Here is a 72,089-nt window from a genome sequence, read left to right on the forward strand (position 1 = left end):
GGGGGTGAATACAAGTTAAAACACTAAGAACCTATCAAAAGTTTTCTAACAGCCTTCATCAGAAAAGTTCAACTCCATTCACGGACTGTTTTGGGCATCTTACACATTTTTGTTTCCAAAACTGTACAAGGTGAAAATAGTTCAAGTTTTTAGCTTTAAAATGGCTACTTGCACATCTCCATACGATTTTTCTACAATTTATGGCGATTTTTACAAAACTGCCTATCATTTCAAACAACAATCCGGACCAGTCTGTGATTTTGGACTTTTTCACCCAAGTTAGAGGTCATTATAAATTGAGATAAAATTTATGAGCAAACTAGACACATTTTGTGAACTCTCAGAATTTACGGATCTAGTTTTCGACTTCGTATGATTTTTCTATGATTTTTCCAAAACAGGGCAGAATTGCTAAATTTTGCCAACAGCATGTAAATATCATAACACTTTGTATTATGTTAAGCAAAGTGTATAATCATAAGTTTTAGTATTTGTATGTGTTTCCTTGTTAGTTTATCATTATGAACTGAAACTAAGACATTCATATTAAATATTATTCATTCATTTTGGAACACGCATTATTAAACTATAAAAAGTATAGTTTGATAAATTCACAACACTAATACATTTCCATAAAAGAATTCATACATATTACATACATTTTAGATAAACTATAATAGGTATAGTTTATGATACATCACTCTACGCACTCGTACAAGAAGGGTACATTCATACAAGAAATATTTATATTCACACACATTTCACGTAAACTTGTTATCCTATATTGTGAGTTTCTCTATTTTTTCTTTCTCTCTCTCTCTCTCCCCGTACGTCCGAGTGCGGGATATAATTCCTGGTAGTTATAATCAAAATCTCCTTGAGGGAGAACGTGATACTTGTATATAGATCTATATTGGGATTGACACCCCACACCTTGCTGCTAGCTACAGTTGGACCTGCAGGTCTACGGGTGACAAATGTCATTTTATTTTTCGCGACACTGAGAACGTCGTGGCAGGTTCACATAGTCATAGTATGATTATAGCGACTCACATAGGGATATAACAATCCATAAGTTTGCGGGATTTTATTTTTAAAACCTAAATGAGTTTTATGTCGATTTAAAATCACCTTTTTATCTCTATGAGTACAGATATTACTGTACACTTTTGGTTTTGGTAGTTACGACTACACATCATTTGAAACCGCATTTATACTTTTAAGTATGGTCAATACTTGTTATTACTCGGTCCTCTAATTTAGGACTACATATATATAATGTATTAACAAACATGAGAACGTACAGAAATTTCGTTTAATTCAAAAGCGTCCATGTCCATTTAAATACATAACATTTTCTACTAATAAGAAGGGTTACTTATACATTTTGGTCTTCAGTCATAAGACGACATTACACAGGTTTTAAAGAAAATATCAGATTTTCTGGATACATACTCTAACGCTTTTTCGAGGAAAACGATTTACTTTTCTAACGAAATCTCTTATGAACTCACCAACCTTTGTGTTGACACTTTTCAAAACTACTTGTATTCTCAGGAATTCAGTGAAAACAGGAAATCAACAACGTTTTGAGGATGGGACGATAAATCGTCAAACAGTTCATTTCGTATTATAATGTAACTGATGTGAATCATGTAAACATGTGCTTCGATGTAACATTTTCAATTATATTTGTGTTGGTTGTATTTACTTTGAGCACTATTATACTCATTGTTGTGATACTCTACATGAAGTCCTCCACCCCCGGACGTTTCCGCCATCCTTGGTTTGGGGGTGCGACAGATTGGTATCAGAGCATTGTTTATAGTGAACTCAGTATATCAAACCACATAAGATATACAAACTATAAATGCATTGGGACTAAGTCTCTGATTTAAAGTTTCAAAACAACTATACTTTTAGAAACAAAAAGTTTCTTATTAAAGGTATACATGCATACATACATACTAAGGTCAGCACCACTCTAGAACAAAACAAAAGTAATGATTGTCGAATATCACAGGTAAGCTCGGGGATGTATGGTCAGTCTTGGGAGTGGCATAGCCTGATCAACTATGCTGGTCCGAGGAGTGATTAGCACATGCCCAAGAATAGTTGTGATATGTCGACAAGTCTAAAAACTTACCAACACTACCACAATAAGAACAGTAGAACAGAACATGAGTTTAAAACACTATAGGAGTATTTTGTAATATCATAACTTATATGAAAACTAAATAGATCCTTAATAATAGGTCTATAGTCCCTAAGTGGATACTTTAAGGTTATATAACTTAGAAATTATAGACATAGAATTTGTGGTCATTACTTTACTTCCTTTTCCTTGTTTGGATGTGGACTTAGAGTGGGATCACTTATTCAAAGGTCTATCGTATCTTGTTATATGTAATTAGTATGCACTACGTCATTATAGAAGTAACTAATAAGGATCACCCCTATAAGTAATTGATAATAGAGTTAGACGCATAGTACTTATCTCCTCCCCTCCTATTCTCGCAAATACGGCATAGCAAAATCCTACTTACCGGACGACCCTTACTTTTCTAATCCGAACTCGAGGAATGGTGAACGATTATGAGAAGAATCATAAGCGGGACCGGAGGTAATCAATCCTCCATGCATAGCAAGGGTTCCGTGAACCGTTTCGACTATAATGAACCTGTGACCCGTTGGGAAATCGTGATCGAGAGTTGAATGTCGACAACAATGACAACAACCACCATGTGGAGACCAACGAGGGTGCTATGACCTCAACCACGGGGGACTGACGGACAGAGCCCTCCCGGCAAAGACCCGGCAGATCGCGATCATCGGGGATCAAAACAGGAAGACTACAATCTGAGTTCAGAAAACTGCGCGCCACTATAAACCCCATCATCTCATGTACCGGTGACTCAGAATTATACTACTATTCCCGAGACCAACTCTCTTTCCAGAACCTTATCACCACCCGTGAAGAGGAAAGAGAGAAAAAGGGTAGGACACACAGCATTCAAAGAAAGGATGATTGTAGCCAAGCGCTGATTGGCAAAGCTACAAAACTACATCGACCTTGCCTCAGGCATCACAAGGGATGGATCATCGTAAGTAGAGTTCGTACCGCTCACCAGACCTGGTAAAGTAACTTCATAAGTATGTGCTGGTGCTACTCTATTGTAAGTGAAATCGCGACACAACAAATTAAGTGGTCATTCTAATCGAGAAATCTATCCTCTATCAAAACCCGCCCATGCACGAATGTGAAGTAGACCTGCATTGAGGTCAAAAATTTTCACTGAAACCATGATTTCTAGAGTCATATTAACAAGATGGGCTTAGGATGTACCTATCAGACTCGAAGGACTAACTAGCCTTAATTATATAACTAAGCACACATCAATAGGTCGTGATAAGGACTTAGCTTGGGTCAAGTATAAGGTTTCACTTGAATACCGAACTACTAAAATACATGAGTTTATTATACAAAGAATCTCATTATAATTGTTTTCAGAACACCCTAAACAACCGAGCTTTGATACAAATCGATATGAGATAAACTTAGTTAGAAAACTCGCGACATATAGCCATTCTATAAACTCATTATCGTCTCACCCTTTAAACATTAGTTGAGAAGTTTCGTCTTCATAGACCTATGGGTGCTATCATACCAGCACTAATGCACCGGAATCCCATCGAAATTCCTCAGCCAAGGTGTTCGGACGAACATGATTCTAAGAGGAGTAAAGCTTAACGTCCGTATGAAACCTACTCCTACCTACTGCCATAACTCCATCTCGGGAGCGTTAGCAGAGACACTAAGGATAGTACAGTAATGTGCAAAAATTTATATGCGTAAATATAAATTGTAAAGATGCACTTAAGACAATCATTTCCACTAACGAAGTCGTTTTTCGTCATGAAACAGAGCTATGTCTCCACCAAGAGGCAACAAACCAACTAGCAAGACACCAACACTTCAGATAGACGCTGCTACATTTCAAGCTGCAGTCACGGCAGCCGTGGCAGCCGTCATGGTGCATTTCAATACTAACAACATCAACAAGGGTGGAAGCGATACTTACAATACAAATTGTGGTAACAATCAGGGACACCAATGGGTACCTACCATCAAAAAATTCATCAGGCCACGAACCTTCGAACAAGAAGAGAAAGTTTTGGGACATGAAAAAGCGCCACCAATCAAAGGGATACACTAAAAGACAACAGCCTAAGGCCGCCTCTACCATTACAACAACAGTCATGACAAATGCCTCGACACTAGCCTCGGGGTCTGCCACCCAAATGCCTGCCAGACCATATAAGGGATCACTCCCAAAGTGCAACAAATGTGGTTTTCATCACCATGGGGCTTGCCGGGAGATGCACTGTAAAAACTGCAACAGGAAAGGGCATACCGTTCGTTTCTGTAGGGCCTCGGCCCATCACCTCCCTTCAATCAACTGCACCAAGGTAGGCCCAGTATGCTACCTATGCGGTGAAACGGGACACTTCAAGAGAGAATGTCCAACTGAGAAGAACGACGAAGGAACAGTAGGAATGTGATGCACACACCAACAGGAGCAGCAAGGGAACCATGTTAGGACTTTTGTAATGTTCCCAACGATAAAACGTTTAAGTACTATATGTTTGTAATGAATTTGGTACACTTACTAAAGTAACCTTCTTTCTAAAAAGTAGCTAAAATATTTTCTCTCTCATACAAATCAAACCAAAGACATTCATATGTGACCTTAGGAGCATTACCTGTAAGTTGTAATGACTTTGTCCATACATCGGGGATAATTTAAAATCAAAATACTTAAGTCTTGAAATAGATAATTCCATCCTGACTCCGATTCCATGTCTAGTATTAGGGGTTGAGTGGGGTCACCCACTCGACAAATTTCACGATGTCAATTTACATACGACAATCATATACCGCTCGATCGTAAGGAGACCTTTCAGGAGTCATGATATCAAGTATCATTACTGGCTATCGAAAACACACCCACTACCAGTGCTAGACACTGTAGTAGGAATCATCTACGATAATCATAACATCAAACAAAACGGAACACACAGAAAAGAAATACAGGACACTCTATCACTCTATTGATCTCTTCCTTTGTATACAACTTATCTCATGTTATCTAAAAAGATAGTGTTGTCGTTATTCAATTTTGATTGATATAGCCCTCGTCTTCCCGATTTAACGACTACAAAAGGGCCTTTCGCCTAACCCCCTGAATATCGAAACCATCGTCTCTCATAAATATCCAGCACGGACCCTTGGGTCATCTCTCGCTGTGGAACTCCAAAACACGCACCAGAGGAGTGTTATACTTCATAAAGCCCTATCACAAGTATTTACAGGAGACCTTTCGGGAAGGTCATGCATACAACAGACAAAGTTCAAGCAAGGAAGCTTGGGATGGATACAACCAGGTACGAATCTTGCCATGAACTTCAGGCCAAGGTTGCCCAGAAGGACGAGTAAATGTCCTACCATTCAAAAAGGCCTAGTCGTGTAAACCAAACCCACATACTTCCTACCGAGCTACAAGAGCTGTCAGGTCAAACCTGTCGAACTACTCAACAGTGAAATTGAAGAACCAAGTTTCTCACCATGAAAAGCTCTCGTCTTATTCTACAATTAGAAAGACAAATTGCTCACAATCCCATCGATTTCAGAGGCCCCGACAACATCTCTAATAGAAACCTTTACTATCTGCCTCGCATTGACGAATAGGCCGACCAACCTCAAGAAACGAGGTACCCTTCAGGAATTGGGCCTGAGATCTGAATATCACCAGTCACGAGTATGGAAGAAGGATATCCAAGAATAATCCTCCAATTTCGATAAAGATGTCGAAGGTTCGTTGTGATAACCCTCGGATAGGACCAGACCCACTCGTTGGATTCATGGACGTAATAAATAGGATATACCCTTCTTGCTAGGATCAGTTCATCATCGTCATTACAAATGACTTACTTATCTACCCTCGTAGTAAGAAGGAAACCAAGGAGAGAAGCTACAACAAACCACGGAAGAAATACGATAAGAGAAGTATTACCCGAAGTTCTCCAGATACGAGTTTAGGAATTGAGGAGTTCAATTCTCAAGACACATCGTTACCCAGGGTGGAAATTCATAAGGAACCTTTCAATTGATCAAAACCATTGAGAAACAGTCAGCACCGAAGGTGTTAGCAGAAATACGCCAAGATTCTGGGTCTTGCTGACCTACTGTCTTAGTTCCTTTGGAACTTCTCGAAAAATACGAAACCCCTCCCAACTTTGACCCAAAAGGGAGCAACCCTTGACAGGAAGAGAAGCAAGAGGAAGAAACCTTTAGAACGCCGGTATAACTGATCAAATTCCTCTAGAGACACTCACTCTGGGAAGGCTTAGTACGCTTCGGAAAGCATGGAAAGCCAACACCCCGAATAATTGTGTCTTTCGAGATTCTTGTCAGAATCAGCCCTGTAACTCGCTCCTTCAATCTACTCCCGCGAGTTTGGTAAAGTACACTCTACCCAACACGTCCCAAATTTACAAGAAGTACCTATCCGACGAGACTCTTGCAATTCCCCTCGACGAGATCGAGTTCCACAAGAGCCTCACCTTCTTAGAAGAACCATGGTGACCATGGATCGAGTTCAAGCGGATGAAACAACGCCACTTCCCATTAGTGAAAGTTCGCTGGAATATTAACCACGGACCTAGAGTCACATGGGAGCGCATGAGTCAGTCGATTAGGAAGTATCCTCACTTCTCGGCTTGATTATTCATGCCTACCCCCTTGCCTAACTTCAAATTTCGGGACGAAATTCCCTTTAACGGGGGGATGATGTGACAACCGTCAAATTTTGGTCAATTCAAAGTCAAATAAAGTCAACGAGTCAAACCGATCAGCTCAACTAACCTTGTGTATTAGGGTTAGTGTTATGTTCGTATTGTATAACTTGCTATGTTAATGGGAAAACATCACAGGAGAAAAGTTTGTGTTAAAAATTTCCTAAGCCTTCGTACTAATCAAGAACTAAACTGTGTTCGCATTTGGAATGAAAAATTTTGTGAATCGCATTTGATTAATTAGGTTAAAATGCGAAGGTGATTAATGCGAAGTTGGATTTAGCTTTGCTATAAGTTTCAATCGATTTTGAAATTGAGTATTGTTCGCATTTGTATGAGTGTAGTCGATGAATCGATAAAGCAAGAACATATGAGTTTTTGATTCGCAATTGGATTGATGATTGAGGGATGATTCGTGAAGAAAAACGCGAAGTCAAGGACTATGAAATTGTTGTTTGCAAGAATTTAAAAACTCGATTGTGGAGTTGTTGATGCTCATTTTGCGAAAGTAAAACAATCGAGTGTTCGCATCTATGAATCAATTTGAAGTCAATTGGGTTAATATTCGCATATGGGTTCAACATATGAATTTTTGATTTCGCAAGTTTAGAGTTCAAGAACTAAACTGTGTTCGCATCTGGAATGAAAAAAATTTTGTGAACCACATTTGATTAATTAGGTTAAAATGCGAAGGTGATTAATGCGAAGGGATGCGAAGGGTGTAAGAATGAAGATGCGAAGTATTTCACAGTAGAATGCGAATTGGGGAAGAAAACAGAAGATTTCAAATATTGTCCCTGGAGTTTCGCATTTTTGGAAATAAATACTCAACTTCGCAAATGGGGGTCATAAAATGATGAAATTGCAGAATTTTTAAAGAGATACACACACATAGACAACCACACATATATTTAGAAAATTAAACTAAAAGATGATAAATTACAGATTATAGCATTGTTCTTTGAGAATAAATTACTAAAAATGGGATATAGACAATTATAAGACATTGTTCTTGACTTTTGAGTCCAAAGACGTATGATCCGAACTTTAATTGTGAAATCGTCCTTGATTGAGTCAATTTCCTTTATAGGAGTAATATATTCCATTGTGCCTTGCAAGTTAAAAAAAAAAAAAAAAAAAAATCAAAGTCACAAGCAACCACCCCACACCCACTCTATGACCAGCCATACCTCCCCACCTTACCTATGTCACTTCAATGTTCCCTTACACTCAAATTTCACTCACTCCCACGTTTTTGAGCTGGAACAATCAACCACACTCCTCATTTTCTCTCATTTCTCTCATTCCACTAAGTAACAAACATCACTTTTTCTCTCAAACTCTTCTACACAAATTTTCGAGATCCAAGGCTGGATTCAAGTGTTCTTCCACACTTAGTAAGTAAAAATTCATCCTCCCTATTATTATTTCACTTCATTCTACTCAAATCTTTGGTTGCTTACACAAACTCCCTAACTATGATGTTAGATTCTCGAAAACCTTCAAGGCATCTCCAAGTGTTCTTGAATTAAACACTTCCATTCTTCAACAATCATCTACTGAAATCACTCAAGGTGAGTTCATACCCCTACATTTTCATGATTTCTCAAGTTTTCAGGGGGTGAATACAAGTTAAAACACTAAGAACCTATCAAAAGTTTTCTAACAGCCTTCATCAGAAAAGTTCAACTCCATTCACGGACTGTTTTGGGCATCTTACACATTTTTGTTTCCAAAACTGTACAAGGTGCAAATAGTTCAAGTTTTTAGCTTTAAAATGGCTACTTGCACATCTCCATACGATTTTTCTACAATTTATGGCGATTTTTACAAAACTGCCTATCATTTCAAACAACAATCCGGACCAGTCTGTGATTTTGGACTTTTTCACCCAAGTTAGAGGTCATTATAAATTGAGATAAAATTTATGAGCAAACTAGACACATTTTGTGAACTCTCAGAATTTACGGATCTAGTTTTCGTCTTCGTATGATTTTTCTATGATTTTTCCAAAACAGGGCAGAATTGCTAAATTTTGCCAACAGCATGTAAATATCATAACACTTTGTATTATATTAAGCAAAGTGTATAATCATAAGTTTTAGTATTTGTATGTGTTTCCTTGTTAGTTTATCATTATGAACTGAAACTAAGACATTCATATTAAATATTATTCATTCATTTTGGAACACGCATTATTAAACTATAAAAAGTATAGTTTGATAAATTCACAACACTAATACATTTCCATAAAAGAATTCATACATATTACATACATTTTAGATAAACTATAATAGGTATAGTTTATGATACATCACTCTACGCACTCGTACAAGAAGGGTACATTCATACAAGAAATATTTATATTCACACACATTTCACGTAAACTTGTTATCCTATATTGTGAGTTTCTCTATTTTTTCTTTCTCTCTCTCTCTCTCCCCGTACGTCCGAGTGCGGGATATAATTCCTGGTAGTTATAATCAAAATCTCCTTGAGGGAGAACGTGATACTTGTATATAGATCTATATTGGGATTGACACCCCACACCTTGCTGCTAGCTACAGTTGGACCTGCAGGTCTACGGGTGACAAATGTCATTTTATTTTTCGTGACACTGAGAACGTCGTGGCAGGTTCACATAGTCATAGTATGATTATAGCGACTCACATAGGGATATAACAATCCATAAGTTTGCGGGATTTTATTTTTAAAACCTAAATGAGTTTTATGTCGATTTAAAATCACCTTTTTATCTCTATGAGTACAGATATTACTGTACACTTTTGGTTTTGGTAGTTACGACTACACATCATTTGAAACCGCATTTATACTTTTAAGTATGGTCAATACTTGTTATTACTCGGTCCTCTAATTTAGGACTACATATATATAATGTATTAACAAACATGAGAACGTACAGAAATTTCGTTTAATTCAAAAGCGTCCATGTCCATTTAAATACATAACATTTTCTACTAATAAGAAGGGTTACTTATACATTTTGGTCTTCAGTCATAAGACGACATTACACAGGTTTTAAAGAAAATATCGGATTTTCTGGATACATACTCTAACGCTTTTTCGAGGAAAACGATTTACTTTTCTAACGAAATCTCTTATGAACTCACCAACCTTTGTGTTGACACTTTTCAAAACTACTTGTATTCTCAGGAATTCAGTGAAAACAGGAAATCAACAACGTTTTGAGGATGGGACGATAAATCGTCAAACAGTTCATTTCGTATTATAATGTAACTGATGTGAATCATGTAAACATGTGCTTCGATGTAACATTTTCAATTATATTTGTGTTGGTTGTATTTACTTTGAGCACTATTATACTCATTGTTGTGATACTCTACATGAAGTCCTCCACCCCCGGACGTTTCCGCCATCCTTGGTTTGGGGGTGCGACACATTTATATTGATGGTGTTCGCAGATGGGCAAAGTGCAAATACTGCAAAAAACAATTGACTGTCAGATCTAATGATGGAACAACACATTTGAAAGATCATTACAGGATATGTCTTAGGAAAAATACAAGGGACATTAGGCAACATATATTAGTTCAAGGGCAAAAAACTATTGATGGTAAAGCTTATAGGAGTAAGTATTCCGTTGATGATGAAGTATCTAGAGATGAACTAGCAAAGATGATTATACTTCATGACTATCTACTCTCCATTGTTGAGCATTATGGTTTTCGAAAGTATACTGAAAGTCTTCAACCTTTATTTAAGGTGCCTTGTCGTAATACAATCAAGGGCAATATAATGAAGGTATACGAGGATAAAAAAATTCATATCTTGAAATGTTTTGAAGAGAATGATAGTAGGATTGCTCTCACGCGTGATATGTGGACTGCAAGTAACCAAAAAAAAAGGTTACATGGCAATCACAGCACATTATATAGATGGCAACTGGAAGTTACAAAATCAAATTATGAGGTATTTAGTCTAAGTAATGTTATTATTTGTAATTTATATTGGATGAAGTTTTGAAGTGTTATATTTTTTTCAATGCAACTTTATACATGTGCCATCTCCACACACTGCTGATGCATTATCACAAGCTATGATGGAATGTTTTTTGGAGTGGAACATTGAAAACAAGTTGTCAACATTAACACTTGACAATTGTTCAACAAATGATGCCATCGTCGAAAATCTTCTAGGTACGCTTACTACTTCATCGCTAATTTTGAAAGGGAGAATATTTCATATGCGATGTTGTGCACACATAATTAATCTTATTGTACAAGATGGATTTTCTATGATTGCCAATGCAATTGAGAATGTTAGGAATAGTGTCTCCTTTTGGACAAGTTCTTCTAAAAGAATACAAGATTTTAGACTTTTTGCTCGGCAAGTAAGTGTTAATTTCCAAAAGGAGTTACTTCTTGATTGCAAAACAAGGTGGAATTCCCTTTATATGATGTTGAGTGTTGCTTTGGAGTATAGAGAAGTTTTTAATCGTTTGAGCAAAAAAGATAAACATAATGTTTGCTTGCCTAGTGAAGATAAATGGAATATGACATCGAATGTTTGTGAAAAATTGAAATTGTTCTATCAAGTGACTGAAAAATTTTCTGGTACCAAATATCCCACGTCAAACATTTTCTTCCCTTTGATTTGTGATATGAAACTATCATTGTTGAGTTGGAAAGTATCTCATAATAGTGTTATTAAGTCTATGGCATCAACTATGTTGATCAAATTTGAGAAATATTGGGATGTAATACATAATGTTATGAGTGTAGCAATTGTCTTGGATCCTAGGTATAAGTTAAAGTTGATCAATTATTTCTTTCCAAAGTTATATGGGGAAGAAGCAAGAAGTGAGATTATGAAAATACGTAACATAATTACTGAGTTATTTCAAGAGTATAAAAAGAAACATGATGATAAATGAGGAGATTCTTGGAAACGACAATGTGCGACAAACATCTCTGAGGGAGGAGGTTCTACTTTAAGCAAATCAACATGGGAGTTGGATTTCGAGAATATGCTTTCTGAGGATGATGGATTTGAAAAAACTGAGTTGGATGATTATTTAGCTGAGAAGTTGTTACCAAATGAGGAAGGTTTTGATATATTAATATGGTGGAAGTGCAATCGTTCCAAGTTTCCTATATTATAGAAGATTGCTAGAGATATCTTAGCGATTCCAATTTCTACAGTTGCTTCAGAATCAGCTTTTAGCATGAGCGGGAATAAGGTGACGAAACAACGTAACCGACTCAAACCGGAAACATTCGGGGCATTAATGTGTAGCCAAAGTTGGTTACGGAAGGAACTTCAAGGTGATGTTTTAATAAATATATCAATTGTTATATCATACATGAGCATAAAATATTAGTTTTTCTAAAAATAAGTTTTATATGTTTCAGGTAAAAAGCAAGGAGAACCAAAGGCTTTTGATCAGACGGTTGCATATGATGATGATGTTGAGTAATTTTTCAAGCAAACAAATAGAACCAAAGATTGAAATTTCTTTTGTGTAATCATATTCTCATTTTAATGGTTGTTAGACTTTATGATTGATGTAAACACAATCTAATTATGACATATGGTTTTGATATCTTACTTAAGTTGAAGTTATTTTTCGTGTAAGTTGATTTGAACATAAAACGGGGATCAACCGGGGATGGGCCGGGGATAAGCCCAAAATTTAACGGGGAGGGGGTTAAATTCCCCGCATCCGTTGGGGATGGGGATGGGGATGGGGATGATGTTACGGCCTCGGGGATGGGGACAGGGATGGTAATCCCCACCCCATTGCCATCCCTATTTGTGTGGCTGGGAAAACCTAGAAAGCCACTGCCACCACCGTGAGGTGGTGGCTGCCACCTTCTACCACCACCGGCCACCGTAGGGTGGTTGTGTGTGTGTGTCATTATGAGTGTGTGTAGCTTAGTGTGTGTTTGGTTATCTCGTTGTAATATTGTATTGATCGGAATAGTAAGAAAACTCTAAACCACCACCTTAGGGTGGTGACTGCCGCCACCGGCCGCCGTGTCGGGTGGCGGTGTGCCTTGTCTCGATTATGTTGATTCGTTTGGAGGGCTTGAAACCCTAATAGGCCCAAGGAAGCCCTAATGGGCCCAATAAGACTTAATGGGCTTAATGATATTCTAGTGGGCTTAATAGGCCCAATAAAGCTCTAATTGATCTAAAAGCCCAACAAATTAATTAATGGACTAGTATTAGGTTGGAAAACCCTAATTTGGGAGAATTAATCGGAACACACGGAAATTATTTAATAACTTGAGATATTAAATAATAATCATTGGTAAAGATTAATCTAAGCGATATTGGACTTAATGGATTAAGTCCTTAATGGATTAAGTCCTTAATGGGTTAAGTAGGAAACTTAACCCTAATTATCATTTTATGTGAAACCCTAATTTCACTTGGATTATAATGGGCCATCCAAGATCAAGCAAATGGACTAGAATAATTAATGGGCTTTGTGGTAAGGCCCATATGAGGAGTTGGGCCCAATTTGTAAAATTGGGCCATATATGGGCCATAGTTTGGGCCTTTATGATTATGTGATACTGGGCCATTAGAATGTTGAATGTTGGACTGGACTAAATGGTTGGGCCTTATGGTAAGACCTTGTAAGGGTTTGGGCCCAATTTAGAAAATTGGGCCATATGTTAGGCTTTGTTTCCTAGTTGGCTTTGGGCTTATGGATTGGGCCTTGTTGGGCTTAAATAAGCCAAGCCTGGGGTAATGTAATAATTATCCAAGTATGTATTATGGTTATGTGTTGGGACCTAATTATTAATTGGGTGTTATTTTGGTGTTGACAGTTCGGGAATCTCTCAACCAATAGCTGGGGTTCAGCCTGCGGGACTTCAGTAGTGTGGGATTGTGTCTACGGGACTTCAGCCGTGTGAGGTGAGTTACCTTCTAGTAGCGGTGGGTCTATGGCCACAATGCCGACCCACCAGTAGGAGTTGTTGTTAGATGATTGTTATTGTGATAATTGTCTATGTTTGCTACTACCTGTTATGTTTATGTGCTAGCATGATATGATCTTATCTGATAGTGGTAGTAGGGGGTGAAATAGTCCCCGGTTATCGGTCGATAGGGCCGAAGGGGTAGATTAACTATGCTAGACAGATTATGATATATGTGATATGATATTATGTGGTAGTAGTAGGGGTGAAATAGTCCCCACTTACCGGTCGATAGGACCGAAGGGGTAGGCCAGCACCCAGATATGCTAGGAAATATATGACTTATGTGTTTATGCTATGCTTTTATGTGGTAGTGTTAGGGGTGAAATAGTCCCCGGGACCGGTCGAGAGGACTGAAGGGGAGCCCAACACCCAGGTATGCTAGGCAGTATCCGGTCGAGAGGACCGAAGGGGAGGCTAGCACCCAGATATGCTAGGCAGTATTCGGTCAAGTTGACCAAAGGGGTAGGTCCGGAACCCAAATATGCCTAACAGTATATGTATGTTATATGATTGTATGGTATGTGGTATGATAGGGGAACTCACTAAGGTTCGTGCTTACGGTTTTCAGTTTTGGTTTCAGGTACTTCGTGTTTAAAGGAAAGGAGCTGGCTTGATCGCAGCGCATCACACTATGGTTTTCCGCACATGAGATCTTTGGGATTACACTCTGATATTGTTTTATGATAACATGTTTGATTATTTCTACTTTGGTTTTGACATTACATGATATTACAATGTTTTATTACACTGTTGGTTTTATAATGACGTATTTAAAAATGAAATTTTTGGCCTGTATTTTTGGGATGTTACAAGTGTTGGGTTTTGAGCAATCTAACACTTCCTAAGTGTGCATGCAACCCTAATAAACCTTGGATCTATGTTTGTCTAAATACATGCAAAATAATAATATTTCGAAGGTTCATAACCTATCTAACATGACATGGGGTACTTTTAAACATAAAAGAATTAGATGAGATTACATACCTTTTGATGATGAGTTTGATTCCTAAGGAGTTTGAGGGCCAAACACCAATAGTGTGAATGCCTCAAATGGAATCACAAATCACCACAAACTCTTGGAAAACTTTGAGAGAATGTATACACACTTATAAAATCGGTCACACACAAACACACATACTCTAGTTACACTAGTTTCACTAGTGGCTATTTCATGCAACATAAGCATGCTTATATAGTGTACATGATTAGGGTGAAACCCTAATAACCCATGACTTTTCCTTTTCCAAGGATCCATGGGTTAAAAGCTCCATGGATCATCGATGGACTTCCATACAAGCCTAGCCCATTAACAAATGAGTGTTAGCCCACACCATATAAAACCAATAGCCCACAATCTAATTAGTCTTCCTTTTAATCTCTAAATTAATTCATAATTAATTTAAGACTAAGACTAATTAAATAACATGACTTCATATTAATATATTATAACTTACAATATATTAATAAACATATGTGTATAATTCTCATAAAATTATCCATAAATAGTTTGGATGAAATGCAACCCAAATGGACCATGCCGGGTCGGGTCAAGTATATACCAAATAAGTTATGGACTTAGACACCTTATCCAACAACAAGTTGGTATCAGAGCCTTGGTTTGAGGGATTCGGATATACTCTCGGGTGTGTCTGAACTCAAACTAAGGGCTTGGTATGAAAATTTTCAAAAGTAAAACCACTTTATAAAAAGGAGTTTGAAAGGAATCTGAAAAGAGAAAGGAACTTTGAGAAGAACAAAGTGTGTGATGCATGTAATCAGCCGAGCTCAAGTAAGTTTTCCCCAAGATACCCATACATGCTATGATATGTTATGTTACGATATGATTATGAGAATTGAATGTTAGATTAGGGCTAAGGATCTAGGAGGATGCCTTATATGCCTATTATATGTGCTTGTAGACATGCATGCTAGTACTGATCAGTCAGTGATAGGATAGTCTGTTTAGGTTATGCATGATTGTATGAGCCTTTTAATTGCATGTATAGATTCCTGATTAGAGGATAAAATGATTTGATTGGAATATGATGGTTAGATTTTCCATTGTATGAATGTTGTTTGCTTTGTGCTTTGTGGGACTCTTAGTAATGTGAGTTAGCTATTAAGTGAATATGCTAAGTCACATGTGGCACAGGCTGGATAATCTCAGAGTGATAGATTTGACCCTATTGCGCAACTCTCGTTTGAGTCTAACCGTTATAGGGATGAGTCTATTACTTGAAGGATTATCTGATCTCTGCTGCATGTGGCTATATTCATGAGGTAGGTAGTTGACATTACTGGGAATCTTTCGGCAGTTGAGGACTGGGTAAGTTCGGGAACCTAGGGAAGCCTAGGATATATTTCAGTGAGTTAGTAGTGAGGATCAGTTAGACTTGGGTGTATCAGTTGAGGAAGTGATTTGGAGGATCTGGGACGATTGCTGAGGAAAGTATGGATAGGTGTGGAATGCAACAATACTAATTCTTGTGCTAGATTGTTAGTTGTATGTTGTCTCATTTGTACGTATGAATGCAACAACTGACATGGCTTGAATGGATGCTGTTACTGAATTGTGTATATCCTTTCCCTGTTCGAGTGTAGTTGGTTAGTTCAGATGATAAACACTGGGTTGTTGTAAAAAAATAATTATTGTGGGTTCATCTTATACTATCTTCATCCTCCTTGCCTGCATTTGGTGTAAATGGAATGAACTTTTGGATGTCTCGGTTTGATACACATCCACTGATTGATGCATTTCTGTTATCAATATCAACTATATCTCTCAAGATGCCATATGGTTATCATTATGTAAGTATATATATTAATTTTAGTAAATGTTAGTTTATAATGAAGGAACAGTCACATTACTTGAACCTCAGATTTGGTTTTACATGATTGACATTTGATTTTCCAAGTCATGTCTGCTTCAACTGATTCTAAGCAATTTGAACATGTGTGTGAGAAGCTTCTATCTTGGGTTGGGAAACGCATGTTGCCTCTTATCCATGCTGTTTTTTATTGTTTTTGAAAACAAATAATGTTAATTGTACGGTGTTTAGTATAACTTAAAAAATATTACTTTTAAGGCTTCATTAATTGGTATTACTTACATATTTGAAGTTTGTGATTGTTTTAGCGATAGAAACTATGTCTTTCTCTTGTGGATATGGAAGTAAAATCTCAATGTCCTTTTATGCTTTCTTACAAAGTAATTCCTTAAGTTCTGTTTATACATGTGGCATAGATGTAACAGTTAGTTTCAGTTACAAGTTCTAATAAACTTATAAAGTTTTTGTTAAAAGAAACCATTTCTATCCGTTGAAGATCTTTTGTCACAGGTGCATTAATCATGATTCCAAGATCTTTTGTCAGAGGTGCATTAATCATGATTCCAGAGCCTATTCTCGTGCTTGGTGATAGACATGAAAGTCAATTGATGAATGTAAGTAAGTTTTGTGTAGTTGATGATGTATATTATGTGTTAATATAATCTATAATCAGGTAAACTAACCGTTAAAGGTAGTTACTTTGACACACATAGCAAATGTTAATGGTCTCGTCATTCTTCCCGATTTAGTTCCACAACAAAAGTAAGAGAGGTTTTTTCTGTATAGGAGGGTAGAAACATCAAATTTCATATGATAATAATATATGTTAAATAATAAATCTTTGTGAATGGAAGTGGTTTTTTTGTACTTACTCTTCATTGACAATAATCAAAGTTCTTTTTGTTTTCAGATTTGGTCCTTGAGATATGACATCAGTCGGGAAGCATTTCCCCTTTAACTGTGGAAAAATATATATATAAGTATTAAAATTAGAATATACGCTTATTATAGTGGTGAGTTTGAATAGTTTCTCTTACATTGGTAAGTTTCATTTTCAGGCTTTCAGCATGTTTCTACACTTCACTAAAAGGGGTAAAATGGAATTGACATTGTAAATTAAGATGTCAGAATCAGTTATTATAAGAAAAAAAATATATATGAAGTAAAAGTTGTATAAGCACTGTCCATTTTATTAAGAAGATAAACCTCATGAAACTGCAAGGTTAGAACCTTAACATTCACATGCATTACTAAAAACGTAATGTTGAGAAAAAAAAATGAAAACTTGTATAAAGTGGGATGGATTCTTTATTTACAACAAAAAAGAAGAAATATATGCAAAACTGTTAAAAAAAACATAGAACAAGAAATTTGGGTAGAAAGCACATTGTCCATTGCTTCTTTGATAGTAAATGAAAAGAAATTTTGGTTTACAAAAGATAAAAAAGTCGTTTACACGGGTGAAATAAACAGGAAAGAAGCGACCAGAAATCGACATGCATAAAAAAATTAGAAACCTAAATGTTGAATGGAAGAATAAAGCTAACAAACATGCATTCATCTGTGAAATAGAATAATAGATAATGTTAAGAAAAGTTAAATACCTCGTATAGTGGTAATTAAATTGCAAGAAGATGAAAAAGACCGATAGTTCAAATGTGATACATGATGATTTAACTGAGATGTTAAAGTATTTGGGTTTCTTAGAGTGGGTTTCTTGTAGGACGAGTTCAAAAAGTAGATGAAGGTGGCAGCAAGATAAGGAACTTGGAAATAAGAGATGCCACGTGTTGTGAGGAGGTGTTGATGTTCTTTTTAGAATGTATATGAGTTCTAGAAGATATAAAGACCGATGAAGGCAAAAGGTAAATAAAATTTGAGCCCAATAAAATGAAAGCCCAATGAGTCTAAAAAAGCCTAAGTGAATGGAGGGAAAAAAATAACAGAATAAACATTTACTAAAATTATTTAACCAAAAATGTATTTCTTATACATCAATGCATGGTCTTTTTTTTTTTTTTTCAGTAAGTAGTAAAACAGAAGAAATTAGATTAATTGATAAAAAAAACCAACGGAAATGTTTAATTTTTCAATTTACCTAAAAGTAGACAAAATTACAAAATATGCAAAATTACAATATATACAAAATTACAAAATATGCAAAATTACAATATACAAAATTACAGGATGGGTCCATATACTTTACTAGATTTAACACTCTAAGGAGAATGTTGGAAACCTTTATGCATATAGTCCATATTGTTTTATTTTATTTTCTGGTTGGTCCTTGATCATATAAAAAGATTTATTTTGTTATTTATTATTTATTTTTTTTTTTTTTGCATTTTCATTATTTAAAAAAAAAAAGAACATAAATCTCTCTCTCTCTCTCTCTCTAGGGTTGTTCTTCATGAACGTGCACATGCACATTCCCTCACTCCTCGACATCTTTATGAACACATTCAGACACTTCAAAATTTAGGAGTTTATTCTTTTAAAACACACATACATTCATGAATAAACACACCAATTGTCCATTTGCCACCACCTTCATCGCTACCACCACATATTGTCACCACCGTTACTAACACCACCATGACCGTCTACAACCGACCCCCCCCCACCCCCCACTTAATAAAAATAATCATCTAATTACTGTGATTTCAGCGCTAACATGAATAAATATCAAACACATAAAGAACTTGATGAAACTGGGTTAATCAATCAATTACAACTATATATATACACAAAACATTCGATAATCAAATATATTGAGTAAATTACACGAATGGTCCCTATGGTTTAGGGTAATTTGCGTATTTGGTCCCTAATTTATATTTTTAACTCGGAAGGTCCCTATTGTTTGTTTTTGTTACGCGCTTGGTCCCTATCATACATAAAAAGACTATTTTACCCTTGATTTTTTAATCTATTTAAATAAACACACCCCCAACCCCACCCCTCTCACCTTACCTTACATGCCCCATCATTTTTTTCTATTTAAATAATAGTCGTTTTGGGTAAGACGGGGACCAAGCGTGTAACAAAAACAAACATTAGGGACCAAGCGCGTAACAAAAACAAATAGTAGGGACCTTCCGAGTTAAAAAAATAAGTTAGGGACCAAACGTGCAAATTACCCCAAACCATAGGGACCATTCGTGTAATTTACTCAAATATATTATAAGAATTATGAAAATAAAAATCTAAGGTAACATCACAATATATAACTTCTTTGAAATCAAATCCAAGATTGAGTCAAAAATATAAAATTTGATTTAAAATGAAAACATGAACTAAAAATCCCAAAATTAAACTGAAATCATATAAATCAAAATTCTAATTTAGAATGAAAACCTAAATCAATTTTTATAAATTCCATTTTTGTTTCACAAATTATATAATCACTTTCACGTAAGGATCCCTATATTAATGCATGTTATTAAATCAAAATCTAACAAGCAAGGTGTTAAGGGTTGGCTGGGGACTTTTCCCATCACCTTACTTTTCCTCTAACTATTACCTTCATCGATGGAGCTCTATATCGAATGAACCCTCATCCTCTAACTGCCACCTTCATTTATAGGTTTCGAATCAAAAGTATTTGCCTCCTCTTCTACTAGTATTTGTTGGTAACGAGTTTGTGGGAGGAAAAGGAGGAGTTGTTAGTGAGGGAGAGAGGAACGATATAGATCTTCAAGCTGGGTGCATGTAGATGTTATTGTGATAGCAATGGTTGGTTGACTGGTAGTGGTAAGGTAGAGACATCACTATTTCTTTAAAGAGAATGAGAAATGAGTTTTTGGGTTAAGCACGATATGGGTAATTTTTTTTTTTTAATAATATTTAACCAACCCGACAACCATATGAAGTTTTACCAACCCAACGATCATATATTTCAACTCGTATTGAATGTTCAGCCATTAGTTAAGATAAAAATATATCGAACGCATATAAAACTTTACCATGAATAAATTGTATCTCCTAAACTTAAAGGCTCGATTAATATTTGTTTTCCCCAAAATCCCAAGTACTAAAGACAAACATGACATCATTACAAAAATAAAGTCTTAAGTATGGAAACCCAAAAAAGAGTGACAAACATGACATCATTATGAACATAAAGTCCGCAAACCTAAAAAAGACAAGCCAACTTAAAGGGGTGTTTGGATAGGAAAAAAAAAAAATTTATTACTTATTGCTTATTCCCACTGCAATAAGCTAGTTTAAGTATTTGAATAAAATCTTTAAAATCAGCTTATTATGTTAGAAATAAAGTAAATAAACTAATTTTAATAAGCATATTCTCCTTGCTTATTGTTTATTCTCATTACAAATAAGCTAATAACAATAAGCTAGTAAGCTAATCCAAACACCCTAAATATAATTGTGGTGGGGATGTAAATCTGAAAAAGGAAAGGACCAATTAAGTAATTTTGGTCCTAAAATATTATATGCATTTATAATTTATAATAATCGGTACGGGTCCTTTTTTTCCAAGTACGGTCCCAGTTCTCACCCCGGCTTGGACTCTAGAGTCGATAAAGTGGACTCATGAATGACCAGGAACCCTAAATCATCCCCATGGAGGATACCAAAAACACAGCGATTTTCGCCACAATTACTAGCAATTTTCCCTTGTAAATGCCTTCAGTTTACGCCATTACTCGACACCACTCTATAACCTCCACCCCTCCTCCTCACAATTTCACTGCAAATTTTTCTTTTTGGTTTTTGGTTAGATGGGAAATGTTAATCAGAAACCCCAACCAAATTCGCAAACCCTTCAACAAATTGAAGAAGAAGAATCAGCATCATCGACATTCACCTGCGAGATTTGCATAGAACCCGTAACACTCCCGAACAAGAGATTCAAGAACAGCAACCGATGCGTCCACCCCTTTTGCACCGACTGTATGATCAAATACATCCAAGTGAAACTCGAGGACAACGTATCTGACATCAAATGTCCAGCTCTCACCTGCGATCACTCCCTCGAGCCCCTCTCATGTCGCCCAAAGATTGCACACCAACTGTTCGACAAATGGTGTGACGTACTCTGCGAGTCGGCGTTGCTAGGGCTTGATCGAGCTTACTGCCCTAACAGAGATTGTTCGGCTTTGGTTATCAACGAGTGTGGTGGCGAAGGTAATTTAAAGCGATGTGTATGTCCTAATTGTAAGAAAGCCTTCTGTTTCCGATGTAAGGTTCCATGGCATGCTGGGTATAGGTGCGAGGAGAGCGGTGAAATGAGGGATCGAAACGACATCGCTTTTGGTATTCTTTCCGAGAGGAATCAATGGATGAGGTGCCCTATGTGCAGACACTGTGTTGAACTTGTCAAAGGTTGTGCCATTGTTAAATGCAGGTATCTCTTATTCCCTCTATCAAACCCATATCAAAGATTCCGTTCACAAATTCAGGATTTTTTTTTCATATATTAATGTGGATAACTTGATTGTTTTGTTTATTGTGAATTTCTTATTCAATTTAAGAAAGAAAGAACAGATTGAGGGTATTGAGGGAAAGAATCAAGATAAATTAGAATTTAGAAGGTGGAATCCATGGTTAACTGATTAAATCCACAAATTGTGTCTAAATTTTCAAAAAAAAATTCATGGTTTTTGGCGTGTTTCCTAGCTTGATTACGGTTATAATTGAAGTAAGAAGAAACTTTGCATCATATGTTGTTTCTTGATTTAAAAAACCGAGAATGACATTTGGTGTTTTCATACCTAAATTTCTCCTAAATTTGGAAAAGTTTATGTTTTGGGAAATTCAAGATGATCATATTTACAACGAAACTTTTTGCATATCATATCCATATGGTGTCTCCAAAACCCAAAAAGAATATAAAATTTTCAAGATTTTCTTGATTTGATTCTTGTTCTTGTTCTTGAATATGAATATATGATGATGCGTTTTAAACATTTGGTGTAGATGTGGAATTGAATTTTGTTACAAGTGTGGAAAAAAGGTGGATCACCATTGGTGCAATTGTCGAAGATCATCTACATTTTGCATGTGGATTTTTCACTTGTGCATAGTGATTTTGGTTCTATGGCCATTTTTTCTTCTATTTACAGCTATAACAAGAAAAGGCCACCATTGATTTGACTCATAGAAGAAGATGATATTATATCATAGAGGTCTTTTTAATGATTTTCATATTATATCATGCGAGAGAATGTAAATAAAAAATTGCTAAATACAAGCTTTGGTTATCATATTAGAATAAGTCTTGAAGCCCTCTTTCTCTCTATGTAAAGAGTGATATTATATATTACTTGTGATGGATTTATATAATCCAAAATTACTATATTTACCATCTTTTTGTTGTTCTTTTGTTGTTTATCTTGTTTTTGTTATATTGCTTGGTTGTTTTTCTTGTGATAGTGTGATGCTTTTTTGGATCACATTTTAGTGTGATATGAAACTTGTCAAATTTTCAAGCAATGTGATACTTCGAAGATGTTGTACTGCATTTGACATGTATGACATTTGGATTGTGATATACATGTGATAAAAATTGCAATTTTGTATCATGATCTTCATCATCGAAAATAGTTTTATTAAGTTTGGTTATGTTACATGAAACTATAGGCATATGATAATTATAATTGCTTTTTTTTCAAACATATTTGGTGCTTATGTGTAGGCCTCATTTGTTACATAGAACATGTTAGCATTGTATCTAGCATGTGTTTTATTTGGACTATGATTATTGTCCATGAGATAAAAATTATAATTTTATATTTGTGATGTATTTTATTTGAACTATGACTAATGTCAATGAGATAAAAATTGTAATTTTATATTTCACCCTAAAGTCTAGAACATGGAACCACTCTTGATCTCTTCCCTATCAAAAAACTTTCATGCGATCGAACACAGTAGTATTTTTTGTTTTCTTTTTCAAAATATTGAAACAATATGGTTTAATTGATTTTGCAATGTCTATTACTAAATGCGTCGTTAATGGAAAAAAAAAAAAAAAAAAAAAAACTACCTTCATTTTTTACTATTTTTTGAAAAAACCCCGAGATTCGTACAAATTTATTACACACCCTTTTTTGATTAAGCTTCCATTGTTTGCATATATATATATATATATATATATATATATATATATATATATATATATATATATATATATATATATATATATATATATATATATATATATAACAAAATTAAAGAAAAATAAAGGTTATTGCAAATTATATTATAGTTTTTGTTTGTAGTTTTCAAATAGAGAAAAGCTAAGAAAAATCCACCATATTTTCGTCAAATGCTTAAAAAACCTATTATATTATTTTTTAGTGCACTAAAACTCTTATATTTTCGGGAATTTTTATTTAAGGTTTTCCGACCTCAAAAAAACCTAATATATTTTCATTAAATGATTAATAAAAACATTATATTTTTTTAGTGCATTTAAACCCTCATATATATATATATATATATATATATATATATATATATATATATATATATATATATATATATATATATATATATATATATATATATATATTTTTAATCTAATGAATTGTATAATGTTAAGAATCAATTATCTAACATTTTCGGCTATCTAGGATATACCGAACTCGATCCTTTAAATGATATATTATAAAAAATATAAGAATCTTAAGGTACAAATAAATAATATAATGGTTTTTTAAAGATTTTGATGAAAATATATTGGAATTTTATTTTTAACGCATGTTTCATGTAAATGGGTGGTGGGGTGCCTTTAAGATAAATGATACCAATTGTCCCCACGCGCTTTGCCTATTTCAAAGAAATTGCTAAATAAAACATATTTATGGATATGCATTTTATTGAGTAGATAAGATATGGTCACATTCAAACCATTTTGAGAGCTTTTGGAGCATCTGATTCGGTTTTAAAATATTTGAACAAACTGAATCATTCAGAATTAGACTTAATTAAACCTAACTCATTCGGCATGTATCAAACGACTTTTTATACCATTTTATCAAAATTTTAATATATTTTTCACTCGTTTAATTTATAAAATCGTCTTTTTTTCAAAATTTTAATATTAATGTTTTACAATAAAAGAAATTGTGTTTATTTAATTATAGCATTCTCAATCATTTACCCTATCGTTACACAGATTCAAATGGAGCAAAACTTTATCTTAAGAAAAATTGGCAGTACCACTATCACCTTGGCAGGCTTTATTTCCAAAGATATCTATCTTATCTCATAATTTTACTTATGATAGTAAAAGGTCAAAAATTCAGCTCTACATGTGTCTCTATAGATTTTGAACAATAAAATATTGGATACCTATGAAACTTAGAGGCCAAGCTTAAGATACCTTTAATGGAAAGCATCATAATTTCGAAATATTTAAATAAGGATAGAAGACTAAAATTTGTGATAAAAGTGTTGGGGATAACTGTTCATTGTTGAATAATGAATAATTACCAAAATAACCATTTTTCATATACATGAATATCGGATAATGATGTTTCTTATAAAATATGAAAATGATTATGAAGTTTGAAAATAGACATTTTCGAACTCCTTGAAAATTTCAAATTTTATCATGAGTTTCAAATATATTTTTTTCATGTGTTTGGGTTGAGTTTTGAACTCTATTTTCATGTTAGATATCTATTTTAATGATATTATAGAGAAGAAAGATGGGAACCCAAATTTTAATGAAATTTGTTCGTTACAAACTGAAGATTTGAAATTAAAATGTGAGGAGAATGATGAAGAAAAATGATAGAGAAAAAAAAATTAATAGGTAAAACTCTTGAATATAGGAGTTCGAAATTTAAAATAGAGAGCCACTGTGATATTTTACTTTTTGAAAAAAAAAACAAATTAAAAAAAACTTTTATTCAGCTGTAGCTTGAAGCTTTTATTTTGATTAAAAATATCATATCCAAAATCTAATTCACGATTTTTAGAGCTTTTAGATTTTTAGATTTTATTTCATTTTACACATTTCAAACTATTACAATTATTTTTGCAGAACACTTAAAAAAATAAAAACTATAGTTTTCAACTTTCAACTATTAATTAATTTTGCCAAACATACATTATAATTGTTTACTTTTCTTGTTTAAAAGTGATAAAGATATTATTTGTTTTTTTACTCTCCTTAGGTTAGAGATGGTTTATTAAAAATAATATACCTGCTTTATTTAGGTCATTTACTTTCGTTAATTTAGAATTAGTTTCTTAGATGTATATGTTGTCTACCATCTTTAATGTGGTAATGTTACTATTTTTAGTGAATTGGTCTGAAAATCATATTCTAAGTTTTATGTTCATAACCCTTGGAATTGTTTGTGTTCCTTTTTACCCCTCAGTGACACCAATGCGAGCTTTATCAATGATTGTAGTAATTTTTTATCAGTTATACTATTCTTTTGATATTTGTCTTTTTGTTTCTTTTAATTTTTTCTGTTGAAGTCGATTACTCTTTCAACCCAATTCATTGCATCAAGTCTTATAACTATTATAATGTTTTGGAAATTAAATCACAAAAATAGAAATGGCAAGATCGATAGATCAACCGATCATACCATTTGGATAATAGATCAAAATAGTTTGAGTTAAAATTAGTATAAAATCCATAATATTCGTCTAACTAGTTTATATATATATATATATATATATATATATATATATATATATATATATATATATATATATATATATATATATATATATATATATATATATATATATATATATATATATATATATATATATATAAAGTTAGGATTTGTTTTTCAAAACTAGTTTTAAGTTGCAATCTAATAATCATAGTTGGTGGCTAAAAGTTATAGTTTTATATTATATAAAAATGTTCGATAAAAATAGTTATAACATTTTAAAGGTGTAAAATTATATAAAAACTAAAATTAAAGTTATTAAAAGATATTGCAACAACTTTTGGATCATGCATTGTTTGTTTAAAATAAATAAATAAAAATTAACTTCATACTTACGAACAAAACTTTTTACTCGATTTTTCTTAAAAACTAAAAGTTTTTATAAACTTGCTACCGAAATACCCTTAATTTCAGAAAAACTATTTTTTCAGAATAAATAAATTACCTTTCTTAATCTTAATATACTAATAAGTTTTGTTCGAGTTAAGAATCATATTTTTATTATTTTTGTTTGGTTTTGTATAACCAAAAATAATATTTTATCATGAAAAAAAAAAACTAAATGGTGTTAATGATATATTAGATTATTATCATTGTTTTCTTTTCATAATAAAAAAAAATCTTGATATTTAATAAAAATCCATATAATTGCCCGAAATGTCTTTTCCCGCTTTATTCTTTGGATTCGGGTCGGTCCAATACTAAGCGGCAAGAATAACCGAGCCAACAAGCAAGCTCCACCAATGAAACACATCCACGTGTCTTATTCTTATTGGCTGTTTTCAAGCAACCTTCTTCCTATTCATTCGACGGCGAACAATCGGTACATGAAATTGAAATCGAAGAACCGCAACAAAACACTCCGACATTCAACACATTATGGGTCACCGGCTCTTTCTCCTCCTCTCCTGTTCTCTTCTCGCCGTTGCCTCTTTGGTCGCCGGAGACGACGCCTTCATCCGTCAGGTGGTCGACGACCGAGTCCAGTCGTTGAACACGGAGGAGCATCTGCATCACTTCGGTGTCTTCAAGCGAAAATTCGGTAAATCATACGCGTCACAGGAAGAACATGATTACAGGTTCACTGTCTTCAAAACTAACCTCCGCCGCGCAAAGCGTCACCAGAAGCTTGATCCATCGGCGGTCCATGGCATCACTCAATTCTCCGACATGACACCATCGGAATTCCGAAAGCATCTCGGACTGAGATCTCGTCTCAGGTTCCCGGCGGACGCCAGCGAGGCTCCGATCCTTCCGACAAACGATCTTCCCGATGATTTCGATTGGAGAGATCATGGTGCAGTCACCAATGTGAAGAATCAGGTACTCCGATTTACGCAATCAGTATATCGATACTCTGTTTCTAATTTGTTTCCGTAATGCAAATTGCAAAATTCGAGGTTGATGTTACAAATGATGAGTGTTAAATTAGGGTTCGTGTGGGTCATGCTGGTCGTTTAGTACAACTGGAGCACTCGAAGGTGCTAATTTCCTTGCTACAGGGAAGCTTGAAAGCCTTAGTGAACAGCAACTTGTTGATTGTGACCATGAGGTTTGATTCGATTATTACTTTATCACTCTATGTCAATTTCTGTTATTGTAGTGATTGAAACTTGTGTCAAGTGTAGTGTGATCCAGAAGAAAAGGATTCATGTGATTCAGGATGCGACGGAGGTCTGATGAACAGTGCTTTTGAGTACACTTTGAAAGCCGGTGGGCTTATGAGGGAAGAAGACTATCCTTACACAGGAAGTGCTAGTGGAAGATGTAAATTTGATAAAAACAAGATTGTAGCATCTGTGAGTAATTTCAGTGTGGTGTCCCTTGATGAAGATCAGATTGCTGCTAATCTTGTGAAAGATGGTCCTCTTGCTGGTATGCATCTTTTTTCTTTGATTTTAAGTTTTGCCTAATGAATTGATTCTTTAATAACTTCTTTTGTTCTTAAAAATTGTGTTCATATGCAGTGGCTATCAATGCGGTTTATATGCAGACATATATCGGGGGAGTGTCATGCCCATATGTGTGCTCAAAAAGGCTAGACCATGGTGTACTAATGGTTGGTTATGGTGCTTCTGGATACTCCCCAATAAGAAGGAAGGAAAAACCATACTGGATCATTAAGAACTCATGGGGACCAAATTGGGGAGAAAACGGATATTACAAAATCTGTAAAGGTCCTAATGTTTGTGGTGTTGATTCCATGGTCTCCACAGTCGTTGCAGTTGCCCAACACTAACATTCTGCAAACCTACTAAACATATTTCTAATTTCTAATAATTTATTTTTATGTACCAATACTTAATTAACATAAATAACAATCTCACATTCACACCTCTTTATTATTGTTGATAGATAGTAGTAGCAAACAATACATTATAATTTATAAATAAATAAATAAAGTATAAAGTATAAAGTACGTGGTGATTTGTAAAGAGTGTGAAATAATTAAACAATCATTCATCCTCATCACCGAGTAACATGAAGGAGAAAGGATGGAATTTGTACCCATCTCCTTCATAGAACTTGTTTTGAAACTCCACCCAGTGAAGTCTTAATGCGTGTAGAAAGGCACTAAGAGTTTCCATCACTAGCAACACACCAACCGTTGCAAAAATAAACACTAGAATTCCAATGCCAAGAATTATCACATTATTGTACCTTCACATGTTTGTAAAAAGGTATAGTTAGGCCATTAAGTCATTTTATCCAGATTAAAAAAAAAAAGCAAGTGGAGTTAACTTACCCCCAAGCAAGAAGAAGAACCTTCTCATAGAACACGGTTGACAACTCCGAATGTGCCAAACTGAAAGATAACTTATAATTCATTAGACTCGAGATTATTATTACATAAACAGTAGTGAGTGAAGAAAGGGTATTATAGTCATTTCACCTGAGTGCCCATAGACGAAGGTAAGAAGCTGTATTTGACACGGCCCCGAGTACAAATTCTATAGTATGAATAAGTTGATGAACAAACACTTCACTAAACTCAAATTCTTCATGTGAATCATGATTTGCCTCCACTTGTAATGATTGATCTTCTCCTTCAAGTGGCGTGTAGGACTCCCCTTGGTGTGTCTAAGGTTACAAAAAAACAAAATTCCATTAAAAAAATTTGAGTTTAAAAAAATAAAAAAAGAAAAGGAAAAAACATACCCTGTTGTATTGTGCTTTTAAAATGAAAGGCTTGGGAAGCAACATCCATGGGACAGCAACGAGAGACAATAGTAAGAGCACAAGTTGAACTGTTTTTTGATTTGCAAAAAGCTGATTTTCTCCAAGGTCATCAGTAGGACTAAGGAACATGTATATCATTATATGATATAAATCCGCCTTTGAACCAATGCACCACTTAAGAACAATAAGAAACGAAAGGTATCCAAACAACCCGTTCAAAAATATCATCTGAGGAATAAACTGAAACCTGAAAATTAAAAAAACAATTTAAAAAAAAAAAAAAAAAAAAATCATACATCGAGTAACGTTTTTACTATTTGAAGCAAACCAACTAACCAGATATTTACAGGGTTCTTGAAGTACAACGCGTTAAAAAAACTCATTATTATCCCAAGGTTCATTTGCGCTACACCAATAAGAATCGACATTTTCATCTTCAAAGAATTTAGAAACGGAAGTTCACTCCGACTCCCGTGCCAAGCGGGGTCCACACCAAACGGGTACGTGTCCCTCCCCTTTATCAAACCAATAGTGGTAGCTTCACTACAAAACGATTCAATAACTTTTAAAATACAATTCATTTTTAAAAAAATATATATATATATATATTATTATTTATTTATTTTTATACCTGCAAGAAGTATCACGGCATACATAAGCTGAAGGGCTAAACAACTCAAATGGAACTGAGAAAAACTCGTTGTAGATTAAGCCGGTGTAGATTGAGAAGAGTGACATGAGCAATATAACGTAGCGTCCTCCAAATGTCATTTCCATAATGTCTCCAAGCTTCTGAGTTGAATATTTTTTCTCTTTGAAGATTAAAAATAAAGCTGCTAGCAATATGCATATTCCGTGGCCCCAATCACCAAACATTACAGCAAACAGAAATGGGAATGTGACAACAGTGTATACTCCAGGGTTTGCTTCTTGGTATTTTGCAACCCTGCATAGCACCGGATTAAAACTCTTGGTAATGAGAATACAAGTAAATTACATTTTTAGTCCTTGAATGTAGCTGATTTTTTTATTTTTGGTCCTTGTTCCAAGTAAAATGACTTGGGGACTAAATACGTTACAAGTTACAACAACCTCAAACGACTAAATTTGCAAGACAAGTTTTTAGGATCGAAATTGCAAAAATCAGTTCTACCTGGGGACCAAAAATGTAATTTACTAAGCCTAAGTAAAACTTTTGTTTGATTAAGTTACATTTTTGGTACCCGAGTATTGCTATTTTTTCAATTCTTGTCCCAAAAAAATTCTCTTGCGATTTTGGTCCTTTTTTGAGATTTTTGTAACGTTTACAAGTAAAAATCACTCTATATTAGGGACCAAAATTGAAAAATCAGTTCTACCTGGGGACCAAAAACGTAATTTACTCAACATAAGTAAAACTTTTAGTTGATTAAATTACATTTTTTGGTACCCGAGTATTGCTATTTTTTCAATTCTCGTCCCAAAAAGTTTTCTCATGCAATTTTGGTCCTTATTTAAGATATCTGTAACATTTTTGGTCCCTGTTCCAAGTAAAATTATATATTTGGGACCAAAATTGCAAAAATCAGGTATACTTGGGGACCAAAAAGTCATTTAACTTCAAACATGAACAAAAATACGTTACAAGAACTTCAAAAAAGGAACAAAATTGTAAGAGAAAACATAATGGGACCAAAATTACAAAAACCAGCTATACTAAGGGACCAAAAATGTAATTTACTCTAGCTATTCACATAATTTATGATTCTCACCCATATGCATCAACAATTGTTTGAAAGGATTCAGTGAATTTGTTTGTTCTAAAAAAGGTTGGAGGCAATTCTTTTGTGTGTAAAATTCGGAATATAGCACCAACTTGTGAGTTAGAGTCTATAGTTGCACGAGCCAATGCATCTTGAATCTATAAAAAAAAGGGTAATAATATTAGGGTTAAATGCAAGAAATAGTAATTTACTACTTTTATTTATTTATATAAGTAAAAAATAGAAATATAAATACCTGTTCAGTTGCGTATATTGGACTCCACCCTTCAGCCACAAGACACTTTTTTGTTACATCAATGCTGAGCATGTTTAGAGTGTGATAGATAGATTTCTCTTTTCGCACCTTAAAAAATTTAAAGAAAATATAGATTAAGAAAAATTTTATCTACAAGGGTTAAATGGAATTTAAAAAAAAAAAAAAAGACAACACATACCAAAAGATTCCACCTTTCATATTGTTCTCCTATTGTTTGTAACAAATTTCCACGATGCAAAAGTCCAGCATCTATTGTTCTCTTCAGCTCAGATGTCCTTCCAGATACCTAAAAAAAAATTATAATTATAATAAAAAAATTCAGTTATTGACTTATTGTAAGTTGTAACAATAATAATTGAGAAAAACGTTGAATAATGTATACCTCAGTTATTGTTTGTTGTTGTTTGCTTAAATCTTCCACAAAAGGGTAACGATTTGCTCCAAAAGCTTCACATATTTTAAGAACTTTGCTTTTTGCTCTTTCTCCAGAATAAAAAACCAAAAATACATTTTTCTCAACCTGTATAGTGGTAAATAAGTAAGAACTAAGAACTAGATTTGATTAATAAACAATATGGAATGAATAATAACAAGAAGGGTATTATCGACCTTTTCTCCAGAGCTAGGATCAACAACAGCTTCTTCAACAGTAGATTGCCTTAAAAAGACATTACCCCTTGTAGCACGAAATAGAATTCTTTCAAAAGCCATGGATTTTCCTTTAGCCACAAGCCCAGCAAGAACCCCTAGTTTCACTTGTTTCCCTTGCTCACTTTTTGAATCCTGCAAAAATTAATTATTTAAATCAATTCATAACAAAAAATTAAAAGAAATAATGAAATATAAAAGATTGGTGTCATGATTTGTACTTGATCTGTTAGAAGAGGAGTTTCCAAAGATTCTTCAGGGGTATTATCGGATGAAAGTTCTCTTTGTTGAGCTACAACACTGCTTTCTGCTGTCCTGAAAAACTCGCCAGCCTGGCAAATTATTTGAACATTAAGGGTATTTTTGGTAATTGGTATATGATCAAATGGAAGAAAGAAAAAAAAAAAAAAGTAGTTCCATACTTCCATATACCTTCTGTAAGACAAGCTTATATTCCACAAGCTCATTATAACCACGCTGCAACTTTTCACTATTTGCATTTACTTCAATCAATTCAGCTTCAAGATCTCCAAGTTTTATCTAAAAAATGACACATATGAGCCTCATTGAGGATTTTATTTTTTTTTTTGGTGGATTTTTATTAAAAGTCATATATACCTCAAGATCATCCAGATTGATATCACCTTGTGCCTCGGTTTTTGGGGTGGGTGTAAGACCTGCCTTTGACATTTGATCTTTGAAGTAACGCAATTTTCGTGCCATTTCTCCACATCTTTTGATCTTCAGAATTGAAAAAGATTTAAAGCATTGTCTTATTAATAAAAAAAAGTTCAAGAAGTAACTAAAAGAGAGATGGATTAACTAAAGAAAATCACCTGTCCAGCATATGTTCTTTGAAAAGGGCTTTTTTCTGCATTCAGCTGCAACACCAGATGGGAGTAATGTTAAAGAAGGAATCAAAATAACAAATTAGATAACAATCAGGAAGATCTCTTAGCTTATAAAAACTAGCACTTTATATAGTATTTAAGCCTTTTTTTCATACATAGCTAAGTTCTATATAAAAGTTTTGAACCACTGGAAATTGTAAAATCCTATGTTCCACAAAAAGGAGCTAATTTAGACCACTGTAAAGCCCTTGTTAAATCGACATTCAACAATATTCAAACTTCAGTTCTACAGCACCTTGATCTTGTCCCATGAGCAATTAAGTTCAGAGTACAGAATTAAAAACATATAAATTTGTTGGAACTAGAAATTATGCAGAGAGAAAACTAGTGTTGCTCAATCAATCTTCAATCCAGTGTAACTTTAAGCTAGAACAATCAAATTTCGTAAAAAAATGCAAATTTAAACCACCTTGAAGCCCTAAATTCAATAAATCAACAACATTTCAAACTCAGCTTAATAACATCTTGATCTTGTCCTATAAACGATTCGCTGCAGTATACGTCATTAAAATTATACTAATGATGCTAATACACCAAAAAAAAAAGATCCAATTTGAAGCACTCTTCATACTGATCACGAAATCACATAACAACAGCTACAGAGCAGAGATATAGAAAGAGTACATACATCTTTGAATTGAATGAGGCCGATATCTCCCAGGTAGGAGGCAGTCAAGTGAGCTGACTCAATAGGAATGATGATTTGTACCAAGTGCATCGGTTCTGAACGGAATAGATCCATCGGTGGACAACATCCTCCTCCGCCACCGTGGTCCGCCATCTGTCGCTGTTCGATTCCTCCCTCTTTGTTATCGTCGTCACCACCCTTCCGGATCGATCAGAGTGTCTGTGTCTGTCAGATAGTCTTATCGCTACAATATATTCACAGCAGCCACGTTATTTCGATTCGCTTTTGCTTTTCGGATTTTTTGGGGTTATTTTCTTTTTCTTTTTGTTATATTAGAAAAAAGATAAAGATTTTCCTATCGGGGGAGTTGACGATTTTGGTCGACTAATACAAAATTTAAAAACAAAATTATTTCCTGATTACTTTTTCCAATGATATAAATTATGAAATCATATAGGGTAAATAAACATTATTCCATTCAAAGGGGTAAATCATGTACCTTAGGGTTACGTATATAATTTTTTTTCCCTATAAAAAAAGAATGACAATTTTGATTGTCAAAAAAGTCTATTCTGGAATTTGTGAAAAACTGTAAAAAAAAAAATACATGGTCCAAGGTCCTGTTTCGGCTGGGATGATATAAAAAGGGAAAATGATTTATAAGGGTAGATATGTTTTAAAATTGCTCAAAAAACATTATTTAAGTTCTATTTGTTCAAAAACATTATCTAAATAAGGTCTTTATACAGAAAATACCAACAAACTATTCATTTTGTTCAAATCTCACCGTGAAATAAGCGGCACTTTCAAGTGAGTAGATGAGTTGATATATTTTGCTGATTTGACATATTTAGGTGGTGAGTTGGCAATTATATACTCAACAAATTAAGAAATTCACGTCAATAAATAGATTTAGGGGGTGTTTGAATTAGTTTATTAGCTTATTTGTAGTAGGAATAAACAATAAGCAATAAGAGGGGATATACTTATTAAAATTAGTTTATTTCTAACACAATAAACTGAATTTTAAGGATTTTATCCAAACACTTAAACTTAGTTTATTTTGGTGAAAATAAACAATAAGCAATAAGCACCCTCTTTTTTTTCCTATCCAAACACCACTTAAGCATAAGCTCACAACTGATGAATACGACTCCTTGCATATGACTACTGTTGATCGAATTCTTCAAACTTTCAAGGCTTTTCCTGTAAATCGTTAAACTCCATCTCAAGCTCACCTATTTCCAAAAAAAGAGCAATGTTGATCATCGAAATCCTTGTTGTTGGGGGTACCCTTCTCAAATATGGATTTTATGGTGCCTTATATTGCTCTAGCAAGGTTCTTTTATGGTGTTGGACAATTTTGCCTCTCATTGTGCATTTTTATTCTTAGCTTCCCTTGCGTCTACAGTAAGGAAGTCCATGACATGTGGGCTTACAATATTTGCCACATGCATTGGTTAATTTCTTTTAAAAATGCAAGTAGGACCCATATTATTAGGTGAAGATATTTGAAGGATGACTTAAAAGAATACATGAAAAGCTATGTATCTCATATAAAAAATTGATGCTTCTAATGCAAACCTAAATGCTCCTCAAATGGGATAAAAGGAATCAAAAGGGCATAATTGTCATTTACTCACTGTTATGCCCTTTTTCTATTTTTCATTTTTAATATTAAGTTATTGTACTATGCACAATATATTCAATTATGGATAAACTCTTGAATTCTCAAATTACATTGAAGTGATAATAAGAAATGAAAGTAAGATGTAATGGGAAGGTTGTTTAGTAGCAACATTAATTGTCATTTATTATTGTCATGTTTCTTCATGTACATAAAGCAAGAAGGTTTCATTTCAACGGTGGCCGAAGCAATCACCTCAGCAGTTGAAAATTTAAATTGCTCATGTCATATTAAAAGGGTATTCTTGTCTTTTTTTTCTTCTTTTGGAATCAACATTCTTTTTCATAAATGGTATAAAGGGTATAAAATGAATTATTATTATTTTTCTGTTTTTGGTTATAACATGCTAGAACCGGTGCTATGAGTGCTACAAAAATGCCTTAATAAACCAATTTCAAGAATAGCAATGTAATCTCAATCTTAAACTAAACAGATTAATCTGGGAATATTTTAGAAGGAAAAAAAGCAAAGGGTTAGGATCAATTTGATCAACAAATGCAGTTATGTCATAAAGGAGGCTACATGGGTAACTTAAGAATATATCAAATTCAATTCCCTTTTATCATATTCCAGTTAAGCAAAGGAAAAAACCACCAATAATAAGAAAATTATTACAAATATATAGGAAATGTTTTGTATATAATAGTAAAGGAAAATATCACTTCCATATAAACAAAGTTAGTACTTTGATTATCTTTAATACAATTTAAGAAATCTCAACTTTTCAATACACAAATGACTTGCAATTCATGTTTCCTGTAAGTTATATCCATTCTCCAAATTGTATGCATATGACACATCACTTTATCTAATTTTAGTTAACATACATGGCAAGTTTAATATGTCATAAGTGCAATGCTTCAATAAGGGTATTTTTGTCACAGATGAGGCTGTTATAATTGGTTCTATCAAGAAATGGTACTTTCAATCTTAAAATCTTAAACTAAACAGATTGATCTGGGAATATTTAAGCAAAAAAAGCAAATGGTAAATAGGGGTAATTTGGTCAAAATGTGTAATTATGTCACATTGAGGTTGCAGGGGCAATTGATTGGTTGTAAAAATCAATTTAAAGTCTTTAATCAGCTGAGGAGGAAAGGAAAATCGATCGGATGGGGAGGAATGGAAAATCGATCGACTGTAAAAATCGATTTGAGTAGAGGAGGGTTGATCGATCGAACCCAAGATCAAATCCTAGAGAGCTTGTATCGCTTCTGTGCTTCACTCCCCCTTAAACCAATTAAGCATCTGATTCCTTTCCCTTAATCCACGTAATAACTCCATGTCACCATTTATTTTACTTAATTATTTTTTACCGGAATAAATTTTTCTTTACCTACATATGTCGGTTAGTAATGGGTGGAATTTGAACAAAACATAAACTTCTGTAACACCTAGTTCCTGGAATGTACTTGAAAAACAATTCATTTATTTTGCAAAGGGACTCGACGAGTTGGAGGCCCCAAACTCGTCGTGTGGGAACGGAATTTGGACGCGGGACGTGAAGCCTACTCGACCATTCGAAAGCCTCAACTCGACGAGTAGGGCTGCCAGAGCGAAACCCTAATTTACAGGGTTTTGCACCCTATTTAAGCACTTTAACCTCCAAAGGGTGGCCTCATTTGCAGCCTTCGTCGTCCCAAACCCTAGCCAAGAAACCCTAATCCGTTTTTTTTAGATTTTTGAGCCATCCTTTGTGATTTTGAAGCTTGTGAAGGAAGAAGAGACTTAAGGAAGGAGCAAAGAAGTGAAGGAAAAGAGCATATCCAAAAGTAGTGCTTCAATTATGGTTTGCCTAAGGTATCAAGCTCTCACCTTGCTTATTGACTATATAGGTCTAGTTTAAGGTCTTTTTCTCCATGTTTTGGTTCAATAATGATAACCTTTGGGATTTTGATGTCCCCTGGGAAAGAACCTTGATATGGGCATATTTAGTTATAAAATTCATGCATTATCTTAATACTTTATGTTGATTTTATCTCATTTAATGAACAAAAGGTGCTTAATTAGTTTAGAATCTCATTTTTCAGCAATAATGACATGCTCGGAAGGAAAATGAAGCGGAACTAGCGATTGGTGACTTGGATCTTGGATTTTGAAGAAAGAAGGATGTTTCTGGACAACTTGACCCCTCGTCAGTGTTTTGGCCATATCTCATGAACCGTAACTCCGATTGACAAGATTCAAAATGTTCTGAAAACTAGACACAATTTCAGACGACTTTCGTTTTTTGAGAAAATTCTGATTCCAAATGGACTCGGCGAGTAGGACATCAACTCGGCGAGTTGGTCAGAAGTTTTGTGATTCTGGACGCGCTAACTTGCCGTACACGGGTTTAAGTGACGGACTCGCCGAGTAGGTCATTGGACTCGCCGAGTAGACCCTGTTTTGTGAAAATCTATATAAAGAGACTTTCAGATCGATGCCCTAGCATATAGATGAACCCTTGGAGGCCAATTGTCAACTAAAGGTGCTGCTGGAGCGTGGGAAGCAAGGGAATCAACCCTACAGTCAATTTTAAGGAGAATCAAGTCAAAATCAAGTTTACTCTTACCTAATCTCTTGTTTGAACTATGTTTTTACCAATTGATTTCATTTTTGTGCTTGCATCTGCTGTAATCATGAGCTAAAAACTCATAACTTCTGTTTAGGTAGATGAATTTGTGAACATGGATTAATTATTTGATTAGGATTAATTTTAATTGGTGATTATGTTTTCTTAAGCTTGTTAAAGAACCTTATGTGTTAACAATAACTATTCTTCTATTAATAAATCAGTAATTAAGTTGTATGAACATCTCTTAGTTGCTAATTGCATATGATTTACGTGACCACATAGTTGTATGTCTAGGAATAACGAATGTGAAACTAGAATTAACTAGAAGATAGGTAAGATAATGTGTGAGCTTGTGTGATACACCATCAACAAGAGGTTAATTGAATAACCAATTTGATTAGCTAATTACAATTCTTTCTAAACCCGAATCAACAAACCAGGAAATTCATTAATTTAGACAACTGGCCATTGCTTGAATTAATTTGTTTTCTAAGGATTAGCTATAGCGAATGTGTATCTAATCACTTTAGTCGGTAACCAATGAAGAATTAATTCAATATATTTACCATAAAATCATCCATGGGAACAAATGATTCGAACCTAAACAGAAGGCCTTTTTAATCATTGAATTTAGTTGATCTTTGTTTTCTTAGCTGTTAGTTCCTTAGTTTGCGTGTTAGTAAAGTATTTAAGTTTCTAGTCTTGTAAAACTAGAGAAAACCCTTTTTTTACTTGTTTTATTTAGATAATATTAGCATTTATTTTAATTGTTTATCGTTCCCTGTGTTCGATACCCTACTTACCTAAACTAAATTGCTAATCGATAGGTACACTGCCTTTCGTGTGTTTGTCTTTGTGTTTAAGTTAGTAGGATTAAAACTAGTTCGTTTCACACACATCAAGTTTTTGACGCCGTTGTCGGGGAACGGTTCTAAATAGTTAATTTTATTTGCTAATTGTTATTATTTTTTTTATTTGTTGATTAATTTTTTTATTTAGTTTAATTTTTATTTTTATTTTTATTTATTATGTATTTTCCAAATCTCGATGCTTTTGATGCTTTTCTTGAGGAAGTAGTGCAGGAAATTGAGCAGGAAGATGAGGATTGTGACTCAGATGATGATTTGAAGAAATTTAGAAGATGGTTAGATAACTTCTTGACTAACAAACAAGAGAAATCTGAGTTACAAGAGCTATTGTTAAAAGATGAAGAATTTAATCCAGAAAGAGATTTGGAGGAGCTGGAAAGATTGTTGGCAGAGGGGTCAGACGAAGAACAAGAACAAGCTAAATTGCAGGAACCAACCCGTGGTTTGACCATTACCACGACATGGTCTCCTGTTCTTCCAGTTTGTGTTTCGAAGCATGGGGTGACGATTCCAACTTTGGAGAAAGTTCTAAATCATGATCCATTTATGATTAGTATCCAACTGGTTCCAACCCTTTTCAATATTCTTGGGTTTTATGAATTCAAGCTTGTTTGGCCAATTTTAGAAGAAAAGAGCCAATTTTTACAATTTGGTCCAAAGAAAATATTCAGTGCAACGGATGTATTGGCATTGAGTTTATTGGAAATTTATTAAGTTGGGAGTCCAGCTTAAGACTTGCACAAAAAGAAGCGCTTGCGGGAGGCAACCCGTCATTAGAGTTTGCTTTTCTTTTTCTTTTTTAAACTTCTAGTTTATTAGGGTAATTTAGGAATTTAATTTTGATGTTTGTTTTCCTTTTTCTATTACTTGTGTTTTGTTTTGATCTTTTCAGTTTGAAGCTTAGGATTGCATGTGAGAGTCTAGAGTCAAGGCGGACGGAGCGAGAAATTGAGTCTAGGCGAGAAAGGAAACGAAGTTTTGAGTCAAGCTATGAGTCCAATTGATAGAAGGGTTATAAAGTGTTTATTACCTAAAGAAAAATGAGGGAAATTATTAGTTTATATAACCCCCATATATCAGAAATGGACTTGGGCAGAATAAAAGTTTTGTCACACAGCAGTTTACTCACCGAGTGCATCTTATGGACTCGCTGAGTCCATGTGAAAATTCACAATTTTTCTGCCAGTTACGCTTCAACTCGGCGAGTCTACATACTTACTCGACGAGTCGCTCATTCTTCTTACTTTTGAGCTGAATATTTGATGACATTTGATATGGACATTGGTTCTATTCTTTGAAGATCATTTTCCGAGCATTTCCAAGAGTTTTTCCCTTATATTTGGAGCTTTTATAAAGGCTGTACCACACGAGATTTTGACACCCAAGACATGGATGAACTGTACCCATGTCTAAAGTCAATTAAAGATGGAGCTGAAGAGAATAGATATCAACCTCACCACTACTATCCCAGGGGAGTTTGTTCCAATTCTCTCCTTATTTTTATTGTTCTTTATCATGCATGATATGCAATGGGGACATTGCATAAATTAAGTGTGGGGTAGGGTGTTGGTTGGTTACACTAGTTAATTTTTAAATTTTTGCATTAAAATTGCTAGGGCTAATCTCTTGTTTGAACTATGTTTTTACCAATTGATTTCGTTTTTGTGCTTGTTTCTACTGTAATCATGAGCTAAAAACTCATAACTTCTGTTTAGGTAGATGAATTTGTGAACATGTATTAATTATTTGATTAGGATTAATTTTAATTGGTGATTATGTTTTATTAAGCTTGTTAAAGAAACTTATGTGTTAACAATAACTATTCTTCTATTAATAAATCAGTAATTAAGTTGTATGAACATCTCTTAGTTGCTAATTTCATATGATTTACGTGACCACATAGTTGTATGTCTAGGAATAACGAATGTGAAACTAGAATTAACTAGAAGATAGGTAAGATAATGTATGAGCTTGTGTGATACACCATCAACAATAGGTTAATTGAATAACCAATTTGATTAGCTAATTACAAGTCTTTCTAAACCTGAATCAACAAACTAGGAAATTCATTAATTTAGACAACTGGCCATTGCTTGAATTAATCTGTTTTCTAAGGATTAGCTATAGCGAATGTGTATCTAATCACTTTAGTCGGTAACCAATGAAGAATTAATTCAATATATTTACCATAAAATCATCCATGGGAACAAATGATTCGAACCTAAACAGAAGGCCTTTTTAATCATTGAATTTAGTTGATCTTTGTTTTCTTAGCTGTTAGTTCCTTAGTTTGCGTGTTAGTAAAGTATTTAAGTTTCTAGTCTTGTAAAACTAGAGAAAACCCTTTTTTTACTTGTTTTATTTAGATAATATTAGCATTTATTTTAATTGTTTACCGTTCCCTGTGTTCGATACCCTACTTACCTGAACTAAACTGCTAATCGATAGGTACACTGCCTTTCGTGTGTTTGTCTTTGTGTTTAAGTTAGTAGGATTAAAACTAGTTTGTTTAACACACATCAAACCTTCATATCTAGAGTCCTTGAGGGACTCCATGGCATAAAGGTGCCAACTTTATGGCCATGGGACTCCCATGCAACTTGTAGACCACCTTTTTGGATCTTTTAAGCTAAATAACCCATGCATGCAATGTAAGGTTGGTAACTTTACGTGATATATCATCTCTAGGGGACCATATCTATGGTTTGGAAGTGTTGGACTCAACAAAAAGTGACTTAATGGATGTAGACTATGGGGGACTCGGCGAGTTGTTCCTACAACTCGGCGAGTTGTTCATACAACTCGGCGAGTTGGTCATGGTACCCCAATCTTTTATGTTACTGAGTAAACTCATTAAGTCTAGGAGATAACTCAGTGAGTTGGCCATGGTTTTGAGTTATGAAGATTGAGAAGCTCGTGGAGTTCAAGGAGGAACTCGGAGAGTTGTGAGTGAAATGTCCCGACTCTGTTTGACGGGGAACTCGACAAGTTCATGAAAGAACTCGACGAGTAGGATCGAGATTTCCAGAGTTTCATGGATCAAGAACTCGACGAGTTGATGGACCAACTCGGTGAGTTGAGTCAACCAGGATGTTGACTTTTATGTTGACTTTGACCAAGGTTGGCCCTTAGAGGGTTATGAAGTACAAAATTGATGCTAGAGGGTAGTCCCATGTAAGGGTTGGGGCCCAATTTGGAAAATTAGGCCATTAGTAGGCTCTTATGGATTTTAGAGTTTTGGACTTGGGCCTTAGCTAAGTATCTTGTGGGTCAGGGGTAAAATGGTCACTTTACCCCAAGTATGGATTATGAATCACGGTTTAGGACCTAATTGCTAATTGGTTGATATTGTGGTATTCATAGCTCAAGGAGTTGCCAGGTCAGTAGTAAGGATTCCTTGCAGTGGACTTCAGCAGTACGAGGTAAGTTACCTTCCAGTAGAAGTGGGTCGAAGGCACCAATGTCGACCCACTAGTAAGAGTTACAGTAGAGATGATTGTCTTTGTGATAATTATCTGGTATATCACTATCTGTTATGTTTTATGTGCTAGTATGATATGACTTTATTTTTGGATTAGTGTCTAAGTCCATTACTATATTTTGTATGTACTTGACCCGGTTGTGCATGGTCCTTTTGGGTTGCCTTTACCAAAACAACTTGACTGGAGGAATAATAGAGATAGAGGTTATTATGTTTTATTAATATATTATAAGACTAATATATTAAAAGAGAAATCATATTTGTTTAATTAACATTGGTCAAGAATTAATTAAGAATTAATTTTGTGATCAAAAGAAGTTAATTGAACTAAGGAGACTGAATTGTTATTATGTGATAGTTACAAGGATGGGCAAGGAAACCCTAAATGATAGGGTGGACGAATTCTAAGGATAAGGCCTTAAGAATTCGTCCATATCTAATGGGGATTCTAGAATTATCGTATAGGTTGCTTGGTGGCTAAGTAACCAGATAAGGATAATGACTGAAACCCTAATTCCTACACCTATATAAGAACCCTTTAGGCATGAGAATTTGGCGACGCCTAACCCCAGAAGTCTTGGAGCCGAATTTTTCCTCTCCCCTCTCTCTTTTGTTTCATCCAATTGATTTTGGTGTTTGTGATTAATTAGAGGCACAACATTTGAGGTGCTAAAGTTATCAAGGCTTCAAGATCTACAATCAACAATCAAGGTAATCATCTAGATATGTTTTAATATGTTAATTTCGAATCATATTTGCTAGATCTAGGGTTTGTAAGTCTTGGATTAATTACATATACAATAGAGAAACCTAGATCCAAGCTTTAGGCTTTGCATGAACACATATGATGTTATTTTGTGTAAAACCTATCAGTGGTATCAAAGTCATGATTGGTTTCTTTTGTATTGATGCATTGTATGTTCATCCTCTATGAAAATCGTTGTTTCTGCCCTCAACCCGACCTGACTTGGCGAGTCACCATCTGGACTCGGCGAGTCGGAGCGTTTGACAGAGGGATTTTCGGGATTTCTTGTTGTTTTGCTTAAGGATAATTGTCTAAATCTTTTTTAACTAATAAAATCTGAATTTTATTGTTGTTTTATGATTATCCTTGACAAAACAAAAGATAATTACCAATCGTTTGAATAATAAATTCATTATTTGATAATATTTGATTATTTAAATTAATTGTTGAATTATCTTGTAAATCAAATGGATTAGATCAAATTTAGATAATCATTAAATTAAATGTTTAATTTTAAATTATTTGCTATTTGATCCTATGTGTTTTGAAAAGCTCAAAACTTGCCCTCAAGTTTTGAAATTTTAATTTTTTGTTTAAAAGTTTAATTTGAATTATTTAAATTTCAAACCCTAGAATTTTACAAGTTTAAAATTCACCTTATACTATTATAATATTACAAGATTAATATATATATATATATATATATATATATATATATATATATATATATATATATATATATATATATAACTTAAAATGCTAGTCTTACTGTTAGTAGACCTTATTCACGAAGCCGATCTATAAGGGCGGTATAAGGTTATGACATATAAAATAGTCGTTTAATGGGTGTCCACTTTTAGCCACCGCTTCCTTGATTGGTGGAGGGTCATTAGTCGAACGGGTAGGATAAGGCAAACCCTTTCCTCATTAAGAAGTATAATGAATTATAAAAGTAACTAAATGTTTTTCCAAAATTCTTAATCTTAGTTACTTTAGGCAAAAGTGAATTATTGCAATTACATGAAATTACACTTTGTACCCTTGCTAAGACGTTAGTGGAGCATGTGTGGTTAACCGACACACTAATTGGGCTCTAAGAAAAGGTAGCAAAGGGTGACTCGTTGTTTGTCATAGTTCGATGGAGCGTGTATGGTTAGCCGGCACAGAGAATATGTGACTGTAACAATGGGGGTACCGTGTACATTTGCATGGTTATTCACACCCGCTTTGTGATCCTCGGCATCCCAGTCACAAACTAAAGGGGCATATCGAGATTTAAACATGTCATTGAAAAGTTCAATGAATCTGAAAGAATCTAGGAGTTTTTCAATACATTTAAAACTTAATCTCTTTTTTTCGTTTTTCATGGTGGAGAATTAGTGAATCGTCATTCACTTACCTTCAAATTATTTGCATGTTAGATTACGACATCCCTCTTCTAATTTGTAAATAATGTTATTAGATCCTAGCCCTAATTTCTCATTTGGGTGTTCAATTTGGGGTTCATTTCTAATCAAACTTTGTCTTTTTTCTATTTCAGATGTTGAACGTCAGTAACAATGCCTACGGCTCGTTCTCACTCATGAACTTGTATGGGAGAGTGATCTTTGATGGGTCCAATTTCAATGATTGGATCCACAACATCCGAATGGTCACTCATTATGAAGAAAAAGAGTATGTCCTTGATGAAAAGCTGAAGGAAATCAACCTCAACATTGCCACTGCTGAAGAGATCGCTGCCTTTGAGGCATATTAGCGTGATGCTACGAAGGTCCATTGCATCATGCTAGCGACTAATACTGCAGAACTCCAAAAGTCCTACGAGGAGATGTATCCCTATGAGATGCATCAAGACTTGTTGGACTGGTACCACCAGAGCGCTAGGCAAGAAAGGTACGAGATCATCACTTCGATGTTCACTGCCAAAATGGGTTACGGAGAGTCACTTACCGCTCATCTGCAAAAGATGCAGAGTTATGTTAATCGAATGCTGAAGTTAAATGTTAACTTCAATGAAGAGTTGGCAATCATCGTGGAAGGGACTTATAAGATTTGGTAAAAGGGGAAAGTTGAGTCCAAGGTTTATTGGACCGTTTAAAGTTCTTCAGAGGGTTGGGAACCAAGCTTACAAGCTCGAATTACCCGAAGAACTGAATGGTATTCATAACACTTTTCATGTGTGTTATTTGAGGAAGTTCATGGGAGAAGTTCCCAACATGATTCCACTTTCAGAGTTGAGAATTGATTAAAACAAGAGGTTGATTGAAGAACCAGAGGAAATCGTTGATCGAAAGACTAAGAAGTTGCAACGTAAGATGGTCGAGTTAGTGCTTGTTCGATGGAAACACACGAATGGGTCAAATCTCACATGGGAGACGGATAGTGACATGATGAGTCGCTACCCACATTTGTTTGTTGATGTGTGATTTCGGGGACATAATTATTCTAAGGTGGAGAGAATTGTAATGCCCGTGTTTATGGGCTTGTCATTAATAGTGATGTAATAGTCTAGGTTAACCTTTGTAATCCATCTTGAAATAATAGAAGTGTATTATTTGAGTATTATGTGTTTTGTGCTTAATTGTGTGTCTTAATTGAATTAAGAATAAAAATAAAGCGTCAAAATAAAACATTAGATAAAGCCGATATCTATGGATAATGTTGTGGTGGTTGAAACAAGGATTCCGGAGATATAAAGAATGCCGAAATCCAAGTTATAACGAAGAAGTTATGACCTGTCGAAGTTTCGCGACAGAACCGACAACGCTGAATGACGTAAAAAGTGAAATTTATGTTAGAGCGGTTTTTAGCCAACACAATCTAAACAAGAATCAAAGATCTCGTCAATGGTAGTGCAACGGTAAAAAGACAGACGAAAACGAGCGTCGGACAAAGAAGTTATGAATTTATAACAGAGTTTTCCTGTCCCGGCTTACTAAAAATAAATAATAAGAATAAAGTTAAAATTAGCCGACGAAGTCTAAACAAAAGTTGTAGATCGTAATCTCACCTACGCGTGGATATAAAGAAAGTCGAAAACGGAGTTCGTATGAGGAAGATATGAATTTCTAAAGTTTTTAAATAATTAATATTTATTTATTTAATCTTTAATTCGGATAATATCTGAAGGAGTCACTGATCTGATCCGAAGGATAAGCACCGCGTAACCTTTAAGTATGCCCAACATACCTCGGTCTTATGCGGTCTGTGAGAGAGCTACGATCAACCACCGAAACCTCGCCACGTGCCCTTCCTATCCGAACTACGCCCAACATAGTGCTTCGTACGCCCAACGTACGTGTAAGGCTCAACCTCTATAAAAGGGCATGCGAGGGCAGCTGAACTTTTTGCCAAAATCTCTTCTCTCTCTCTCTCTCTCTCTCTCTCTCTCTCTCCCCCCGTGTTTTCTCAATTTACGTGCAACTTATACCCCGAAGCCCCGGTATCATTCCTGATCCCCGAAGCAAGTCCCGAAGCCTTCGAAGATCCCGAGAAGTGTAATTCCCGAGCTGAAGCTCTGCCCGCGAGAAGCCCGGTTTTTGTGAAGATGTTCCAGATCTACCGAAGAATACTACTTCTACAAGTCGTAGTGTTGTCCAATCATCTTCTGATCAAGTGTGTGTGTAGTTACTTTCTTCTAACGCATAATTACGAAGTATTTTATACAAAATACATGTTATGTGTATATTTTGTTGGTTATATGTGTGAATGTATATTCACTTTCTTCTATCTCATAGATATGATTTATTCTCTATGATATACATGTTATGTGTATGTGTCTCATCTGTTGTTTGGAATATGTATTGAATGAGAATGCTATACAGGTTTTAAACTATGTATAAAAATATATATATTTTTATCTACTAATATGCTGGGTAGAACATGGGTAGATAGTTGATGTATGATAAACAGATGAGAGGCCTCGATGTCGTTGTTGTTGATATAGTCATTCAGCGGAGTATGGACAACGACCACAAACTCTTTCTAGATAGTCTTGTGGAACGCTAGCAGGCTCATAACCGGTAGGTGTTGTGAATGATGTGTTCACCGGTGTACTCTATCCCCCTCATGGTTTCCTTTAGGACATATATTGTCAAGGAAACCCCTTTGCAGTAATGTCCATCCCGATGAAAATCCTAGATTAGGTCCCTGGTAATATATGTTGTTTTAGGGACGTAAAGTGAGGATAACGGGAATGGGTAATCAGGTTATTGTTGGTTGATGAAATTAAATATAATTATTTATTATGGGTTGAAAACCCTATATGCTCACTAGGCTCTCAAGCCTGACCCACTTAGTCTTATTTGTATTACAGGAAGTGGCGCGATGGCATAAGATGGATGAATCATCAAGTTGTTTTGTTTATGAGCCTGTATATGTATATAACTGTTGTATGGCTTGTAATATGTCGTTTATGCTTTTTGGTCTGTATCGGAACATGACATCCCGAATATTGTTAATTAATGAAAATGCATCTATTGATGAAATGCTTTGATAAACTTTATTTTATCATATTTTGTTTTGGGAACAAATTCCGCAACTCTTTTAAATCAAAAGGATTTACTCTGAAATTATTCTAAAAGCATAAATGAAACCGGTCTTTTATGGCCGAGATTTTGGGGATGTCACAATCTCTGACTCCGACTCCCAAGTCAGCTCGGACCCCCTCTGATGCTGCCACTAGACCTGAACCAGAGGCACCTCCTTGTTTCTCATAACCTTGACCTTCCGGTCCAATATCACGATCGGTTTCTCAACATAATTCAGACTAGCGTCCACCTGGATATCCTCGAACGGCACCACTGCCGACTCAGTGGCTATACACTTCCTCAGCTGAGACACGTGGAAGGTATCATGGATCTAGCTCAGCTCTGCAGGTAGCTCCAAACGATATTCTACCCTGCCCACCCTCGTGATCACCCTAAACGGTCCAATGTACCAGGGCCCCAACTTGCCCTTTTTCCTGAATCGAATCACTCCTTTCCAAGGAGACACTTTCAGGAGTACAAAATCTCCAACCTGAAACTCAAGCTTGGATCGTCGCCTATCCACGTAACTCTTCTGGCGACTCTGGGTCGTTAGCAACCTCTGTCTAACCTGCCGGATCTGATCGGTCTTCTGAAGCACTATCTCGGTATTGTCCATCACTCGTTGCCTTACCTCTCCACAACAGATGGGAGTCCGACACCTCCTCCCATATAATAACTCGAAGGGAGGCATACCAATGCTCGAATGGTGGCTGTTGTTATAAGAAAACTCAGCCAAAGGCATATACGTGTCCCAACTCCCTCCGAAGTCCAACACACATGCTCGAAGCATGTCCTTGAGCATTTGAATCGTCCGCTTACTCTGTCCGTCCGTCTGTGGGTGGTAAGCAGTACTGAAATGCAACCTAGTACCCAACTCCTCATGAAACTTCTTCCAAAACCTGGAAGTGAAACACACATCTCGATCTGACACAATCGAGATCGGTACACCATGTCGCGATACCACCTCCCTCACATACACCTCTTCCAGCCTCTCTGCGGAAGAGCTCTCACTGATAGCAAGAAAATGAGTGCTCTTTGTCAGTCGGTCGACGGTCACCCAAATTGCATCAACGCCTCTCGCAGTCCTTGGAAATTTGGTGATAAAATCCATGGAATCTGTTCCCACTTCCACTGGGGAACCTCAAGTGGCTGCAACTTGCCATGTGGTCACTGGTGCTCGGCCTTAACCCTGCGATAGGTCAAGCACCTCTCTACAAACCACGTCATATCCCTCTTCATACAGGGCCACCAATAGTCTCTTTTCAGGTCCAAATACATCTTAGTGGCCCAGGATGGATCGAAAACCTCGACATGTGCGCCTCCTCCAATAAAATGGCACGTGCCCCACCCTCAAATGGCACCCAAATCCGGCCCTGGAAGGTCATAAGACCCCGGCTATCGGCAATGAACTCAGATATATGTCCGATCACCCGCTCTCGCTTGCGATTCTACGGTCTCATGGCCTCTACATCGACCTCCCGAATGGTGTCCAACACCAGAGTCATCAATGTCAACCTCAAACAAACTTCTCGTAATGGGACACTCTCTGGCCTACGACTCAAGGCATCGACTACCATGTTAGCCTTTCCCGGGTGGTACAGGATCTCACACTCGTAATCATTTACCACGTCCAACCATCTCCTCTGACGCATGTTCAGGTTGGGCTGATCCATCAGATACTTCAATCTCTTATGATCTGTGTATATGGTACACTGGACCCCATACAAATAGTGACGCCAGATCTTGAGGGCGAACACCACAACTCCCAACTCCAGAACGTGAGTGGGATATCTCGTCACATGAGGCTTCAACTGCCTCGATGCGTATGCTATCACATGACCTCTCTGCATCAATACTGTACCCAATCCTGATATCGACGTGTCACAATATACCACAAAATCCTCCATCCCCCCGGAAGGGCCGATATTGAGGCTTCGCATAATATCTGGCGAAGTGTCTCGAATGAGGCCTGCTGCTCTGGGCCCCAAGTGAATGCTACGCCCTTCCGGGTCAACCTGGTGAGAGGAATCGCAATCTTGGAGAAATCTTTGATAAATCTCCGATAATAGCCGGCCAACCCCAGAAAACTCTTGATCTCTAAGGGGGATCTCGGCACCTCCCAACTCATCACCGCCTCAATCTTTGCCGGATCGACCAATATCCTGTTTTGGTTAACGAGATGCCCCAGGAACTGGACCTCTTGTAACCAGAAATCGCACTTGGAGAATTTGGCGTAAAGCCTCTCCGATCTCAGAACTCCGAGGATCTCCCTCAAATGTTCTTCATGATGCTTTTTAGATCTCGAATATACCAATATATCATCGATGAACACAATCACTGAACGATCCAACATCGGCTTGCACACTCTGTTCATGAGGTCCATGAATGCCTCCAGTGCATTGGTGAGCCCGAAAGGCATCACCACGAACTCGTAATGCCCATAATGAGTCCTAAATGGTGTCTTCTGGATATCCTCATTGCGTACTCTCATCTGATGATATCCAAATCTCAGATCAATCTTGGAGAACCAAGATGCTCCCTGTAACTAGTCAAACAAATCGTCGATCCCCGGAAAGGGGTAACAGTTCTTGACCGTCAACTTGTTCAACTCCCGGTAATCGATACACATCCGGTGCGAACCATCCTTTTTCTTGACAAAAGAGGATCGGTGCTCCCCACGGCGAGCCACTCGGCCGAATAAACCCCTTCCCGAACAACTCCTACAACTATGAGGATAACTCATGCATCTCTGGTGGTGCAAGGCGATAGAGCGCCTTGGCGATAGGTGCTGTCCTCGGGACTAAATCGATACAAAACTCTACCTGCCTCTCGGGAGGCACTCCCAACAACTCCTCGGGAAAACGTCCGGGAACTCATGCACTATCGGGACCTCATCGACCGACCTCGGTCTCTCTGCATCTACTCTCATATCCACCACATAAGCCACAAACCCACTACAACCCTGCTGTAGGCTCTTCCTCGCTCTAGAGGCCGAACAAAATGCTGACCCAGGATGGGTACCCTCGCCATAAACCGTAAGAACTCCCCCTCTAGGGTTTCGTATGGTCACCAGTTGCCGCTCATAGTCGATAACTGCTCCAAATATTCTCAACCAGTCCATGCCCACGATGGCACAGACATCCCCCATCGCAATCAAAACCAAATCAATCGAAAACTCAACTCCAAAGATTTCAAGCACACATCCCTGAATCACATCAGTGGCATACACTGCTCGCTCGTCAGCTATGGAAACTCGCAGAGGTCGACTCAACGCCGCTCGACGAATATTGATGTGCTGACTAAAGGCTAATGACACAAAAGATCGACTCGCACCCGAGTCAAATAACACCAAGGCAGGCACATAACACACAAGGAAAGTACCTACGCATAACATAATATAAACACCATATCTCAAACATCATAGTAAATACGTGGAAGAATACATACCAGCCATAACATCGGGCGCCGCACGGACCTCCTCCGCGGTCAACTAGAAAGCTCTCCCTCGCGCCTTCGGTGCTTCAGCCTTCACCATCTGGATCTCGGTAGCTCGAATAGCAGCAGGGGCAGATCCCTGTGATGCTCCCTATGCTGATCCCCGCAGCTGCGGACACTCGGCCTCCCGGTGTCCGGTCTGGTTGCAGTGAAAACAAACTGCAAATACCTTGGGGCAATCCTTGGCCACATGCCCCTCCTTGCCACACTTGTAGCAAGACCCTGCTCTACACACTCTCTCATGACCCTAGCCGCACTTGCCACAAGTACGACTCTTCTGGTTCCCTGATATCGAATCGGCGGGCTTGGCCCGCTTGGCTGCCGGCTGGGACTGAGCCGGTCGTCGATCCCTCCCCTGAGACTCCGCCTCCTCCCTAACCCGAGTCTCCGGCTCTATCTCCCTTTTTCGAGCATTTTCTTGAAGCTTGACAAATGTTCGGTATGACGAGTTCGCCATGAAATCTCATATGTCCCTCCTCAGAATACTCAAATACCGACTCATACGTTCCTACTAGGTAGACACGTGCTTAGGGCAGAACATCGCCCCTCTCATGGAACATCCTGGTGATCAGTAACAGACTCAATACCTTACTTGAGGTTCAAAAACTCCTAGGCCAAATGTTCCCTCTACACCGGGGGAACGTACTCATCACAAAACATAGCGGTGAACCTTTCCCAGGTCACTGCGGCAAGCTTAGCAGACGAAAAGTGCGCCGTCACGAACTTCCACCAGTCCTTCGCTCCCAAGTGAAGCTAGTTCAGCGCGAAACGGACCCTCAAATGCTCTGGACATGAACACGTATAGAAGCATCCCTAAATATCAGAAATCCATCTCATCGCAGCAATCGGATCCTGCGTCCCATCAAACTCTGGTGGCTTCGTGTTGCTGAATTCTCAGAACAACAACGAATCGCCACCTGGAGGTCTGGCAGCAGCAACAATTACGGTAGCTGCAGTGGCTGCAGCCTCAGTAACCGCTGCGTATCTCTCATCGAAAGTCTCAATCAAAGTGGTCTTAATAGACCCAAACATCTATGGAATCTCTGCACGGATAGCCGCAACCACCTCCTCATGGATCATCTGGCGGAGCTCCTCATTGCTCACCCTGCTGGTCCCTAGTTTGTAGCGTGTCCCAACCATGATGTCTCTGAAATACAACATAAAACATATCAGAGACTCGCTCGAGTATACTCACACTCGATAACTCGACCCTACTCGTTCCCTGGTACCCCAAGGATTCTTACTTGGGCTGCGCACTGCTCCGGTGTCTTCAGTAGTACGGGCCCAATACTACCGTCCACACCGCATCAGTATTCATCCCAAGTCCTCCTCATAGGATACCAAATCCCAAGTACTCTACTCTTACTATGCATAGTCTACTCTCTAGCAGATCTCTCATAGCTCCTCGCTGCTATCTACTCGCTCTCAAGCATCGCCTAGCAAAACACCTAGGCTAAGGCATCACAAATCAGGGCACTCTAGTCCTAATAAGAATACCTAGCCTATTCTAGTATGCATAACATATTATGTCATAACACATAATATAAGGGTATTTTGGAAAATCACTGTTCGGGCGCTAGCTGATCGTACACACTGCTTTGCTCTGCTCTTTTCAAACTTTTACTCTTTGAGAAATTTTTTGTGATTTTTATTTGAAAATCTCTCAAATCCTCAGTTTGAGTTCAGATACGCTGATAGTTAGTTTTGTTTACTTCTTTTTATCATATTTCATTCATAATTTAGATAATTTCCATGCATATTTTCATTTTTGTCATTTTATGACTATTTCGGGTACTTTCGAATCCTGTGAGCATAATTGCAGGTTTTCGGGTCTAGTAGAGCGGGAGTGTTTGGGACGTATGGGAAGCGATGGGATTTGGTAGACAAAAAGGATGTTAGGCTTGGTGATTGTGGAGATGATGAACGGAGCGAGCTTGATGATTATTGGAAGGCTTGGAGAGAAATAAACTTTAAATTTGCAAGATGCGGGAGTTTATTCAAGCGTGCGCAGATTGTTAATCGGGAGAGTGCACGAGTTTTGGAGGATTTGGAGAGGTCAAATTGGGCTTAAAATGAAGAAAAACTTGAAGAAAATGGGCTAGGAGGTGATTGGATTCGATCTGGGCCAAGTGGGCTAAGCTATGGAGGCCCAAAACCTCAAAGATGCTACATACATGGACCACCCGCGCAACAGCACGCGGGTCGTGCAACCCCCTGCAGGGGCATTTCCGGGAATTCATGTTTTAAGCTATATGGGGAAGGTTGGTGCCTATCTTTTGCAGACTCTTGGACATCCGATTTTTGAAGATTCTCTCTGGAGTTTTGAAGACTTTTGAAGGCCAAGAACACCTCAAGAACATCATATTTTTACCTCTTGATTATTGCTTAATGTTTGGTACAATCTTCTCTAACTTTGTTTCTTTGAGTTTAGCCATGCTTGGCTAAACTAATCTTGGTTGACTTTTGTTGAATCCTTTGAACTTTTGTTGAATGTTGAAGAATCCATGAACTTGTTCTTAAATCTTTATGGAAATGTTTTGTGTTTTATCATATTATCACTACTAGTATGTTTTTAGTTCATGAGTTTAAATGTGTTTGTGGTGATTAGTTGGCTAATTTCTTGATTAAGTAAAGGATCCTCAAATTAGCAAGCAACAAATGATTTTTGTGTTGTTTTTGCTTCACACAATCATAAAAACATTTCTTCCAACATGTGGTGAAAGCATTTGACCCCTCTTGGATTTGGTGACTTTTTGGTTCTTAATGCTAGTTGACTTTCAGTAATTACATGCTTAATGGAAATTATGACTTTGACTAAGGAAATTGTTATGAGCTTCTCTAACCATTTTAACAACTAAGAAAAGTCTAGGTAATCTCAAGCTTCTTGGATTACTATAGCCAATTAAATTGAGGATTTAAAACAAGTATTGCACCATTGAATTCTAATGATATGTTCATCAAAAGTCAAAGTGAGGAAACCTTAAGTCAACCATTCTTCTCTAATTGATTTTACATCAAACTCTTATTTTTGTTGCAATTGTCTATTTAAATCATAGTTAATTCTAGTTTGTTTCAAGTATTTCAAAACATCAAAACCCCCCATTTTTAATTTATTGTCATATTCCAAGTATTTTTACAAAGAGATTTTTCATAGAGTTATCAAATTGAACCAATCTCCGTGGATTCGATCCCTTTACCGCTATACACTATTTTAGTGTGTAATATTTAGGGTTATTATTTGTGTTGGCCTCGACAACCACCATACGTCCGAAGGTGCACCCGAATCCCTCAAACCAAGGCTCTGATACCAACTTGTAACGCCGAAATTTTCAAACAATTTTTTTTTACATTTTCAAAAACATAATTTCATTCATAAATATTATAAAAATGTCATTATATCACATATCAACCATAGGAACACAACCCAAGATCATAATGTATAAAAACTCCTCATGTGTGTACTGATCATGCTGGCGCCTTTCCGTGATCCTCACTGGTACCTGAAACACATAACACAACACTGTAAGCATAATGCTTAGTGAGTTCCCCAAAATACCACATATATCACATAATAGCCACTCAAGGCTATAACTCTATGGACCCTCCGGTCCTAACTCTGTGGACCCTCTGGTCCTAACTCTGTGAACCTTCCGGTTCTAACTCTGTGAACTCTAGAATATACACGGCATGAATCACATAGAAATAATACAGTGAATCACAATCACATATAAACATACAAGATACTCTGTCATATAACTCTAATTACCACTCTAGGTAAAGTATAGTGAGAAGACTCACCTCAAGTAACTCGGTAATCTCGAACTCGGTAAAATCTGGTCTAGCCTCCGCCTAATCACATGGAATAAGAACTCTAATCAATACAACTCTCAAGGCTAGACTATACCCTCCCTTAGCACTCTCAAAAGGGTAAAATACCATTTTACCCCTCTCATGGCTCGAGGAGCCTAACATTGACCAAAACCTAAAAGTCAACAAAAGTTAACTCTCCGGGTTACGTTGCGCGTACCAAACCTGTACGTTGGGCGTACCCAGCGACCTCACAGAAACGGGGAACGTGACCCCCTACGCCGCGCGTACTGGGATTACCCCCCGTGTAATTCCCAATTTTAGACTCCTTAGTTTTTGGGGTCTTAAACAGTTAAGACACACGTCCAACTTTTAGATTTGACCATCCCTAAGCCTTTTAATACATAAAGTTGGTGACTTTAAGCCTTTGCATGGCTGGATAAGTCACTAACACCCATAACATTCCATTTCCAACCCTAGAGAGCTCATTACTCAAGCATGACCCCATAACAACGACCAAGTTGGGATTTTTATGGATCTATAACACAAATATCACTGAAATGGGACAGATTTAGGTCCATGGAGTCCATTACACTCATAAAGTCTCCACCTTTGGGACTTTTACCCTAGAAATGGTCCATGCAACATCAAACCAAATAAAGAGGAAAGTTTTGAACTTTATACCTCTAGATGAAGCTCCTTCCTCTGAAGATCTCAGATCCAAACTTGCACTTAAAGCCCTAGCCTCCACAAGCTCATCTCCTTCTTCTTCACTAACACACCAAGGCACTTTTAGCTCCAAAACACTCACACTCAAGCTAAGGACAATGGAAGGCTCTCTTAGGGTTTCACTCTCTGATATGGAGGCTGAGAAATGAGCCTTAGCATCCCTTATATAGTGCACAAGCCAAATATTAGGGTTTGCATCTGGGCCTGCTACGCCCAACGTACCCAAGCGAGTCCGCGTCCAACTTAAGCGCATGAGTACGCGCAATGTACTCCCCAGTACGTCCATCGTACTCATTTGCTACAAGAACTCACTCAAGGGAATAATCTTGACAACTTGAAAAAAGGGAAGGGTTAAATAGCTTTACCTGAATTTTGGGATGTTACATAAATAATCTCAGAGTAGTTGAGGCGCAACTCTTGTATAAGTCTAACCGTTGCAGGGATGAATCTTCTACTCGAAGGATTATCTTATCCTTTTGTCAGGTGTAAGTGTTTTGTAGCCGTTTATGGACAGTGACTTTTTTCCTTTTCAGCAGCAGCGTGTTGGGTGATAGTTCGGTTTGAGAGGTCTGATAGGGAGCCAGACCACTGAAACCTTAGGGTTCGGGTTCCAAGGAAAGTATGATTGGTTTTACGTGAGAGATCGAGGAGTCATTCTTCATCGAGTTTGAAGGATTACTCTAAGGATGGTTTTAATAGATCGAGAAGCAATGACAGGCCCTGAGTCAGCCAAGTGGAAAAAGGTAATTGACAGCGAGATCAACTCCATGTATGACAATCAAGTTTGGAATTTCTTTGACAATATACCAGGTCGTAAGACAGTTGGGTGCAAATGGATATTCAAGAAGAATACCGGCATCTTCAAGGATCGGCTGGTTGCGAAACGCTTTACTCAAACCCCAGGGGTTGACTACGATGATACTTTCTCACTAGTGGACAAGATAAAATCTATTAGGGTAATGCTGGCCATAATTGCCTTTCATGACTATGAAATCTAGCAGATGGATGTCAATACTACTTTCCATAATGGGAATCTGGATGAAAATGTTTACATGAGTCATCCAGAAGGTTTTGTAGATGCAAAGTATCTGAATAGAGTGTTTAAGCTTGATAAATCAATCTATGGACTGAAACAATCTTCTTGTAGATGGAACCTTTGCTTTGATGAGAACGTCAAAGAGTTTGGCTTCTTTAGAAGTGAAGATGAGTCCTATGTATATGTCAAAGATAGTGAGAGTATAGTCACATGCCTAGTATTATATGTTGATGAAATACTTCTTATAGGAAAGGACATTCCAACTTTGTAATATGTTAAGTCTTGGCTTGGAAAGTGTTTCGCTATGAAGGATCTGCGAGAGGTTGCTTATATTTTGGGGATAAGGATTATGAGAGACAATAGTAAAAGACTAACTGGACTTAGTTAAAGTACATACATGGAAAAGGTAATAAAATGTTTTAGCATGGAGAATTCCAAGAAAGGAGAACTGCCTTTATAAAGTAATACGAAATTGAGTAAGACTCAGAGCCCGAGTACGGATGCTGTGATTACATAAATGAGTAGAGCTTCATATGCTTCCATCGTTGGATCTATCATGTATGTTATGACATGTACTCCCCCTGATGTGGCCTTTGCTGTGAGTATGGCCAGTCGTTATCTGGGAAATCCAGGTAGAGCTTATTGGATATCAGTTAAGAATATTCTCAAGTATTTGTGAAGAACTAAGGATTGGTTCCTTGTACTTGGTGGCAGTGATATATGGAGAGTAACTGGGTATAGTGACACCATCTTTCAAACAGACAGATACAACTTCCATTCTCAATTTGATTGGGTCTTTACCTTAAATAGAGGAGTGGTAACCTGGAAAAGTTTCAAATAGGAAACAATGGTTGATTCTACCTGTGAATCAGAATATATAGCGGCGAGCGAAGCATCAAAGGAGGCTATTTGGTTGAAGAACTTCATCAGAGACCATAGAGTTGTTCCAACCATTAAGGAGCCAGTGGAGATTTTCTATGATAATGAAGGGGCGGTTGCCTTAACAAAGAAACCAAGAGATCATGGCAGATCAAAACATATCGACAGAAAATACCATTTATTTAGATGATATTAATGGGGTGAAACACGTTCAGCATGCAAGAAGTATTTTGAAACTTGTAACAAGTAAATGTAATCGACTTTTGGTGATTAAACAATAGAGATTTGTTTATGAGTTTGTTTACTACTTTTTTGTCAATTGTTTATTATTGGCTTTTCATTTTGCATGTTTTACTTCCAGAATAATTCGATTATTCAAACATCCACAATCGATCATACTTTTAGAAGTAAGTAGCGAATTAAGACTCTCATGGATTAGATTGTAGATTGTCTAAAGGCTTTTAGACATAGAAATAATATTGCTGCAATATTCATGACTGCTTTGAAATGGAGATTTAATTATTGGATTAAACCACGCTCAAAGAATTACTTCATGGAATCTATCACAAGTATTTATGAGATGATAATATCTTATAATCCTAAAATAGAGATATATGAGTTGTGGTTTACAATTCAGTTATGCATTGATGATACGTAAACACATCAATAACTTGATGTTATAAAATGTATTGTGGTGAATGATTTGGCGAGTAGATAGTACATGCATATAAGTAAAAGTTTATCTGTTCATTTTTCCCTAATGGGAACAAGCGATATCTTTGGGCCCCTCGATGATTTGGTGTTGACTTATAGTGTTAGGCCCGGCCAGGACTAAATTGATGTGTTCGATTAGTAGTTCTTTGTCATTACAAATCAGAAATCGGGAAACAAATTAATGGACAATGAGATTGATTATGTTCCATGTCTCATATCCGAATGATATCTTGTAGAATGGAGGATTATATTATCACTTATCTTGGGACACGTATTTGATTGGGTCAGAGTTCGACAACGACTTTTGGAAGCTACAATTTTCTGATCAGTTTAGAAGTTGTACTAGCAGTTATAGTTATTAGACTTATCCAAGTGGGAAACTATTGGATTAGTTGTCTAAGCCCATAACTATAATTAATATAAACTTGAATTGATAGTAGCACAGTCCTTTTGGGTTGCCCTCAAACCTAGCAATTGGATATGATGATTTTTGGTGAGAGAGGTTAATTTATTATTTGATTAATAAATTTAAATAACTGATTTATTAATGTATTATGAAAATAATATATTAATCAGAAATCATATTATTTAATTAATATTTGATCAGAAATTAATTAGAATTAATTTTAGGATTAATTATACGGAAAATGACACAAATGGCCTAAAAACTTTCTACGGTTTACCCGTTGAGTCCCTAAAGTTTTTATTGGGCTTTATAGGTCCCTAAACTAGGATATGACATGCTCTTTTAATCCCTGACAAACTTTAATAACCGGTTTAGTGATATTTTAGACCAAAAAGACTCACATTGTACCCCTATAAAACCACAAAAATAAGTTTGGGGATGAAATAAACATAGTTTTAGTTTTATTAAAGTAATTCAAAATGTTGTATGCTAGACTTGAAGGAAGAGGACAAATAGTGTGATGCTATATTTGAAGGAGTTTGCCATCTAATAGGATGAGCAAAGTAGTATAGGTGTAGTCCTTTAGGTTTAACCTTTTCTTCTACTTGTTTCCCTTTCTAGCAAGCCTATCTTTGTGTTAGTAGTCATAGGAGTTGACTTTTGTTCCCTTTTTGTTTGCTGCTATTAGCTAGTATTAAACTCCAAATGTGTGTGTTATTGTTTTTGTGCACTTTATTACTAGTCTCATTTCATGAAGACTTTTGTTTGTGCTTGTATTCATATGAGTCTATCTTTTGTTTCCGTTTTATTATTTGTTATTTTAGCTAGTCTTTTACCCCCATGTGTTATGTCTACTATGCTTCAATCCTTATTGCTACTCTTCGTTTTCATTGTTGTGTATGTGTTACCTTTAGTCCAACTTATTCCATGTTTATATTGTTTTATTCATTCCTTTTCATGTAGTCTTTAACCACAGATCATGAACTATTTTAATTTATGTAAGTATACACTTTTTATATTATTTGATGGTGGATGAAAGTTTTAACTTTTAATTTGCAAGAAATCATAGATCAAACAGACTGTCTTTATTCACTTTACTTTGACTATTTAGTTTTTGTAATCGAATGTATTTTTTGGAAATAATTAAGACCGACGACCATCTTACTTCTTTTGTACCATATCCTTATGGGACCTGAGAATTTGTTGTTGCTATTGTTGTTCAAATGTTATATGCAATGATAATACGAATCATGATTTTTAATATGTTTTCATTTTATTTATTTATACATCTTAAACATTTGGCATTTTAATGATAAAATATAATAAAAATTGATTAGTAGTTAAATAAGTTATAAAAAGTTTTTAGAGACGTCTAATTAACAACCAACCGATATATTGAATATCTAATCACAATTAATTAAATTAATTCAAACTTTTTAATGGATTGAATTAGTTTTAAAAAATTTAATATCCAACATTCCAACTTGGATTTGTCCGTGGTCGTTTCATGGATGACAATACAGAGAGAAAAAAAAAAAAAACTGATTACCCAACTATCATTTGATTAATAAAATTCAATTTTTAATTAATCATGAGATAAAAAAGAGAAAAATTACTAATTAGGTTAAGCCTACAAACCAATTTCCAAATGAAATAGTAAAAATTAGGAAAAAAGCAAAATTAGTCATTATATATGCAGGCCAACACCCGCAAAAAATTTATTGGGTATGCAAAAAAAATTATTTAGAATTACAAAAACACCTTGTTTTGGGCGTTGCTTAGTGCGAAAATGTAAAGGGGACTGCAACAATCTTACGGATCTATGACCCGGTTCGTTTTCAGCCATATGTAAACCTAAATTTTTTTCGCTCTTCATTTTTACACAATGTTTTTGCAAATACGCTACAAATTCTCTCTGGAAAAGATGGTTGGAAACAACGATCATTTACCTACTTGAAACAGTGAGTTGTTCATCATTGTCTACGTATTTTATGTTTGTAGCAGAAATTTAGACAAGGTTGCTATGTGGATGATATTTTCATATGTGGAATGTTTTTTTAGGAGATCATACATGTGAAACTGTAGATTTTCCTAAGTCATGACCTACGGAAATTTGCGTTTTAGTAGGTCATGATCTACAAAAATGTAGATTTTAGCATGGTGACCTGCAAAAATCAAAAGATTATTTCCGATAATTTTGTTATTATGTCGTATAAATTATTTATGTTTTGATTTAGTTGTTTTTATCATTTTCCATGTTAATGTAACATATCTCGCAATTATTTAGAGGGTCTCTGAATTCAAATGACAATACATGGAAGGTTAATATAATACAATGTTTACAAAAAGAATGTTGGAGTTGTTCAAGTCCACGACGCTCGGATTTTGGGTGGTATTAATGAGATGCATTACTTATTCAAGTGGTGGTGTTTGCATGAGGTTAGACCAAATGCTCAACTAATAGTAGAGGATTGTTTATGCTTTTTATTTAGCGACTCATATATTTATTCTAGTAAAAAGTAATTGTCTTTGATAACCAGGTTCAATTTTGATGGTTGGATGAATATAAGGATAAAGAAATAAAATTTGTTGCTTCATCATTCTTACAAAGATGAGGACGATGAAGTCCCAAATGGTTCTCTGCTTCGACGGGGGAAGTTTAAGACCGAAGATGAGGATAATGCTGAAAAATCTTCGACACCCATGTATTCGGGTATATCTCTAATATTACTTATTTATTTATTTATTTTTCAAAACAATATTTTCTTTAAAAATGACCAAAGCTTCTAGGTTCATTTTAAAGATGTTGCAAAAATAAATGATTTGCAACCATATAAGCTCTATCTCAACATGTGCATAAAAAGTAGGAATATCAAACCTTTATTTCCCGCTTTAGCATCTAAAAGAACATTTCACCATATTTAGCTTCTTACAAAGCAATATGGAGACCTTCTATAACAATGATAAAAAGATAGATGATCTCATAGGTAAAAGCCTTTTTAGAATACTAAACTCTTTCTTCGTAAAACCATTAATAAAGATTCAATATCAAAAGTACCGTCTAAAATGTAATGCCCTTTGATGATGTGTATTATTAATCCGTACTAACCTACATCTTTGAACACCCAACATAAATCGATTTGCCAAAAGTTTACCAATGACATTCGCAAGGAATAATCAAAATTTTTACATTTTAGAAAATGATGAAATGAATTGGTTTGTACTAGAGATCCGATAAATGTTACCAATTAATTCGGTCAAAGAGAATTTGAAATATGGTACCCATCACATTTCATGATTTCGTTTCAAATTCATTAAAGAAATTCATTAATAATAAACATGTATTTACTTAAAATGTATATAACGAATCCGGAATGCAATGAATTAGCCAAATATCTTTTTTCCGAGAAAATTACAAATTTAACCAAATACATTAATTACTCTGTGGAAAATAACAAAAAAAACTCAAATTACAAAAATAATCCGTAAAATCGCAGATGGATTAAACTCATCTACGATTTTGCTATTCCTTCTGCGAACGTACAAGTGTCTAAATCACTAGGCACTTGTACGTTCAGTTCACAGATGAAAAAGCCCATCTGTGATTTTGTGAAGTCCATCCGCGATTTCGTGGGATCTAGTATAAAAACGTTTTTTTCCTCATCTCTCTCTCTCTCTCTCTCTCTCTCTCTCTCTCTCTCTCTCTCTCTCTCTCTCTCTGCGATTTCCTTAGAACTATCATAAATGATATCATGGACGATTTCCTTAGAGATGTTTTAAACAAATTTTCCAAAAAAATAACAACAAAAATGATAATTTATTGAAAATTTTTATATATAATAAGGTTGTTTTGTAGTCAAACCTATCAATTTCATAGTAAAAAAAAACGAAAAAAAAATTCACAAAATCGTAATTCAAAAGGAGAGGGAATCGCAGATGGACATAATCCATCTGCGATTTTAGGCTGAAAAAGAGGTATATATATATACAATGAAAAAAAAACCAACTATGAACGTACAAGTGGCTAAAGCACATCTATGCTTTAGCCACTTGTACGTTCGCAGATGACATGGCAAAATCGCAGATGGATTATACCCATCTGCGATTTTAGTGGCTAAAAATGCAATTTTGATTTTTTTTTTTTGGTTATTTTCCACAAAATAATTAGTATACTTGGCTAAATTTGCAACTTTCTATCTTGTTTTTTTTTCTTTCTTATGCTTAAAATGGTTTGGGTAAATTACACAGATGGTCCCTGTGGTTTAGGGTAATTTGCATGGATGGTCCTTAAGAACTTTTTTTAACTCGGATGGTCCTTGTTATTTGATTTTGTTTCAATTTTAGTCCTTACCACATTAGAAATGACATTTATACCCTTGTTGATTTCGTTTTTAATTATTTTATTAGGAGTGGTTTTTTTTAAACGATAAAAAAATAATAGAAAATTTAAAAAGAAAAACATAAGGGTATAGTAGTTTTTTTTTTTACGTCATTCAGGGACCAACGAAGCAATAAAACCAAAACAAAAAGACTATCCGAGTTAAAAAAAAAGTTCTTAAGGACCTTCTATACATATTACCTTAAACCACAGGGACCATCCGTGTAATTTACCCAAATAGTTTTGTCATATGTGTTTTGTTGTATTGTTATATAATCAGTGGTCTAACTTGTAGATAACTAAAAAACCAAAAAAATACCATTTTTAGCATCCAAAGAACAATTATAAAATGTTTTTTTAGGTGTAGTTAAGAAAACTATAAACGAATTTGGAAAACCAAGAAAAACGAATCTAAAGAAAAAAACCTGAATCGAAACCGCAAAAAATGAACTAAATGGCACATGAGGTAACTAATCTAGAATAGGACGGGACCACAAAATAACACTAAAAATAAATAAATATCGACAAAATTACATAAATGGTATTTGTGGTCGACAAAATAGATCAACTTAGTCCTTATGACAAATTATTTGCATAGATAGTTCTTGTGGTTTCAAAATGTTGCAAAGATTGTTCTTTTAACTAATGGTTATAACTTTTTCAGTTAAGTCCTTTATGCAATAAAACATATACCCTTCCTATCATAGGGACCATTTATTTAATTTGTTCATGCCACATGGACCATTTATGTAATTTTCTATATTACTTATTATCTCCTTATTTTATTTTATTTATATTTTTAATGAATTATTTTTTTTGATGTTTTTTACAAATATAATTTTAATTATATATATATATATATATATATATATATATATATATATATATATATATATATATATATATATATATATATATATATATATCGCTTATATTTGTTGATGTTTTTGTTCAAATAAATTTCTTAATTTTTTTGATATTTTACTCGAGTACATTTATTAATGTTTTTTATTTTATGTCTTGTTAGAATAATTTTTTTGATGTTTTGTTTGAATACATTTTTAATGTTTTTTTTAATAGAGAAATTGAATATTCTAACCATTTTTTATTGTATTTTATAAAAAATAACCACTTAGTCAACAATGTGTATATTCCAGGTCGTATTATTAAATGTGTCAAATCTGGCTCGGTACAAATGGTCCTATAGTCGAAGACATCCATTTCGTACTATGTTTTGGACTTCTCTGTTCCAGGCTACACCAACTTCAACCAGGCTACACCAAGTTCAAAAAATATCTTCTGTCAGTGAAGACCTCTAACATTTATAGATATGTGTCATATGTTTGTATGATTATATGTGATTATATGTTCAAATAACGTTGAAGTGTTTTTTGTATGATTATATGTGATTATTTCAAAATAATTCGTTTTGCTTCGATTCCGGTGGTTAATTGTGATTAATTGAAATTAATCGCATATAATTATAAAAAATCGGTATTACTGTAAAAAAAATAATTCCAATTAATCAAAATTAACATTTGAAACCAAATAAAACAAATTATTTCCAATTAATTACATATAATCATACAAAAAACACTTCAACTTTGTTTTGAACATATAATCATACAAAAAATTGACACATGCCCATAAATGTTGAAGTTTTTCAGTAGAATAAATTTTTCGAACTTAGAATAGTCCGGAATTGAGAAATCCAAACATAGTACAAAATGTGATTTTTGACAAGGGACCACAATATGGGATCAGATCTAACCCGATTAATAACATGGTCCGAAGTGTATGAATTCCGGACTAATTGGTCATTTTTCAAAAAAAGTGGTTATATTAAAAAAAATTACAATACAAAAATGGTTAGATTACTCAATTTCCCTATAGAAAAGCAAAACGTAAAAAAATATATATTTAAAATATATTCGAACAAAACATCAAAAAAGTTATTCAAACAAAACATAAAAAAAAAACCATTAATACATGTATTCGAATAAAACGTCAAAATTTTTAAGAATTTTATTTGAACAAAAAAGTCAAAAAAACATAAGCGAAAAAAAAAGGAAACATTATATTCGAAAAAACATAAAAAAAAATCATAAAAAATATAAATAAATAAAATATAAAGATAATAAATAATAGACAAAATTACATAAATGATCCCTATGGCTTGAACAAATTACATAAACGGTCCTTATGACATGAAGGATACTTTCACAAAAGACTTAATTGAAAATTTTAATACCCTCAGTTAAAAGGACCGTCTTTACAACATTTTAAAATCACAAAGACCCTTAGTTAAAAGGACCGTCTTTTACAACATTTTAAAATCACAAAGACCATCTATGCAAACAATTATGGATTAAAGTTGCTCTTATAATAACCATTTATGTAATTTTGTCATAAATAAATAAATAAATAAAAATCTGACTATTTTAAGACCATCCGGACGTGGACCCATTTTGTGAATCTCTGGGTATTAGCTTTGGATTGTTTAATTTTTAAAGTTTTTTGAGCTATGAGACGATTTTGAATTTTGACGAGTGGATGGGAAAATAGTGATATATATGTGGAGTGTATCATATTTATGTTCCACCAAATAACAAAAGCATCTTTCTTTTACACCTAAATATTTATTCTCACTTAGCTTTAGCATTACAATTTATTCGAATCTAATCTCACAATGATTAATGAGTTCATCGAAAATAAGTCAAAACATAGACCACAAATTTTTTCATGTTTTTTGTTTTTTTTGTCCCAAAAGTTTATTTGTTCGGATCTATGTTACTTTAAAACTAACCAATACTCTAAAAACATTTATAATAACCTTTCGTATTCATATTTTTTAATTTTTAAAACATTTACAATAATCATTTTAAATGTTAGATATATGACCGAAAATACCCAACATATGATCTGTGATCAATAATATTAGCCAACATGTGTGGTCTCTCTTTGTTCGCAACTTTGGTTTAATATTCAAAACTTAATCAATGACTTAATCAAGAAGTACATTGATTAAAATTTCCTAAATTTTATCGAGATTACCATTTATTATTGAATTTACTTATCCATTTCAAAGATAAATCAGGCAACAAATTCGATTTACAGTTCTTGAATAGAGAAATTACTGGAGATACGCGAAATCAAATTGCATTTTGATTTTTGATTAGATGATTCGTATGTACATTCCAAGATCCAAAAGAAACCAACTTCAAATCCTAATCCTAACTGTAGAACAACTCGTTAACCCTAATTAACTGCTGTACATTTCAAATTAACAAAGATGATCATCAGATCGGTTCAGATAAAACATGAAATCAGATCGATTTGTTTACCAGATGAGATTGTGTTTCAAACCCAATCCATGCTTTCCACGAACACACCCAGGCTTGTTGAACTGATTAGCGACCCGTTTGGATTTTTTCATCTTTGGATACGCCCTTTTACCCAATTTCCTCATCCTCTGTCGCTCGAATTTGTTGTTCAAATATTTCGGCACCAATTCGTCGTCCAAATCATCATGATCATCATGATCATCATCATCATCGATTTCTTCTTCACTCTCATCTGCATCCTCTTCGTACGGATCATATGAACCGTCGATCCGACCATCATCCTCCACGATTACGTGACGGAGATCATCGATTCCATACACGTCTTTAACTTCCTGTTGATTTCAGAGGTGTTGAAGGTGAAAACACACGAAAAAAAAAAGAGTATAAGTTACCAAATAAAGCCAAACTAATTACCTCACAGTGGTGAGTGATTTCCTCTACTAAAGACTGCAAAGATATGTCAGGCGATTGAGATCCGTAAGCCTGTTGAAGTAGATCGTCGACATCCGCCACCACTTCGTCGTCATCGGAGGAGATGTCACCGTAAGAGAAGTTTCCGTCATCGGAATCGGACGGTTCGACAACCTCCCACGAGTCGGAGTCAGAGTCGGAGACGTAGACGTCGATGGCTTCGAAGACTTCTCCGGTCAATGATGAAGCCATAACCATGGATTTGCTTGCCATTTTCACAACCTTCGGTTTGGATTTCTTTCTCTATCTTTTTTTTTGCCAGAAAACTTTGAAGAATGGGTAAGGTAAACTGGGTGTTGTTTCGTGTTAAATAAGAGAACGATAGCCACGTGTCGGTTTTTCATTGCATTTGTCTATGTGGACATTACCTGAAATCGTATTGGTTAGCAAACGTGTTCACAATTGTCATTGATGAAAAAGTGTATTTCACGTCCGTTTTTATTAAAAAATTTTAAATAATGTATTTAGGATATTCACCCAAATATTCATTTTGTAGTTTGTTATCTTTTCTATTATTTTCCTTGATCAATCAATGTTTGAAAATTTTGAATTTCTAAAAGCATCTACCTATTTTATCTGCAAGATCTCTAAAAAATACAAATAATTTTGAGAATTAAGTTAATTTGTTTTAACTGAAAATTAATTCGAAAATTTAATATTTTGGAAATTGACTTACGTATGAAATTAACTATTTCATTATTTTATTTACAGTAGAACCTTTATAATTTAATACTCGATAAATTAATAATTTCGATAAAATTAATAATTTGTTCGTTCCAATTTAGGACCAGTACAAAATTGCACCTCAATCGATAAAATAATAAATTTTTTTTTTTGAAATCTCAATGTAAATATATTGGTCCCGGTGAAATTATAAATTGATAATTACTAAAATATTCCAAAATTTTAGAATTGTCTAGTAAAAATGAATTTGTACTCACTTGTTTTTTGTTTTTTTTTTTTTGTTTGTGAACTTCAAATCTATATTGACTTATTAAATATTATAATTGCACTTAAGAACTGAGGTACTAAATCATCATCAACTAAATTTTGAATAGTATCCACGATGCATTAATTTTAGAATTGCTCACGAATATAAGCCAGCTCTTTATATTAATAATTTATTAATTTATCGATATATTAATATCTTGCTAAATTAATAAAATATCATTATCCCAACATTATTAACTTATAGAGGTTTTATTGTATTTATATACTTAAATTTAATTGGGGGGGGGGGGGGGGGGGGGGGGAACTACATGAGACGGTGATGATACTACAACATCCTAAAAAATGATATATATATATATATATATATATATATATATATATATATATATATATATATATATAAAATATTTTTAAACGTGTTCTATGTTATTGTACCCTTAGTTAAAGGATTGTACCATGTATTTAATGTTCGGATAGGATAACTCTTTAATTAAGTAATCTAACCACTACAAAATGAGGTTTTCAAATAGATTAATGTAACAACCAAAAATAGTGATAAAATTTTCATTTTTAAATCATGATAAAACATACATCATGTGCCCTAAATCATCATAAAACAATGTATCAAAAACATCATAATAGAATAATCATCGATGCGGAAATCACAAGGGGATGCGGTGCGATCATATCGAGCCATTCCCTTTCGAACTGGAAGTACATGAAAATATTAAAAAAACAAAACCGTAAGTACAAGGCTTATTAAGTTCCCCAAAATACCACATATCATACAAATTAGTGGGCCCAACCCTGGGGTAAATTTCAACCCATTACACATCCCTAGGCCCATCCATGTGGTATATTCCAACCCAAACATACGACAATGGGCCTAGCCCTGGGGTGTCCCAAACATACAATAGTGGGCTCAACCATGGGATGTATTCTAGCCCAGGGATGTACTTCAAGCCAAACATACATTCAAGAGTCACAAAGACAACTAGCATCCCACACAACACAATCCAGTGGGCCGACATTGGTGCCTTCGACCCACAAGTATATTGAAGAGACACATTTGTCTCACGAAGTCTGCTAAAACATAACTCACTATCACACGAATGCTGCTACGACCTACCTAATAAATCAAATAGGGTCTCACCTTAATCTAACCTCTAAATTGGACCAAATATCAAATCAGATCAACAAGTCAATGGTCAATGTCAACGATCAATCCTTTCATCAGTTGACCCTCATGTCGTGACTAGCTCATGGTCACGTCATGAGAAACAGGTCCCACCTGGCCTCAACTCAATCACGATTCAACTCCACTCATAATCTTTGATGTAATAAGTTCCGACGGGTTTCAAAGATCGGAACCAGATCGCAAAAGTTTCGATGGGCTCCGAAGATCGGAACCGATCAAAATAAAAAATTCTCTAATGGCTTCCGTTCTAAAAAATCAGAACTGATCAACATTTTTCCAACGACTTTCATTCCAAAAATAAGAACCAGTCGCAACTATAGCAACACATATTACATCAATAAGCGATCCAGGCCACCCTCAATTCGTGACCACCCAATTGTCATATCGTGACGAACGCAGAATGACCATCTTAAGGCATTCAACCCTAATCCTTTAACCCACGCATTCCAAATTCCCAGAAGGTCTTATAACTATAAAATGATCCTAAAAGTTGATGCTTTATGGAAATGCATGTCTAGATATCATTTTGGGTCAAAAAGAAGAAAATACCAAAGCTTCCCATGCAAGGGTTCAAAATGCAATCACTTTCCCGATTTGAACCATAAGAAAAACATATGTTGAGCTTATTAATGTGTTGTGTCAATTGTATGTGCTTGTAAAATCCCGAAATATCAAGAGTAGAGTTGAAGGGCTAAAAGAGTAAATTGGGAAAGAGTGACTCGGCGAGTCCATGTGCGGACTCGGCGAGTAGAGTCGCGACTTGATCGCGTGTTAAGTGGCCAACTCGGCGAGTCAGTGTAATGGACTCGGCTAGTAGGCGCTGAGTGGAGAAAACCCTAATTCTCGGGGTTGAGCCTTATATAAAGATCATTATGTTTTCCTCCCAGCCTCTTTATCACCCCTTGAGCCCCAGGAAACCCTAAATCGTGGAGAAGCACCATTGTTAAGTGGATTGGAGCTTGGAGAAGTAATTGTTGAAGGAATTTTGGGAGATTGAAGGCTTGGAGCAAGGGGCTTTGCTTGGATTCGGATTACATTGCAGTTAGGGCATCTCTTAGAGGTAATATCTCGTTATTGGACTGTTGTTATGTTGTTTCTTCATTTTGGGGGTTTGTGGGAATTTGTCTATGGATGTAATGGGAAGTCTAGAGGCTAGATATGAGGTTGCTACCTCAGATCTGGAAGGGAGAAGAATCAGAGAGCATGAAAGTCCCTGTGTTGGAGTGTTTAGTGAAGCTTGCATGTCCCAAACCCTAGCCCAATGTGCAAACGGCTTAGATCTCTTTGGATTCACGTAAAGTTTGCCACTTTACGTGATGGACAGGTGGTAGGAGCCTAGATCTATGTTTTAGAGCAGTTGCATGGCCTGGAATGCTTCTGAATGGATTCAGACCGGTGGTACTCAGCGAGTCACATGGGTGTACTCGACGAGTTGCTTGAAGATGAGCTGGGACTCGGCGAGTTGGAAGAACAACTCGTCGAGTAGGTTGATGATAGCCTTAGACTCGGCGAGTCTGTTCTTGGACTCGGCGAGTCTTGTCGAAGGGTCCCGATATTCTCTGGTTGAGTCGAAAATCGGTGAGTCGAGGGATAACTCGGTGAGTTGTGTGCGAGTGGACTCAGAGTTATTGGACTCGGCGAGTCTCGGGGTGACTCGGCGAGTTAGGTCGCGGATTGAGTGAAGTTTTGATTATGGGAACTCGACGAGTCACAGGGTTGACTCGGCGAGTAGGGTCAGTCAGGGGTTGACTTAGACTGAGGACTTTGATTTTGACCAAGGGTTGGCCGTTGACTTTTAGGGTTTGGTCAGCGATGTGGCCTTTGGGCCAAGAGAGGGGTAAAATAGTCTTTTACCCTTAAGAGGGTGTCATGAGAGGATTGATTCTAGTCTCGAGAGTTATATTCATGAGAGTATTTGCCTTACGTGTTAGGCGGTGGCGAGTTCGAGATTTAAGTGTGGGGATATCTGCTTTCTGCTTGCCAGGTGAGTCTTCTCACTATACTTTACCTTGAGTAGGTAACCAGAGTTATGTGATTAGAGTATTTGTATGCTATATGTACGTGATGTGTTGTACTGCATTACTTCTATGTGATTTATGTTGTGCATGTTTATAGAATTGGAACCAGAAGGTTCACAGAGTTTGGGTGCACGAACCCATAGAGTTATAGCCTCGAGTGGCTAATATGTGTTATGTGTGGTATTTTGGAGAACTCACTAAGCTTCGTGCTTACAGTGTTTTGTGTGATGTTTTTCAGGTTTCTTTCAGTATCACGGGACGGCACCGACTTGATTGTACACACTAGAGAAAGAGTCACATTTTGGAGGATCCTGGTTTTCTATGCAAGTGAAAATGGAGTTATGTTTTGTAATTAGACTATGAATAAGATTTTAAACAAGCGTTTCTAAGAATAAAATGATTATTTTAAATGAAAATTTTGTCTTGAAATTTACGGTGTTACAAGTTGGTATTAGAGCCTTGGTTTGAGGGATTCGGATGCGCCTTCGGGTAAATCTGGACTCAAACGAAGGAAGTAAGAAAATTTTTTAAGGAAATAATTTTCTAAAAGTGAATAAGAGTTCAAAGAGAAAGTAAGAAAGAGCAGTGTGTACAATCAACCAGAGCCTGAACGGTGATTTCCCAAAATACCCTTACTTTTGTGTTATGAGATATTTATGATGCACTTTATGAGATATTATTGCATGCTAGAGATAGGCTAGGTATTTCATATGTTAGGACTAGAGTGGCCTGATTTTTGATGCCTTAGCCTAGGACTCGTTGTTATATGTGTTATCCTTTTGAGTATGTGATGAGTGAGAGTATCCAGTTAGAACCCATGAGGGGTAGAGTTACAGAGTTCGGTGGTACTTTCGAGGATGAACAGAGAAAGTGGAGTTATCACAGAGAGGGAGTCCTATGTATTCTTCGATGCTCGAATGCTGCTTGCTTTGTGCTTTGTGGAACTCTCGATGATGGGAGTCAGCTACCAAGTGAATATGACGATATTCAGGAGGTAGATGGCTGGCATCATTAGGAGCTCTTTAGCAGCTGATAGAAAAGAAGTGGGAGGACAACAGAAGAGCCTAGGGAGTAACCCTAGCCAAAT

The 72,089-nt window shown here is 35.5% G+C and overlaps 4 protein-coding genes across 4 annotated transcripts; 2 read left to right on the forward strand and 2 right to left on the reverse strand.

The window, feature by feature from the left end:
- Positions 1 to 21,148: 21,148 nt before the first annotated feature.
- On the forward strand, positions 21,149 to 22,999 carry LOC145006374 (E3 ubiquitin-protein ligase RSL1-like). The gene is made up of 2 exons (XM_078965461.1): positions 21,149 to 22,025; positions 22,598 to 22,999. Exons 1-2 carry the CDS (start codon positions 21,400 to 21,402, stop codon positions 22,767 to 22,769), a joined length of 798 nt encoding a protein of 265 aa, XP_078821587.1. The 5' UTR covers positions 21,149 to 21,399; the 3' UTR covers positions 22,770 to 22,999.
- Positions 23,000 to 27,125: 4,126 nt separating this feature from the next.
- Positions 27,126 to 28,660, forward strand: LOC145004807 (Papain family cysteine protease). The gene is made up of 4 exons (XM_078963807.1): positions 27,126 to 27,645; positions 27,755 to 27,874; positions 27,951 to 28,197; positions 28,290 to 28,660. Exons 1-4 carry the CDS (start codon positions 27,202 to 27,204, stop codon positions 28,559 to 28,561), a joined length of 1,083 nt encoding a protein of 360 aa, XP_078819933.1. The 5' UTR covers positions 27,126 to 27,201; the 3' UTR covers positions 28,562 to 28,660.
- Positions 28,628 to 34,002, reverse strand: LOC145004806 (V-type proton ATPase subunit a2-like). Its single transcript, XM_078963806.1, has 16 exons — positions 33,709 to 34,002; positions 33,006 to 33,050; positions 32,788 to 32,910; positions 32,602 to 32,709; positions 32,391 to 32,501; positions 32,131 to 32,304; positions 31,904 to 32,041; positions 31,700 to 31,807; positions 31,501 to 31,608; positions 31,254 to 31,402; positions 30,134 to 30,448; positions 29,839 to 30,045; positions 29,482 to 29,749; positions 29,216 to 29,403; positions 29,069 to 29,128; positions 28,628 to 28,983 (listed from the first exon to the last, which is right to left on the reverse strand). Exons 1-16 carry the CDS (start codon positions 33,859 to 33,861, stop codon positions 28,779 to 28,781), a joined length of 2,460 nt encoding a protein of 819 aa, XP_078819932.1. The 5' UTR covers positions 33,862 to 34,002; the 3' UTR covers positions 28,628 to 28,778.
- Positions 34,003 to 66,163: 32,161 nt separating this feature from the next.
- Positions 66,164 to 67,128, reverse strand: LOC145003804 (uncharacterized). The gene is made up of 2 exons (XM_078962718.1): positions 66,779 to 67,128; positions 66,164 to 66,696 (listed from the first exon to the last, which is right to left on the reverse strand). Exons 1-2 carry the CDS (start codon positions 67,046 to 67,048, stop codon positions 66,361 to 66,363), a joined length of 606 nt encoding a protein of 201 aa, XP_078818844.1. The 5' UTR covers positions 67,049 to 67,128; the 3' UTR covers positions 66,164 to 66,360.
- Positions 67,129 to 72,089: the final 4,961 nt, after the last annotated feature.

The sequence above is a fragment of the Lactuca saligna genome, chromosome 7 (genome assembly GCF_052625555.1).
Source record: "Lactuca saligna cultivar CGN05327 chromosome 7, ASM5262555v1, whole genome shotgun sequence".
NCBI lineage: Eukaryota > Viridiplantae > Streptophyta > Magnoliopsida > Asterales > Asteraceae > Lactuca > Lactuca saligna.

Bases quoted from the DNA above. Each gene is read 5' to 3' on its own strand.
- LOC145006374 (XM_078965461.1), top strand. From the start codon at position 21,400: ATGGGAAATGTTAATCAGAAACCCCAACCAAATTCGCAAACCCTTCAA. The intron at 22,026-22,597 runs GTATCTCTTATT...CATTTGGTGTAG, and splicing joins TGTGCCATTGTTAAATGCAG to ATGTGGAATTGAATTTTGTT.
- LOC145004807 (XM_078963807.1), top strand. From the start codon at position 27,202: ATGGGTCACCGGCTCTTTCTCCTCCTCTCCTGTTCTCTTCTCGCCGTT. The intron at 27,646-27,754 runs GTACTCCGATTT...GTGTTAAATTAG, and splicing joins TCACCAATGTGAAGAATCAG to GGTTCGTGTGGGTCATGCTG. The intron at 28,198-28,289 runs GTATGCATCTTT...GTTCATATGCAG, and splicing joins GAAAGATGGTCCTCTTGCTG to TGGCTATCAATGCGGTTTAT.
- LOC145004806 (XM_078963806.1), bottom strand. From the start codon at position 33,861: ATGGCGGACCACGGTGGCGGAGGAGGATGTTGTCCACCGATGGATCTA. The intron at 32,042-32,130 runs GTCGATAATACC...ACCACTATACAG, and splicing joins ATCCTAGCTCTGGAGAAAAG to GTTGAGAAAAATGTATTTTT. The intron at 31,403-31,500 runs GTATTTATATTT...TTTTTTTTATAG, and splicing joins CAATATACGCAACTGAACAG to ATTCAAGATGCATTGGCTCG.
- LOC145003804 (XM_078962718.1), bottom strand. From the start codon at position 67,048: ATGGCAAGCAAATCCATGGTTATGGCTTCATCATTGACCGGAGAAGTC. The intron at 66,697-66,778 runs GTAATTAGTTTG...TGAAATCAACAG, and splicing joins AAATCACTCACCACTGTGAG to GAAGTTAAAGACGTGTATGG.